Raw genomic sequence first — 72,089 nt, forward strand, 5'->3', positions numbered from 1 at the left:
TCTGAAGGCCAGGAGGGAGGGGGCTGATCTAATATAACTGGAGAGGGAGTTCCACAACTTGAAGGGTCATCACTGAGGCCCTGTCTCTCATCTTCACCAGTTCGGACACGTAAGTTGGGCCAGGACCGTTTAGGGCTTTATAGGAAAATGTCATTTCCCAGACTTGTATATAAGGAGGCAGACAGATGAACTATGAAAAAACTGAAGATTTTCTTATGTATTTTCTGTATCATGTCTATGACACACATGATGTGCATGTATAATTACAGAAGAAACTGCAGATCTTAAGACACACAGTTTGTGTTGAATACTGACGCATTTTAATGAACTGAATATAAATATAGGCCAAGAGATCGAGATAGTATATGAGAGATGTGCCACAAATCACCAACTCTAGCTAAACTATTTGGACAAATCCATTTAATTTCCCAGATATCTGGAAGACCAAAACCACTTTTGATTATGTGCTGCTTTCCCCCTTCTTATCATAGTTATAGTGTTACCTACCCAGTAGATCCTGGCTTGACCCACCCACTTCCCATTCTCACATAAGTGATCAGTGAGGGTCTTACACAGGAATCTTACACAGGATTCAAACTGGTTAATATTTCTTACTAGCAATCTTAGACATATTGTGCACAATCAAGACATACCATGATTTATCTGTTGCTATTGAGTTCTTTCTTCACACATGATTTGAAAGTTGTGTATTTCTGCACGCTTTTGTATCCCTGAGAAGCAGAAGACAAAGAAATCAGGAATGTGTAAGCAATAAGTGAAGACAGCCGAAGATTAAAATGAGGAAGGAAATATATGATAGTACAAAGGAATGCTACTTGTCAGCAAAAGTAATTTTAGAATCGAATATTAATGTACTTTGATATACACGAGAAAAATATCAAACACAGGGGTGGAAGTCATTGGCATTCAAATGATCTTAGCCTGCAGTTCCAAGAGATTCCTTGGACTCGCTGTGAGGAGGGGCAAATTTTCCCATGCCTGCTTTAACAAAATGTTTGTGATAGTTTTAATGTTAAAAATCCTCCTGTTTGTTTCATAACAAATCTTTGGAATCTCTATCTTAAATAAGATATAGTGAAAATCTCTTCTATTGGTAACCTTCATGGAACTTACTTTTTATTGCCAAAAAGATGTTAAATTATCTGGCAATTTAGTGACTGTCCACAAGATGGCAGGTAAACACAGGCCATACAACAAGAAATTGGTTTTAAATCAGTCTACAAAACGATGTTGAAAGCAGGGAATGAAAATACAGAAAAAAGAATGTTTATCTATTTCATATTCTAAAAGTTAGTTTAGAAACTTTAAATGCTATAAGCTAACCAACTAAAGCACATTCTATGTATCCATAACTATCCAGACAATTAGTAAGTCCACAGTACTACAACAGATTTTATATATAATCACAGATAAAAGAAATAAATTTTGTCACTACATTTGGAGGCAGTATTAAAATGGGTCACTGACTAGCTGAAATATTACTACTACATAGATTTATTCTACAAATTAAATTAGTAAGTGTGCTATAATGTTGGACTAAGAATCCAGGAGTATGGGTGTATATATAGTATGTGTATATGTGTGAAAGTGCTTTCAGATTGCCTGTTGACTTACGGCGACCACATGGAGACTAAGGTTCAAAACCCTCCTCAGTGAAGGAAGCCCACTGGGTCACCTTGAGCAAGTCACTCAAAGGAGGGCAATGGCAAACCACCTCTGAGCAAATATTGGTAAGATAGGTTCAGCTTAGAGTGCCATAAGCCAGGCGCAACTTGAAAGCACACATCAAACAGGAAAGTAAGTGAAAATAATTGTTATTTTAGATTAGAGTATGCAAAATGCTAATATGCTTAATGATGGTATCTATGAATTTTATTAAGATGTTAAATATATGTATCCTTTTTTTTCTCTTCAAAATACCATGTATTTTCTTGTCATAGGTATTGGTTCCTTGTTATTACATCTTTGGAAAAATTGTTAACTGTATGTTCCAATATTAAAAATAAAATAAAGAAATAGGAAGGTAGAAGGTGACTTCTGATCAAATGGATAATTCTGGTTTTGATTGTAGCTCAGACCAAGCCCACTGTGGATCAGCAGCGGGGTAACTGCCTTGTGAAGGTGCACTCACAGTCTGTTTTCCGCCCTCTCCTTGTGGTAACTCCAAATTCTTCCTCGTGATTAAAAAACACTACATCAAATTGAAAACATTCTTTTGAAACTGGTATTAGAATTCAAAATAGGGAGCCAGAAAGTTGTAATCAAGTCCCACAGACAAGAAATGGTAAATGCCTTGTATTATTTCCACCGAAGAGAAGCCTGTAGTCTCCCATGGCTACTTTCCTATTCTCTACCACATTTGGTTGAAGTTGAAAATATAGGCAGGCTAAGGGAGGGGCAAAATTGGGCCACTTAACTGTTCAGACTGAGTGAAACAAAACCCCCGCAATTCTATTTGATTTGAAGAACTGAACAGGCCAACTGATTTACAGGCTAAGCATACACATGGTTCCCTATTCCATTAATCACAACGGATTAAAACTCTTTTTATCAGGTTGTTTTGTGAAAATTGTAAGATGGATTCTTACATTTTTATTGCTCAGATGAGTGTGTAATTTTAAAACATTAATACAAAATGATGCTATATTGTAGAGTTCTTTTAAAATTCTGTGACAAAATTAATTTCCACCAACTAATATTCAATTTATTGTCTTTAGAGAGGAGAAAGGATTCTAGATCCAATTTCTAAAACTACTCGGTAAGCAGCAGTCCATAAATTTTGATGACAAGATTACGCCTACTGCATAATGAACTGAGGACCTACTTGATCACCTGCAAGTTGGATCAGACCGTATTTGATGAAGACATGGCTATAGGGAAAAAAAGAAATCCACCTGTATAAATGAAGGGTTAGTAAACCTATATGATTAATAGGTTTAATTCAAGAACTGTTAATTAAATATGGACTTGGTTTTCACAAACATAACACTACTATTCACCATAACAGATAGTATTAATATGTCAATAACAAAATACAAGTATTTTTAATGTGACAAACTTTTGTGTACCCTTTGATGTTCAATAACAGGGCAAAATGTATAAAAAATAAAAGCAACATTCCTGGAATTGTTCTAGAAATAATAATGCTTAATCTGTTAATAGGCTGCTTACACACCAGGAACAACTGAAGCACAATTATTTTATAAGTAAGAGATAAGGTTAAATTCTTACTCTGAATCCTCGATGTAATCTGTCTTTCATAATACCAATAAATTCTTTGTGGCTCAGCTGATCATCTTTGTCTACATCAAAGATCCTAAAGACAGTGCTTACTAAATGTGGTGAAAGCTTCAAACCTGTGGCTACATATACTGCACGCTTGAACTCATCTAAGGAAATAAAGACAAATTAGTTCACTTTACAAAGCCATCACATAATGGTAATTTTGATACAAAAACAGACTCTTTCCTCAGTATGATCTGAATACATTCTTCTAAGTGAGATTCTATGCTGTACGAGTAATGGGGAGAAAAAGGGTTACTTTTTGTATACTCAGAAAACACAGCCTACATGGGAATGGAAGGGAATATATTTGTGGTTCAAATACAGCCTGGACATATGGATTCTGAAATCTGAGAGAAGATTTTTTTTTTTTAAAAAAAAAGGTTGCCACAGTGCTTAGGAACATACTGCCCCTTCCCCCCAGTTCAACTACTGTGGCATCACATTTTTTTTCTGGTACTTGGAACTAGCCAAAATACTGATTTTCCCATTTTGAGGATTAGTCTGTGTGCATTTGTGAACAAAGGGAGCTAAACGGCCAGGTTTGAAGCTTTTTTGTGGTGGTTTGAGTAGGGGTTTTTTTTGGATGTGGAGCCCCTGGTGTCACAGTGGGTAAAAGCATTGAACTGCTGAACTTGTTGACCGAAAGGTCGCAAGTTTGAATCCAGGGAGCGGCGTGAGCTCCCGCTGTCAGCCCCAGCTTCTGCCAACCTAGTAAACATGCAAATGTGAGTACATTAATTGGTACCATTCCGGCAGGAAGATAATGGCACTGCATGCAGTCATGCCAGCCACATGACCTTGGAGGTGTCTATGGAAAACACCGGTTTTTCGGCTTAGAAATGGAGATGAGCACCACACCCCAGAGTTGGACACGACTGGACTTAATGTCAGGAGAAAACCTTTACCTTTTTTTGGGATGCAAAGGTCCTGGGGCATTTGGAGCTTCTAAATGGGCTCCATGTGGCACACAGGCACCACTTTCCCTACACCAATTGCTGGTCTTTAGCTATAATTACTGCACTGTAACCGAGTCCCACGGGCAACCACTGGAAGTAGCCTTGCATCTTGAGATGGCCTCTGTGGCACTTTCGTCGGTGCAGAGGAATTGAGAAAAAACTGTGTGGGATGAGGACCCTAGAGAAACCAGAATGGCCTCATCCTGCTTGCCTTTTGTCATTAGGTGAAAATGTTTATCTGCCATCAGGCATTTACAACTGACAAGGGTTCAGGTGTTAAATGCTACGTGATCTGCATTTTAAGATTTGTATAAAGTTTGTAATACATTTTAATATTTTTATGTTTAATGTGGGGTTATTTAAGATTACTCATTTATATTTGTTTGTTTTATTGAGGTATTGAATGTTTGCCTTTTTTGAACGTTGGAATCTGTCCTGAGATTTTTTGGGGGGATATAGAATGGAATATAAACAAAGTTTATTATTATTATTATTATTATTATTATTATTATTGTTTTAAGAGTATAACTTGTTTCATTGTTCTTTAAATTTTTATATTTATATAAGTCCTTGTTTTGTTTATATTTATTGTTAACCACCTGGAGTTCCTATCTCAGGAGAAAGGTGGGATAAAAATAAAGTAAATAAATAATTAATAATAAAGAAGCCTATGAAAAAGTCAACAGGTGGCTTGAAGGCACATACAGACACAATCCTTTTATGTAGCAGCTACTCCACCTTGTGGCTCAATATTGTACATTCACTTCTTTATTCTTGCAGTTATTGAATACATTTACTTCTGTCTTCATCTCTTGTAAGCTAGAATGCATCAATTGCTTTTCTGTTTTAAATAAAAAGGGTATTTTTTAAAAAAAATACAATCAAACCTCTACTCTTTCAACCACTTTGTTCACTAAAGTTTTACAAAACCATTTTTCATCTACTTCAAGTCATATTATTTTCATTATTCTGATCAAGGATTATTATTAGTATTTAATTTAATTATTATTAGTATTTCTATTTCTCTGAGTGGTAGGACTTTTCAACAACCTAGTCCAGGTCACTAGATACTTATGGTGTTTTATATATTATTGTTATTTTTTAAAAACACCCAATATCCAGGTGAATATACTTAATGACTTAGAGTCTGCAAAATACTGCTCAGAACACGGTCTCTTTTAGCCCCTATCTTGAACTGGAGTTCTTTTCAAATATGGATTTAAATTACCCCATCCTTACTGTGAGGAAAAGGATGACAAGGCAAGGGAAGGATGGCAAGGTGTGCTTTCAATACCACTTCAGATCATTTCTTTTGGAACAATCCAGAGTGGTTCATATAATTTAGTAACTTTTTACATTGCACAATCATAGCACTTTAATGCCACTTTTCCACGTAATCTGGGTTTTGCAGTTTTGTGAGGTATTCAGTTTCTTCTTCTGAAATACAAGGATTACAACATCTGAAATAAGCCCCATTTGCTGAAATTTATTTGGAAAAGAGCTAGACATATGGTCTATTGTATTCAAATATGAGGAAAAACTACTTTTACATATGACACTGGACATAGTGACACATAGAATCATAGAGTTGGAAGAGACCTCGTGGGCCATCGAGTCCAACCCCGCCAAGAAGCAAGAAACGCACATTCAAAGCACCCCCGACTGATGGCCATCCAGCCTCCGCTTAAAAGCCTCCGAAGACGGAGCCTCCACCACACTCTGAACAGCTCTCACAGTTAGGAAGTTCTTCCTAACGTTCAGGTGGAATCTCCTTTCCTGTAGTTTGAAGCCACTGTTCTGCGTCCTAGTCTCCAGGGCAGCAGAAAACAAGCTTGCTCCCTCCTCCCTATGACTTCCCCTCCCATATTTATACATGGCTATCATGTCTCATCTCAGCCTTCTCTTCTGCAGGCTAAACATGTCCAGCTCTTTAAGCCGCTCTTCACAGGGCTTGTTCTCCAGACCCTTGAACATTTTAGTTTCCCTTCTCTGGACACATTCCAGCTTGTCAACATCTCCCTTAAATTGTGGTGCCCAGAACTGGACACAGTATACCAGGTGTGGTCTGACCAAGGAGGAATAGAGCAGTTGCATGACTTCCCTGGATCTAGACCAGTAATTCTCAACCTGTGGGTCCCCAGATGCTTTCACCTTCAACTCCCAGAAATCCTAACAGCTGGTAAACTGGCTGGGATTTCTGGGAGTTGTAGGCACCTGGGACCCACAGATTGAGAATCACTGTTCTAGACACTATACTCCTATTAATGCAGGCCAAAATCCCATTGGCTTTTTTTTGCTACTGCATGACATTGCTGGCTCATGTTTAACTTCTTGTCCACGAGGACTCCAAGATCTTTTTCACACGTACTGCTGTTGAGCTAGGCATCCCCCATTCTGTATCTCTGCATATAATTTTTTTCTGCTTAAGTTGGAGTATCTTGCATTTGTCTCTGTTGAACGTAATTTTGTTAGTTTTGGCCCATCTCTCTAATCTGTTAAGATCGTTTTGAATTCTGCTCCTGTCTTCTGGAGTATTGGCTATACCTCTCAATTTGGTGTCGTCTGCAAACTTGATGATCATGCTTTCTAACCCTTCATCTAAGTCATTAATAAAGATGTTGAACAGAACTCTGTACCCCATCCAGCATTCAAAATTGAGAACCTACATTTCTGTTTTCCTAAAATATAATTACATTGCTGACAGGCATGCTCACCTTGTCCTATTGAACGGTTTGCAAAATTATACATCTGCATCGCAATTGCAAAATCTTCTAGATTGTTCAAAAACTGGAAAAATGATCTGAATTCATCAAATGTAATGCCCTGTTAAATAAAATGATGTTGACATAAATACCAGAAAATAAACAATACGGAACTGGTGGAAAAGTGGAAAAATAAATGAACAAACAACAGTAACCATCTGTTTGAATAGGTCTAGAATGCAAGACACTGAGTAGGCAGGAAGACAACATAACACACATTACTTAATTATCTGGAATTGAGTTCAGTAAGGAAAAAGGAGCAACGTTGGAATCAGAGGATCCAACATCTGCTCCTTCCATCATGGAACACATCTGAACATGACCCGTCACTAGTGGCAGCTTGACTACCATTTCAGTATGAGCCCTTATGGTGAAATATTTCCTCCCCACTATCCCCAGAATTCGAACGTATCAATATAATCCTAATCCACTTCAACCATCACTATTTCCTGGCTATAATTGCACACAGATTCTCTCTCTACTCCTGTGTTGGCAAAGAGCAATTCTTAAGATGCAGTTGGACTGTCAATTCCACCAACCTCAGCTAGCATAGGAAGTTCATCTCTGCTCTTTTCAATTATTTGGGGAAGGTAAGAAAAGCCTATTCTGTTCCCCTTACACTTGAAATTAAGATGCATTTCTTCCATTTTTAATATTTTAATAACTCATTTTAATGTTTTAAAATTAGTATTGTATTTTCACCTATAGCTGCTGAAACACTGCATCACAGTATCAAGCCCCAGTGCCTGCTTTCTCAGTGCAAGCTCTTAGCTGTCACTAACTGCCAAGTGGTTCTTATGGGTTCTTTCTTTTTAAGTGCCACGAGCTAAAATACTGACACTCTTGGAAAGTGTAGCCATCTGAAAATAAATCAAACTGTTTACAAGCAGATGAAAATAGTTAAACCCGATCCTTCTGCAAAGAAACAGAGTGAAATGAACCCAAAGCATCCTGTATGTAAAAGGTGTCAGTTTGTTCTAATCCTCCCTCGTCTCATAGCTTTTCTTTTTCAAACATGAATGAGAACAGGGATATATATGGTGGTGATCCTTTCAAAATGAATAGTTAAAACTATGTTGTTTTCATATTAAGCACTGATAAACAGGAAGTCAATTAAGGCCTTTATTCCCAAAATTGGTAGAAAGTGGGTATAAAAATAAAACAAATACATCTCCAATGAAGCTATATATAGGGTTCTAACATATGGTATTGTGACATTTTATCATATTAGCTGTTAATATTGTCATCCGTGGGTATATTATGATGAACACCTAATTCCAGATGTTAAAACAGTCATTCAAAATACTTGGAACAGGCTGAAGCTTATCATAATTCAGTAATGATAAAATGCCATCAATTGCAAATGTTGCTGATGGCAAGGCCCTTGTTGGAAAGCTTACCTGCTCTTCTGGGATACTGCTGTGCACGTTTTCCAGATAGCTTGATGTATTTTCAACATTTGTGTATCTTAAAAGTATATGAGCAAAGTCTTCTTCACTGATGGTAGTCATCCCGTTAGAGTAGGAAAGGAATTCTATTTCAAGAACTTCAGTTTGGAGGTTATCCATAAACCTAAATTATAAAAATATTGACAGGATGTAGAAATCCAATTGTGCAGGTGAGGGAGAGAACCCTAATATATCAGACATTTCAGCAACAGCATCCCTTAAAATACTGAGATGGAAGAGCAGTCACTTTGGGGTCCCTTCCACACAGCTGAATAAAACCCCACATTATCTCCTTTGAACTGGGTTATATGGCAGTGTGGACTCAGATATCCCAGTTCAAAGCAGATATTGTGGGATTTTCTGCCTTGACATTCTGGGATATAGGACTGTGTGGATTGCCCCAGAGAGAACTATTTGTGGAAGTTCATACTCATGATTGCTTTGGTAAGAAAGACTAATATGTGGAGACTTGGGAAAAATAGAATGTAAAATAACACTGAAAATTTTATTTCCCTACAAACAACGGGCCCTTCCACCCAGCCCTATGTCCCAGAATATCAAGGCAGAAAATCCCACAATACCTGCTTTGAACTGGATTATCTGAGTTCACACTCAGACAATGTGAGATTTCCTGCCTTGATATTCTGGGATATAGGACTGTGTGGAAGGGCCCTATGTGTTTGTAGTAGCTGAGATGGCCAAGTTCTATTACATGCATCCTGTTTTCCCTAGTAGAAGTAATTTTTCAACTGGAAACTAAGGCCTAAAGGGTAAATCTTCTTAGCAATGATGTAATCACTGGCGTTCCTTTCCTGGAAACATCTAATAACAAAAAGGTAGAACTTCCAATATATAAGGTCAGGAGGGTATTTCCCAAAATAAAATTTAACAAACAAAGGAACCACACACAGAGACAACAATATTATCGAAATGTGTTACTTCTAGTATGCCATATATTAAATTCTTGTATATAACTAATGTACCAAAGGAAGGCTCACCTATAAAAATCTTCAAAGTTAAGTTCAGCTTTTCCTTTTTTGCCAAAAAAGTGGATGAGCAGAGTAGTATCTGACAGTAAATTGGTGATGTCATCTGCACGCTTAAAAGATATATTACCATTTGACATTAAATGCTTGAATGTGAATGTTTTAATAAATAAAAAAGTCCTAACAATGCATTACTTACAAAAGAGTGATAGTTTTAAGTCTAAATGCATCCATGCAGTAAATTAAAGCTATTATATTTGCAAAATCAGTTAGTATATATTAGTCAGATCATAACTGCGACACAACACACATATCAATTGTTATTGTTTACAATCCAAATTTACATCATGAGCATGGTATGGTCCACAATGATAAAACAAAAATATCTAACTGGGTTAAGTGAATTAAAACTTTGAAATAGGATAATGAATTTGTATGTTTAAAAAGTATTATACTAATTCCAAACATAATACAGTTGGGCTCCCATATTCCAGGAGTGAGAGGCATAGGACTCCTGAACAGTAGCAAGAGAGAGCAGAGGAGGTGGATCATTGGGAAGGGGGTTTACAACAGACATGGGCAACAACTTCAGCTCTCAGTGTTTTGGACTTCAACTCCCACAATTCCTAACAGCTGGTAAGAGTTGAAATCCAAAACACCTGGAGGGCTGAAGTTTGCTCATGTCTGCTTTACAATCTGGCAGCAGGAAGAAAGTCTTTGTGTACGGAAGATGACAGGACACGAAAAGGGAGGGAGGGGGGAGAAAGGCAGCAGAAGGAGTAGGGTGAGGAGGTACAAACCTGTGAACAATAAAATCCGCAAAGGAAAAACCTGTGAATTTGGGGGGGGGGGGGGTGTGGTGGTGGTGGTGTAGTTATATTTCTTTTTCTTCTTGATTCTTTAATGTCAAAAGGGTAAATAAAATATTGTGTTGAGAAAAATAAAAATTATGGAAGCCTACCTCAGATGCTTGTGGCATTATATACGGTATTTTGATAATATGGCGTTTCCTCTCTGCAAAAACCAGTTCTTACAATAATCTCAGACTCCTCAAGACCTCAACTTTGAAGACAGAGTTGAGTGGCAAGAAAACTGCTTTATATTTACATAATACACCCTGAGATATTTAACTATTTATAGTTTTAGAAGGAATTCATAACAGTATGCAGCTTAACAAATTGAATTTCTATTTCATATAGGTCACAAATGAGACAGAGATACTTGATACAAAACCTTAGGTTGTTATATTTTTACTGTATTATCAAAGATTATAGATTATTTCTGGATTTGAACAGAATTAACATTCATTGCAAATCCTTCCTCTATTTTTTTAATTCTCAAATATTATGTTGATAAATGCAGGCTTGGCCCTCAGTATACAACCAAGGCCTCAAAGATATTGCTGTAAGGTTGCACCTGATTTATATAAACAAAGCTGACAAACTACTTTTAAAGTAGTAGTATCCAAAATCTCTTAATGCAGTTGGGCGCATTCTTGGGATTGTGCAAATTCAGTTCACAAGGCAGATATCTGAAGCATGCTATGACTTGTACTCTCCAGACCATCTCAGGTGACTAAGGCAATTTCTTTGATCTTAAATTTATTTGGATTGCTGGGAAACTTTTCATGTTAAATTCATTACATTTCTCAAAAGAAAACCTAACAAAAAAACCCAAAAATCCCCAAACCCTAAAAAGCAATTTCCATTGGTAAAATGAAATACTGATTTGCTCCAGAATGATTCTCCGGATGTAAAAAAAGTTGTTCAAGTAAAATGTCTGGAAACACTGTACCAGAATAATGAGAACGATTTTTCTGGGTGAGAAAGAAAGAAAATATTTTATATGGCACCATCATTCTATTGTGGTTAATGGACCAACTGTAAAATATTATCAAAGTGATTTGACATTAATTTGATATGCAAGTTCTATTTATGAGCACTACAGTCTTTGCAAGGCTGGACAAGAGAGAATCCATGATGAAATTACCACCACTTAAAACAGTGAATTTCTGCACTTTTTCTAAAGATTTAATATATATATATATATATATATGTTTAGTAGTTTTTGTATGGATTTTATAATGTTTTAAATGTTTTAATTGTATATTGCGGATTGTTATGACATCGAATTGCTGCCAACTTGTAAGCCACCTTGAGTTGCCTTCGGGCTGAGAAAGGTGGAATAGAAATATTGTTAAAAAATAAATAAATAAATAAATAAATAATTTCAATTGTTTTTCTTTTCTCACTATTCCCTTTTTTTAAAAAAAAATCAGTTGGCTAACTTCAAAATTAAACATAGAATTCTCCCACCTTCATAACAGAACATGGAATGCAACAGTTGTATGTAAACTAATGTTTGAGTCATTTTTTGGCTCTACCTTGATTTATTGTATTGTACAGTACAATAGATCTATTGTACAGTATGTATAAATCAACATCATGTGTAAGTCAAGGGCAGATTTTGGAGCCAAAATGATAGATCGTGATATGACCCATGAATAAGTCGAGGGCCATTTCGATGAGAGGGGAAGTCATCAATTCTGCCGCAGGGGCCAGATTCTCCTGTAGCCATTTTCCCACCCAGGCATTCAAAAAGGTCAGAAGTATATCACTGCTGAAAATCTCATCCTTTTTGCTAGGGCTGGCAAGGGAACATCCTGGCTTAGCACTAACAAGAGCCATGCTTCTCTCACTACTTTTGTATCACATAGATCCCAAGTAATAGATGCTATTTCAATAACTGGCAGATCTTTCAAGAGAAAAGGAGAATATGCAAACTAATTTACATATCTTAGGGGAACCATATAGATATCCAGGAAAGACTTTACATTCTGGGTGGCAGGTACCTAATCAGATCTTGTTTATATATTATATACAGTAAAATGCTTTAATCCTGACATGTCAGGTAAGATGTTTTCTCCTTCAGTTCTCATAGCCTCAGGACACTGTTTATTAATGCATCCATTCCTTTCATTAAGAAACAAACAAGTGTAAATGTCTCCTGTTCTTCAAATGTCTTCCTCTGCAATCTCAAAAATGAGTTACATTTCTTCTAGTTGGGAGGTCTGCAGACCCACCTAAATGACTTCAACCCATTGGCAGGTAAGACACAGAGATAATGTCAAAACCATGTTCAAACTTCTCTAGGGACGCTGTGCCTTTAATATTATGCAGAACTGTGGCTTTCAAACCCAATTCTGCATTCAAAGGAATTGCCCTGCTCAAATTCCCTCTTCTATAGGTCTACTAAAATTAGCTCTGCCTCAATCATCCTAGGTGGGAAGTATTCCAATATAAAACTTGTGGTGTTAAAGGAAGTGAGCTGCTGCTTTAAATCAAACACAAAGCTTTATAATCTGTTTGTCACTGAATGCCCTGAATCCATTTCAACAACTTAGATGATAATGTCTAATGATAGATATGGGGGAATACAACTGAACATAAAAATGTCATTTGAAACAATCAGTGAGTAATATACCCAATATTAGAAAGACGTGAAATACCGAAGACAGTCTGGCATCTGATAAGACAGTCAGGCATCTTAAAGTAATAGAGCTGACAAACACATAAGAAATGATTCATAAGATCAGGTAAGAAATAAAAACAAGGAACAAGAACCTCAAAGAGGAAGAATAGTTCAAAGGTACAATATTTACAATGGAATAAACAATAAAATAAAACATGATGTAGGTAAGTGGAAGACATTTTATGGACCACACAGAGGTTTTCTTATACCTCTGCAAGGTCTGAAAAGAGTGCCTGGCTTGTGCTACGTCTCAGAGTATCCCAATAGCTTCTTGGAACAAGGTCTTCTCCTTCTGTTTTTAGCACCTGTAGAATTTGCAAGATGTATCATTATTGAGAAGGGGGGGGGGGGGGGCAGAGAATCACCAAAAGAAGCTTATACATTTTTATATTTTTGCTAGCTATTCTTAGAAAATGAAAATGCTGTAAGAATTACCCACTCTAATTCCTGTACAAATACTGAATGACAGAATCCTGAGATCACAACACCATTTTCAAAGAAGAAATGTTCCCAATATTCAAATTCCTTATTCATTATAACATGAACTTGCAAGAAATATAATTTCAACTTTTGAAAAAGTATAGTTTTGCACATGTGACCTTAATATATAGAACTAAATGCAATTGTTAGTCACAACTACAGTAAACCTATTAAATCAATGGAACTTAAATAAAAATTGATTTATCAAGTTCATGTTGATTTAATTACTCTTCTAGTGAGGAATAAGAATTGGATTTACATCATCATTTTCAGTTCAGTACTATAGTAAAAAACCCCCAAAACATTGAAGTAATTTCTACCCATTTTAAAGAGACCAGTTCTCAAATCAGAAGCTCATACTCTTACTTCATACATAAACAACCCAACCCTAGCATGCTTAGAATATTTTCATTGTATTTTAGATAACAATAATGTGGATCCATGCCAAAAAAATTGCCTGACTTACAGAATATTTCATTGAAAGAATTTAGACTTTATTTAGCCAATATTAACATGTCCCACTGATTTCTCTGCATCTTGTTATTAATATTGTCTGAACTGGAGCCAGTTAAAGTTAGTCTTCCAGCAGGCATTTGATAATGTTTAGACAGTAACCAGAACTAATTACGAATCACTTAGCACTTTATATCTACATTCTGTGCATTCAGCTAGGCTGCTATATTGATCACATGGATCTTTTAACTGGTTCTATATTAATAGAGGTTGTTTTATCCAATTTATATACCTGGTTTATGGAATGTTATTATTGTTTTCATTTTGATGTATTTTATTTTATGTCTTATATATTTTATGTATGGCATCTTTGTGTGCTATTTTGTAAACCGCCCCAAGTCTGTGATATAAATAAAGTTTTATTATTTATTATTATATTACTGTATCTTTAACTTTGGCTGGCTGATAGTTCTGATCAACAGCCAATTTAAAAAAAGATGTAAAAGTATATGTATAGATAAAGAGAGTGAGAGAAGCAGGCAGAAAGAGATGGAGCGTGTGCATGTTGAGCTGCATATTTACTGCTAGTGTAAAGGTTTTCTTCAGGCAAGAAAAGGAATCTTAGTTATATGTAAAGAAAATATGCTGCTGTATTATTTTTCTGTAGTGACATTAGATCACAGAGGGAATGTTACAAGAGTGTGTTTTTATACAATGTCACAATTCTAAAATAATCCAAAATTATATTATTAATTTACATTCTGATCCTTAATTATTATCAGAAAGAAAGATAAGAAATTTTGATTAAAATTCTAAACAACTGCACATGGGAATATAGAGTTAATAGCTGGGGTGGCATACAGGAGCAGCCAACTCCCATGTTGCATCAGCTCCACTGGCTGCCAGTTCACTACCGAGCACAATTCGAAGTGCTGGCTTTAGCCTATAAAGTCCTAAACGGACCCGCTCCAGTTTACCTGTCCAAATGCATCTCCCTCTATGAACCACTGTGGAAATTAAGATCTTCCTGGGAGGCCCTGCTCTTTGTCTCACCATTGTCTCAGACGCGATTGGTAGGGACGAGAGAGGGCCTTCTCAGTGATGGCTCCTTGGCTATGGAACTCCCTCCCTGGTGAGATTAGATCAGCCCATTCCCACCTGTCCTTCAGAAAGATGGTAAAAACTTGGCTGTAGGACCAAGCTTTTGGGACAGTGCAACAAGGCAACAATAGGAAACTCTACCCTGCTGACCAGATCCGGTATGGCTGATCTGAGATGGTTTTAAACAATTGATTTTAGGTGGAGACAATTGATTTTAGTGTTTGTGTATATTTATAGTTTATTTTATGTTCCCGCATTGAATTTTTGCCATATATATGTTGTGCTCCACCCTGAGTCACCCTCAGGGTGAGAAGGACAGATTATAAATGTTTTAAATAAATAAATAATCGCTCCTGATTTGAAACTATTTTTGTGTAAACCTTTATGTTGCAGTTTTGGATTCTGTTTTATACAAAGTACAGATAGGTTTGAAAAGCCACTGTAATTTCTTATTGGTGATGAAAGAATGAATGGAGGAGACAAAAAACCTGACACCAAGAACTTGGTGCATACCAGGCTACTGCAACTAAATCACTCAGTGTTTATAAAGGACAGCGGAAAAAAGACGGATTTTCTATCTTATACTTTGTTTGTTACATAGCACATTTTACCAACTGATCCCTCTGAGAGCCGTTTTCCTTTTAACCACAGGTTCATGACATACCCAAAAATACCCTAACATGTTTCTATACTTCTTTGTTGATTGATTGGGGGTACAAGAAAGTCCCAATGACTACTTTACTAGCATCATAAGTCATCCCTTATTCTCCTGAAGACAGAAGAAACAATCTCAAGAACTTTCATACAATGTATGAGTTACATAGAACTGGCCAGTAAGGTCTGAAAACTCTGTGCACTCTTATGTGCTTCCATTCTGTCTTGTGACATACAAGTGACAGAATAAAAAAATCTCAGGGGAAGACAAATAGAGCGGAGATTGTTGTGTTTCCAGCACTGATGGGGAGCATCAGCCAATCAGTACCTGAGGAGGGAGGATTTTTCACAAGCAGCCATGGAAAGCAGCACTGATTCCACTCCACCGGGAAGAAACACATATAATTCCATTGGAGCTCCTCTAATCACTATGTTCTAACAGCCTTTCTTTTTTATTAATCCATCTTGCAGAATGTAGACAGCCAGGGGCTGACTGATTTGCCTCATTCACAGATGGCAAGGAAGAGACACAGTGGCTCTGTTGGACTCCATTATTTTTCCTAACAGGTGGGACAATAGTGCTCATCAGAGAAGTGAGTTATCTGATCCCTGGATCATTGTTTCATGTCAGGCCAACACAACGCCACTATTGATAAAATTGTGGATGTTTTATTCTTCATTTACTATAGGTTTATGTGTCTTAAGCTCACCCACTAACACCAAAACAATAATCTTACTGCTCCTCTGCATCCCTAGAGTATGCTTGCACTGAAATTCTAGGACAAGAATGGAAGAAATCATATTTGAACCAAAAGTATTATCAAATTTAACTCTTTTATGAAATTTGATTGTATAGGCTCAACTCAGTTTTTACTTTATAGGCTCAACTCAGTTCTAATAGTATTAGTATTTTTAGATTATACATGCTTCAAAAAATATTGTGATACTGTAAATAGCTGGGATACAGTTCAGCCAATCATAAGGCACATGCAACACATGCTGACTGAATGCAAAAGGAAAAACTCCAGACAAGAAATACACAAAGCAAAAAGGGCAGACGTAAGTCCCGCTGTTGTACTAATTTTTCAGTCAATACTTAATATTGGCCTTCATTGTTTAATAATAGAATTCACACTAAAAAAACCGGCAACAACAGTAGCAGAAATATAACAATTTCATGACAACTAGTTTTAGTTGAAATTAATTCTTGTGTGTCCCTTCTGCTCTAACCATTCTAAACTACCAATGGCAGGCTTCTTACTAAGGCTTGCTTCAAGTTCATTTTTACCTGTAAATAAACACATTTATCCCGAACCATAAAGTTTGTCTATCCTTGTAGAATCATAGAGTTGGAAGAGACCACAGGGGACATCTAGTCCAATCCCTTACCATCCAGGAAAATATATCCTGACAGATGATCATCCAGACTCTGCTTAAAAACCTCTAGAGAAGGCGACTTCATCATTCTAAGGCAGCATATCCCACGGCTGAACAGGTCCTACAATCAGGAAATTCTTTCTAATATTTACGTGGTATCTTCCTCATACTTTTGGGTTAATTGGAGGTTGTGTCCCTTTGTAAATGCCTCTATGGGTCTTTTTTCTTCTTCAAAACATGATAGATTAATACTTGATACAATAAAAGCATTTTGCAAAGTATAGTACATACTGCGTTAGTAGGACTGTGGTATCCATAAAGTTGGAGGTGCTGATAAGTGGCCACAAGAGGTATGTTTCAAAATGAAGAGTTGTGTTTCGAGATAAAAAGAAAAATACAGAAGACAATAGGTTAAGATGCACATGTTCCATTTGAGAAGTTATGAGAAGGCTCAAGTTCCTTTATTTTTAATGAAATATTGTTAGAAAAATTAAATGTAATCCTATTTCTATAAGGAAATCCAATCAAAGCATTGTCATCATTATAATAAAATCAAGAAAGATAAAAGGAACAGGGCCGAGTTTCACTTCTGCCACAATCCACACATGAATTCAGCTTCTAAATGGACATAAGCCTTTATTTAACATATACAGGCTTTTCCACATTCTCTCCGGTCCTGTGCCTGCTGTGGAAAAAGACTAGAAAAAGGCAGAATAAAAACAACAACAAAGCAAGATTATAAGGGAGGCTTTTGGTGCTGGGGGGAGGGTGGTTGCTGTGCCCTTTACTCATTTTTAAAAGAGCCCGTATGGTATATGAAGTACTGTAGTATAGCCTAAAGGAAATGCTAAATCTTACTGATCTTTCTTAAGAATTCTCACTCAACATGAGCAAAATGTTATTTTTTCGTGATAGGCTTTGAAGGCTTTGTGTGTGGAATAGAAATTCTCTCCCCATTCTCCTGCTTGCTAGGATAGAATTTCGTATTTCTTGGGATTTGAAGTTCAACTTGAAGTTCAACTTGACAGAGCTGGAGCAATTTTGCCAAGGAGGGGAAAAAACTGCAGAATCTAGACATGCAAAGATAATAGGGTTATCCAAAAAGACACATGGCTGTAAGGGCTCTCAAAAGTGGGGAAATTAACTGAAATGGCAAATATTTATTTTGTGAACAAGAGCCAGTTTGCTTTTATTTACATTTTATGGCACAATAAAAACATTTTGCAGCTTGACATTTTAAGTGTCTTGTATATCAAGAGTATCTTGAATAACAAGTGGTATATTTTAATTGTATTTTCTACACCATTTTAGGTGGTTGGATTATCTTTTTGTTTCTTCCCACCTGCTGGGTGCTTACTAAAGTGCAGATGAGCAGTTTATGGGACAGGATATGCATGTTGTCACATTTTTTTGTGGGAGTAATTTCCGAAGGTGAGCCTCAGCCTTCGTTTTGTGAGCTGAGATGCTTGGGGAAGATGCGTGTCTGGATCACAGGTCTATTTGGTTGGGGGATGTGAAAGGCAATGGTTTATTATACTGAGGGCTTTGCAGACCTAGAAATGGATCAGGATGAGCAGGAGGAAATGAAATTAGAAAGAGAAGAAAAATAGATGAAGAGAAGAGGGAAAATGGCCACAGAAGACTTAGCAGTGGCTAGCAAGGCCCTTATGAAGTCCCAGAGGAAGTCAGTGAGTCATATTTCCAATTGCTCTAGCACAATGACTGTAACTTTTTGTGGGTAAAGAGTGGCCAAGGAGGAAAGAAGAGAGAAGGGGAGGTCAGCCAACTGTTGCTGTTTTACTCGCTTGCCTCTGTTTGGTTGTCCATCAAAAGAAACATCTTTGCAATAGAAGTACCACTAGGAGAGAGACAGGAATGCTGGAGAGTATGTGTTTGGAAGCAGCAATTGTGCACACAAACCCAAGGGGAGGAAACCATAATACATCAGGAAACTGTGGCAGATTCCTCAAAATATGACACTGTGTTTTGAATATTGTCTAGTGGTAAATGCCTCAGAATGTGGTAATTTTTTTGACTATTCAACTTTGGCCAGGGACATGTTGAAATTCCAAATGATGGGTTTTTCTAGAAGCATAACTCATTGAGTCACATGGGTGCAATAAATGCTATGTGTCCATATGCATCCTATGATTCTTTGATCAGGTCAATGTATTTTCACTAAGATTTTCATTTCAGTTTAAATTTCAGACACAACAACTTCATGTGCCTGTGACTGTTTACTATGAGCGTAAAGTCTTATTCCATGTCTAATATGAGGAAGGAGTTCAAATAATCACATAAAAATGCAGATCAACCTTTTGCTCAAGTTTCTTTTGTGGACTTACCAACATAGCACGCTTCTCTTCATTTCCTCTTCTTTCTTTCTTCTCATTTTTCTTTCTGAAGATGTCTTGCAGCTGTAAAAAAAGTCAATTGTATCATCTGCAACTGTTCTAATATATTAAGACATTTATAACTGAGGCCATACATGCCAGTGTCTTCAGGATCAATTCGGCAAAAATAGTAAGCAATGAATCTTTGTTGCAATTAACCATTGCTGGACTGGACCCTTAATATTTAACATATTTCAATACAGAAAATGGTATTCAGTCTGACATGGTTTTTATACTCATTTTTATTTTTATAGTCAGGCTTTAAGATCTGCTGGGGAGGACCTTCTCTCGGTCCCACCTTTGTCTCAAGTACGGTCGGTAGGGATGTGAGAGAGGGCCTCCTTGGAGGTGGCCCCCTGGCTTTGGAATGCCCTCTTCAAAGAGATTAGGGTAGCCCCTCCAGTTTTTTTGTAAACAACTGAAAACATGGCTTTTTACACAAGCGTTTAACCATGTTTAGGGATTATGAATCACTATACAGTACTTGTAAACTTAGTGAGTGGTCACTGTTGCACTTTACGAGAACGAATCTTGCTCTTAGCCATTATTTTATAGTTTGTCAGGTCTTTTAGTATTTTTAATTGATATGGATTTTATTATTTTTATATATAATGGAGTTAATATCATTGTCATTAATTTAACCCTTTATATTTTGTTGTATATTGTTTGGCACTACTGAGTGCATCCTGTGAGTTGCCCTGAGTCCCACCAGGGAGATGGTGGCAGGATACAAATAAAGTTTACTATTATTATCTATCATTAATATCTCCTTTAAGGAAAAGCAATTTCAAAACTACAATGCATGTTTCAACTGAAATAAACACCCCATAGTTCCTGTGTAGCTGTAAATAATAAGTGTCAAACATTAATACTAGACAGGACTAGTTAAACTAATTATTCAGGTGTGTTGACCAATTGTACAAAATCAATGTTCAACATCTAACATTTGGAATGTACATATATGGACACCTAAATCCACTATAACCTTACTGAAACATAGCCTTGTTGATCTGACAAATCATTTTCATATTATGCTTCTAATAAATAGAAAAAATGAGCCACAGTGCCAGCTCAGATTTTCAGAAAAAGTGCACTCATCTTCTAGGGGTAATATCAGAGCAGAGGATCAGGCTTCATGTTTGACTTCTCCTACATAGTGAAACTTTTGAGACAAGGATTCCCGACTAGATTTTTCCTTGCATATTTGCTTTTGGGATGTAGAGAAATCTTAATGTGTAAGCCTTCAAAAAGACAAACCTTCCATCTCTATTCTGCAGTAGCACAGTCCCAGAAGACTGTAATGTATATTATTTCTGAACAATTGAAATCTGAGTTTACTGAAGTTAGAGTAAACTAAAAACTTAAGGTCAATCAGTCAAGAAATTATAATGTTGGTAATTGAAAAAGCCAAAAGAGCTTTTTAAAAAGAGCAATGGTTTCATTTCGCTTACACAAGATATGGGAGGGAGATCTTATTGCACTCATCAATAAAGCTCATTTGATCTTCTGGAAATGAACCTTTTGTATAGAGGAAGGGCTACAGGATACCAAAGAGTATGGCAGTGAACATGACTTAATCTGAGAGCACTTTTCATAGGAACATTGTCTGAAACAAAATAATGAGATTGACTGTTGAAAGCAGAAAGGACAAAACAACATCTCTTGTATCAAGGGAACAAAATCCCTCTGTTCTCTGACCTCAAATCTATGACATAAGCAAGTACGATCTTAAAACAAGTCTGCAAACCATTGATGATTACATTTAAATAGTTTTTGATGTGTTGAAAACAGGAAGAAATGGGTGCTAGAAGTGTTTTTCCATGTTTCGCATCCTTTGTGTAATGAGACCTAACACAAATCAGCTTTAAATAAGACACTTTTTTTATTGGTTAAGTTTTCAATATAATTACATGTTAACAGTTGCAATGATATCGCGTTAGTGCTATGCTAGCATGCAGCTTATTCTATCTGTTCAATTTCCTTCTATTTATTTTATTTATACCATAAGAAAATCATAAGAGAAATCTCTTATTCTTACTTCTTTCTTACTTTCTGGCTTGTCTTTTTCTTTTCCCTTCACCAACATTCTTATATGTTTACCTGCCTCCCCACCAACTCATTTTTTCTAATGTGCATATTGTTTGAATCACTACCACCACAACCACAAAAGAAGGAGTGAAGCATAGATAAAGCTTTTAAGAAGCCGCAGTGGTACTATCTATCTCCTTCCTCTTATAGTATGGAGCCACTGACTATAGTTTGGTTAACCAAATAGAGAAAGCCCCACAGTGTATAACTAAGAAATGAATAGATAAACAGCAGGAGAATCTATGCTTTGCAAGTGGGAGGACTTTTCAGACAGTCATAAGTGCCAATTACCGAAAAAGAGGATATCACATTTTTTTTCTTGAACATTTCAGTGTCCAAGTACAAAACTGTGTCTCTTTTTTCACCACAAAGACATGACATTATTTTTCTTTGCCTTACACTGTGAAAAAAACGGTAAGTGGGCAATGCATAATATACCTACCACTAAGAACTCTTTTTTGTCCACCATCTCATTTCCATCTGTATCAAACATGTTGAAAGCTATTCTAAAACCAGCATGTGGCTCTGTGAAGAAAAATGGGGGGGGGGGGGGGGGATGTAGCAGAGAAAGTCACGTATAATTATGAAGTGCAAACACGGATACTGAAATCAAAAGTAGACATGACAGTAAGTTTCATGCATTTGGAGATGACACAAAGAGTGGGGTGATATGTTCAATTTTAAGAACAAAAGGAGTGCTATGTATGTTTACTGTTTACTTTTCTGACTGTCAGCAAACCACAGACAGCAGGTGTGACCTCAAGTCAGTAGAAAAGGCTGCTGAGAAGGTACAAATTCAACTCAGGCCCCACCTATACATGCTGTAAAATCCAGAATGATGTGGATTGTAAGAGAGTAGCTAAAATGTACATGCCTAATATGCACTGCAACACACATCCACATTGAAAAAAAAGTGTGTAAAATTAGGAGAAAGTCTGAAATCAGTGATAAAATGCACTGCAGCCGATCAGTGCATGGACACTGCAGAGCAGAAATTTGGAGGGAATATGAGTAGCACTTGTGTAAACAGTGCCACCATTGAATATATGGATACAGGAACTGGATATGGTGCTCTCAAAGAGATAAACATGTTTTCTCCTTTTGTTTTGAGTTAGAAGATGAATCCCACCACTGAGTCTCATCCAATGGGCTGCTGCAGTTCAGTGCATTTCTCTCGATGGGGTAAGAAAACAATTATGCCATTCTTTAGGATCGATTTGGCATGAAGGGGGTTTGTGGACTCCACAGGAGCTTTTTCATGGTTCTTGCAGTTCATGTGGAGACTCTCTGGAGTGGAACTAGACTTCTTTAATCCACATTATGATCCAGATTATGTGGCTGGTAGAAGCAGCCTCATTTGCACTGCACTTTTGCTTTTAAGAGCCCTCAACCAACTGCTGCTAAAGAATTTAATTAAATCTTAACTGGCACAATACAGTTTAGAAAGTAATATCTAAACATAACTGCAACAGGTTATGCCTAGATATCATTTTCTAAATTGTATTATACCCATCAAGATCTAATTAGATAACCTCCACTCCTGAAATCTGTCGGTAAGTACACTAACTGGAATTTGCATTACCCATATTCAGTCAGCATTTGTTTGGGATACTGCATGCACCAGATATAATTGTAATATGGCAAGTGATTTATATACTGATTATTGATTAAATAGTAAAAACAACTGCAACAATCTGATCACTATACTCTGTGCAATGGCTTTCCTCGGTTATTGTAGCATTAATTTACCATGGATTGCTTTGATGGGGGCAGGCCAGGTGATATTCCGGGTCTACCTGGCATAATTCCTCAGAATTTCCATGATAACAAGCAACTGATAATCCTTTTGTCTTCTTTTATTTACATGGAAATTTCTTCCTACCACAAGTAATCATGAGTTCAATGATAGTCTCAGCTCTTTTTGCTCTATAGCCATTTCTCTCCTACTGTCCTGCTTGTCTGAATTCCTATTCAGAGATGATTCAACAGAAGTTGAATTTTGGAATCAATTTTGCTTGGAAGTTCCTTTTGTTTTTTTGAGGAGCAAATAAAGAGTCTTACATTAGAGTCAGCAGAATATATTATGCAAGTCTGTAGAGAATTTTTGAGAAAGGAAATATTTTGCACAATTCCCACGGGCATTCTGGGGTGGTAAAGTCACATGAACTGCATCATATTTGTACTGAAACTAACTCCTAATTTTATATGAAGAAAAAGAGGCCAAAACTCTTTCTGGTTATTGATTCCTGACAATACTATAGTTTATTTCACTTCCATTGTGGTAGCTAATCTGCATTGTATATTTCTCAATATAGTGAATATAGTAAATTATTTAATCAATGGTGCTTTTAAACCACCGTATTTTATAAACTCTAAGAAGCCATCGATTGTAAGATGCACACTAATTTCAGTACCACCAAGAGAAAAAAAGTTTTGTTTATATATATTTTTAAACCACCTATGATTTCTAGATGCAGTCCATTTTTAGAGATTTTGTATGGGGAAAAGGGTCTTAGAATTGAGGAAATAACAATCTAGCAAATTTAAAAGAAACCAAATTTAAACTGTAACCTCTATATTAAGTTATTTCAGAATGTTTCAGGGAGGTAAGTACTCTGGAAGTTATGAGAGTTCCCACTGTACAAAAAAACTTAACATATTTCAATAAAGGTTAAGTAATATTTGCAAATATAAAAAAAGCATTTCCCTATGGAGGATATTTACTCAAAAAACTTACTTGTTAAGATACATAACAGAAAGAGATATTCTGTGTAAGAAATCACACCTGAAAAAACACAAGCCAATAAATTAATCACAAGCAGTTATAGAGAACAAATTGAAGTTTTAATGGCATTTTTATACCACCTTTTTTCAACAATCCTAGAATGCCTTACTAATTCCTCTACACTCATTTAATCTTCCCAATGACATTGTCAATTAGGTTAAACTATCCTCAGTCTGCTTAAGATCAGTTACTGATGTGAATGTTCATAATCTTAGTCTGGCATTGCATCCGTCAAACAACTGTAAGCAGTGACCTCCTCTCCCCCTTCCTCCCCCCTCCCTTTTTTCTCTCTCTTTATATACAGGCAGCCTCCAAGTTACAAATATCCGATTTACAAATGACTCATAGTTACAAATTGGGATGAGACAACAGGAAGTGAGCAAAATTACCCCTTAGAAGGGAAATTCACTTCTGGAAGAGTTATCATGGGGAAAAGGTGTCTCCACTGAAGCTTTACCACCAATCCTTGTTTCCACAACAAGCCAAATTTTTCAAAATCCAATTATCTCAAAGTGGAGAGAAATCTACAAATTCAATTTAAGATCAAACCTACAGAACCTATCTTGTTCGTAACTTGGGGACTGCCTACCTGTGTGGCAATACAAGCGGAGAGTTAGATCAACAACTGTGCCCTTGTAACTATTTCCTTTCATGTGCATGACAGCTCTTTGGACTGAGGTGGTATTTCTTGACATTTGTGTCATTGAGCAAGCTATCAAATTTCATCACTGTTTCAAATAATTCATAGTACCTTTCTCCCGGAGATTCCGAAAAAGTTTAGATGATCCTTTCCAAACTGGTGGAGTTTCTAGAAGTATCTGATTCAATTCCTGCAAAATGATCAGGGTGGGGAAATACTGAATATACAGTACTGACACAGTGGCACTGGAATCCTATCCTAGAATCAAAAAATCATAGAGTTTGAAGAGACCACATGGGCCATCCAGTCCACCCCCTGCCATGGAGAAAAAGCACAACCAAAGCACCCCTAACAGATGACAATACAATCTCTGTTTGAAAGCCTCCTTAGAAGGAGCCTCCATCAAACCTTATTTGGAAGTTTTTTCAATGAAAGGCAGTGGGACTTTGTTCTATATACACTATATATATACACACACACCCTTTTAATTCACTAAATATTGATTGATTGACTAAATATTGATTGATTGACTAAATATTGATTGAGTAAAATCAGATGAAGAGTTTGTAAAAATACGCAGGAAAAAAGAAACCCATGGAGAGCCTTCTTTTGCCAGTTTTCTCTTCTGCTCTGCCTTGTATTTTTACAGTATTCACTCTTTGTCTTTTGCACTTGAAGCAGTTTTCTACTATTGACTTCCCTCAATGTTGATTCTTCTTATTATTTTATTATTATGTAGAATTTGGATTGAGTTGAGTTCATGAATGAGCTTATTTCTCATGACTACTCATGCCCTATATAACACCAATCCACCTAATGCCAAATATCTCAACTTTTATATAGTTGAAGATAGCAGTGAATTTTTAAGATCCTTAATTGAAAATGTTGAAGAAAAGTATCGCTTCCTGTTTTCCTGCATGCAAAATATGTGGTTGGGAATGCAGAGGCAGGAAAGTGACAGAAGTTCAGTTGTGCAGAAAAATATTCTGCATAAATTAAAAACGCTCTAAAAAATCTGAGCTTAAGAATCCTTTGCTCAATTTACTGACACATCTTTGCAGCCATCCACTTGCTGTACTTGCAGTGGATCAGCATTAAGTGGAAAAAAACTCCTTGTTAATCCTTAACAAACATAGTAGTTAGCGAAGTGTTCATAAAAATGCTGGCTGCCATTATGCAAACCTATTATGGAGTTTGTAGTCAAAGGACAAAAAGAGACCCTTGGAAAGAGCCAGTAACAAAATATGCTTTCCTAAAGTCACCAGTGACAACCTGTCATTCTCTGTAAATCCCACAGCCTGGGCCTGCTCTAATGTTTTGATTACCAAGTTATTAAATGATAATGTAACAAATTAAAGTTCGATATTTAGTGTATATTCTAGTAAATTTTTTTTTCAATTTTTACTTTTTTTCATGTCAGGAGTGACTTGAGAAACTGCAAGTCGTTTCTGGCATGAGAGAATTGGACATCTGTAGGACGTTGCTCAGGGAACGCTGGGATGTTTTGATGTTTCACCATCCTTGTGGGAGGCTTTTCTCATGTCCCCACATGGGAAGCTGGAGCTGACAGAGGGAGCTCATCCGCTCTCTCCCCAGATTCGAACCTCTGACCTGTCCTGCTGGCACAAGGGTTTAACCCACTGCGCCACTGGGGGCTCCTATTTTTTAGCTGTGTAAATCAAAACTGAAACTCACCTGCTTTGAAAGAGACTTCCACTGCTTTGGTTCTAAAAAGAATACAAAAATATCCCTTTAAACAAAAATTAATGCCATGCTTCTATATACTGCTAAATTGATCAACAGTCATCATGAATATTGCTTTTCCAGCATTTAAATCATATGATGGAAAACATATTATTAAGCCTATACTACTCAAGTAGGCTCAATAATATGTTTTAGTAATATGGTTTAAATGCTGGGAAAGAAATATTTATCATTTAGATAACATCTAATTGGGATGTCATAAAAATATTTTGATGCATATTGTTAACTAGTAAATCAAATACAGTTGTCTTTAATGTTGATTTATAGTTAATCTTCACCTCTCCAACAGAGAAGAGATTTGAATATCAGAAAACTGCTAATAATGGACTTAATAATTTAATCAAAATTTATTTGGATTTGGCATTGTAAAAAGGTTCTCCTCACATGAGAATAGTTCAGGAATCTGTGCCATCTCAAGAATTTATTGAATTCCAGGAACACATTTTTCAATGCAATACATAGATGGAAGCGTATTCAATAAATAATTTTGCGGCCCTTAGGGGCTATTTTTGGCCCACATTTTGCCTCATATCTACAGAGGAACAATCCACAATTCTCACCCAGTCAAGCCCTGTAAAAGGCATGCCTTTTCACAATCTTTTGCAAGTTAAACTTCTGACAACATAGATGCATTATATGCCAACATATATATTTTTTACTGATTCTTTTCAAATAATTTCTCAAATGCTGCCTTTGTCACATACCATTTAAATTATTTTCTTGATGGTTATGCTAAAGCGGGCTTGCACAACCTGGGACTCCAATACTCAGAAGCACTAGTCAGCTGATCCAATGATCAGGAATTATGGATGTTGAAGTCCATAACATTTGGAAGACCACAGGTTGTGCAGGCCTGTTATAAAGTACAGTCAGTGATTAAATATTCACAATGCCCTTTGTCCACTTGAACTTCTTGTTTTTCTCTCTCTCCTTACTTTATTGTTATTTGCCTATTTTAGATAGCAAGGTCCTTGGGAAAGTGACTACTCTATTTGTACAGGGTCCAAATATTTTGAAGGCACCAGGAAGATGATATTGGAAACAGAGCACTGAGAATTTGAATAAGAAACTGACAAGAAAAAAAAGCGTGTCCCATGGGTTGTATTTCAGAGGGAGGCAAGATTGAGTTCTGAGTGCTCCTTGCCTAAGAACCCCCTCTATAATATTAATGTGTTTACTCTGAATCAAATCAAATCAAATCATTTATTTCAGTCATAGACCAGCACAGGAAATAGAAATCACATTTCATACAAAGTTGGTACGTTTAGTACATTAAAAATATAAATATAACTACTGAAGCACAATGTGGGTGAGGGAGCGGAGGGGGAAACAGGGTAAAAACATACAATGCACAGATCCATCACCAAATTGTAGATTCAGGGAAGATGATTACTGGACACACAGTTAACTTTTGGGACTAGCCATGCCCTGACGGATTTTGTATGCTGCTGCACAGAACTTTGAATCAACAGGCTATCTGAAGGCCCATACATAAGTACAAAAGGCAGCATACAAGCAAAAACAAGTTAATATTATATTTTTGTGATTTATAGAAACTTTCTAAAGTTCACTGGCTTCAAGTTTGGCAATGCTCATGCTAATATATAATGGTAGAGACTTAGGTCTGTAAACATAACCAACACAAAAGGGGAAACAGTAATTTAATGCATGTTCTTTATAACCTCTGGAGTGTGAGAGGGTACCATACTTACGTCTTGGTTCATCATTTGAAACAGACTGAATGAAGTCATATGGTGTCATGAACAGTTGCCCTTCAAATTCTAAACTGGAAAACATACGAAACCGCTGCTCCCGGGAAGTTGCATAGAGATCCAGATCTTCATAATCTGGTCTACCATCTGTGGTCTTTTATAAAGACAAAAGAATTCAATAGTTTATTAGTTGTTTTGAACCCTGTCTTTTTAAAAAAAGGTTTTCCTCTGTAGTTTCTATCTTACACTCTAAACTGGTTCATGTTTTCTTCACAACCTTTCCAAAACATCCCTTTCTGAATTCATAATTATCGTTTTTTCTTTTCTCATCAATAATTTTATCTTTGTTTTTGTTTATTCGTTCAGTCACTTCTGACTCTTCATGACCTCATGGTCACTTAACTGCATGAAAATGTGGCATTCATGTACAAGCAATTTGACTATAAAAATGCCATTGGTTAAGGAAATTTTTAATGGTTCTGATTTTTTTCTATCATTATGGATGTATACATGTATACATGTTACAAGGCAGCAAGCCAAGAAATTTATTGATAAAGAAGGACTTAGACAAAATTTATTTCTTTTTCTCCCCTGTAAAGCAGTTTGTAAAACAGAGAGAGGATTTCCCTTCCACCAAGTATCATGTTTAGTACTGTTATGAATGTACGTTGCTCTGGGATAAAAAACGGCAGAAGTGTGCCCAAGCCATGCAGATTCCAAGTTTTTTTGTGAGGCTTAAATAAAATCACACCTGACAGGCTCTGCAATATGACCCAGGAATGGACAAAAGCACTGCTGAGGTAATGGACAAGAGTCAATAAGTATCCAATTTCTATTCTTATTTCTGGAAATTATCTGAATTCAAATCACTTAGTAATTAAACACAAACTCAAAAACTATCATGAAACCATATCCCTATCAAAAGCTGTAAAGACTTGTGTTTACTAATCTTGACAATCTTGCAGTGATGTTGTCTTTTGTTATAGCTCAGCACCTTTACAAAACTGGTCATTGACACTTCTCTCAGGCAAATTATCATAAACGTCTGATTTAAACTATTATCTTCTTATAGATAACAAATTTTAGTATTCAGATTCAGGATTACAACACATTCACATTAAAGCTTACCAGAGATATTACCCTATCTGTTCAACTACAGTAATATCACACTAATAAGGAAATAGTATAGATATTTAGATAATCTGTTTTCCCAGAGCAATCCCACTGACACCAGTCTGATCATGTGAACATGTACTCAAAAGCCAAGGCTGCTGATTTCAATGTGATTTACTTCTAGGTAACTAGATATAGATTTTTTTTGCCTAAAGAATACAATATTTTTTCAATGCATATAATTTACTAATCAGCAATCCATCATCAGACTTCTCCATTATATCTCACATGATTTTCTATCATTTAAACATTCAGATAGCAAACGTAAAACAGTAATATTGTTTCTACTTGTTAACAGAACCCACCAAAGTTGCCATCGCTGATAGAACTTAAACCCACTCTCCCACCAAAGCTTCCAGTTTTGGCCCATTTGACAAAAGAGAAATACACCAGCATTAGGCAAATCCCCAGCAAAATTTCTCCATCACACACAAAAGACTATGCAGTTTACAGTAGTTCGAATTTCGTGTTTTATGGGACTAAAATTTAATTATTCCATTCTAAAAATTGGAAAAGTAAATAATTCTATTTGGATATATCTTTTTCATCCAAGTAAAGTTCATGTTTCTAAGTCCAAATCTTATCAAAAACTAGTAATCAAGCATTAGTGCCATTTCAATATTCTACCATTGTGATTAAAGTTAACAATAAAGTTTCCAAGCTAGTAGAAATTATAAAATTCTTTTCTGAAAATTTTACAGCAGATTTATGTAGTCAATTTGAGATAAATCAAAATTCAGAAAAGCTTCAGGAAGAAAAAGTAAACATTAAGTCCCTAGCATCTGAGATCATCAGATATGTATATTATTGTTGAGAAGTCATGTTCTTGGCCTGGTTCGGATATTTTCAGTGGTATTATTTATGAAGGAAAGTTTAAGAGTTCAGAAAATGGGTGGTGGTGGAGGGCATCTAAGTGTGAAATTTTCAAACCTGCATTGGCCAAATAAGCTCTAGAAACAGTATATAGGTATTGTTGTGGCTATCAGATAAAAATAAAAATGAAACATCAGAAGCTGTTAGAAATCAAATTCATACCAAGGGAATATGAAAAATTAAAATTGCAATTATGTTTTCATTGTTTATGAAAATTATCCTAGGACTTTGCTAACTTGGGCCCCTTCTACATTGCCCTATAACCAAGGATCTCATCCCAGATCATCTGTTTTAAACTGGACTATATAAATCCCCACTGCCAGGCAACCTGGGATAAACAGATAATCTCAGATCAGATCCTGGGATATAGGGCAATGTGGAAGGGGCCTGAGTTACACTGACAGACTAGGATCCAACTGATGCTGAGAAATTCAAAGCGTATTCACATCAATGGATAGAGAGACTTCAACTTTTTCTCCACTTCTGCCATATATGGAGCAATGAATGAACTGAATGTGCACTTCAGACCATTCTGCTGAGAATCAAGGGAACGTTCTTGCATGAATTCATACAGAACTGCAGTTGCTCATACATTATGGTTCTAGATTGCTGAATGCAGAAAGGTGGGATACACACAGAATAACTGGCCTCAATGAATATTAACATTAGGACTGAATATGCACACCAAGAAAGGGAATGTACATACTATTAAAGGCAATTTGTCTTTAATAACACTGCCATTTAAAGCAATTGGCTAGATTACAATCCGATTATCTATCTATCTTATCTATACCTACTTAGGTCCCTTCCACACAGCTGTATAACATCCACATTTAACTGGATTATATAGCAGTGTGGACTCAGATAATCCAGTTCAAAGCGGATTCTGTGGGTTATCTGCCTTGATATTCTGGGTTATATGGCTATGTGGAAGGGCCTTTAGATGGGCTGTAATATAGGGCTGGATCTACACTGCCATATAATCCGGGTTATCAGATCAGATAATCCAGATGATCTGCTTTGAACTGGATTATCTGAGTCTACACTGCCATATAATCAAGTTCAAAACAAGGCAATCTGGATTTTATATGGCAATGTAGATGGGTCCTGGGTCAATCCTCTTTGCAGATTATGTACTGTAGGGACAGGATTGAGATATTCATTTAGAAACTCTTAACTGATAAAAAGTGGCTTCTAATCAATCAATAGATTTTTGAGTTTTTATGCACAGACTTCCAAAACCTATGAGCATTAAGCAAAGTTTATGCCAGACAAATCTTGTTAATTTTTTAGGTGCCCCTTCTGAAGAGCAGCATCCTTGTTGGTTTTTTACACCAAAAACAGAATGCTTCTTCTAAAACAGGGCTTCTTGCAGCATGTCTAAATATCAGCTGAAGGCCATAAAGAAAGCATTTGTTTCAGAATAATTATTTTGCCCATGTGCAAATTTATTTAAAAAAAATCATATGAATAAACTTTTTTGGGTAAGAATTTAATTATGAATTAAAAATAAAAATACAAATTCAATTTTTAAAAGAGCAAGCATATCACTGTTATAGAATCCATTACTGTTCAGTATATTTTAGTGCAACTCTTAAAACTACAGCTATTTCTCACATTGAGTTAAATTCCAGTAAAGCATAACATCATTTTCTTCCTAGATTTAAAAAAGAAGAAACAAATGGTTCATTGCCAAGAGCTGATCTCATGTTTCCTTAAGGTCATCATTTCAAAAGGTTGGCTCTAAAGAGAGACAGAAAAATGTGATTTTCCCACGGAGAAAGCGGCTGAACACCAGATAAAAGATCTACTGCATGGAAACTGATGCCAAGAGTGGCTAAAAGATGTAACTACACAATTAGATCCATTATCAATAATGCAAACCTGTGCTTCTCAACCAGTGATACTTGAACCACTGATATAGAAGTACCGTAATTTACGTGAGCAACAAGTGTCAAAGATTTATTCTCAATAAGAGTACAGATTTTTAATTTATGAATCATTAAAATCTATTATATGGATTGTTTGTTTATTGTCTTATGGACATTTGGGGAGATGGTGGCAGGGTAGAAAATAAAGTTTTATTATTATTATTATTATTATTATTATTATTTTACTGACACAAAAACACAGTATGTCACAGCATACTAGATTTATTATTATTATTATTATTATTATTATTTCTATTCTTTGCACAGCAGTAACATTTATGTTCAACAACATCACTGCAGTCCTCCCTTACTGATGGAGTTTTTATTTTTGTTGGTGTTTACTCTCAATAATACTACTGCAATTTTCATGCCTTTAAAATACAAATTATAAATATAGCACTGCAAATACATGAATGTCCTTTTAAGAAAAAGAAGATTTTTGTTTTTTCTCATGGTAAGACCCACATTCATTGATATTATTATATTTACGATTAACACCCTATTGATGTATTCCTAGTCCAAAAAAACCTTAAATAAAAATCAATAAAAATCATTTATTATTATATTTATTTATATGCTTTATCTCTCCCGAAGGTTAGTGATACCTATCCTATAAAAGGTTAAGAACAATTAGTAATCATTTGTATAGTTTTAACATTTTTGTTTATTTGCTGATGCATTAATATATGGCATTGAATTGTTGCCTTTGTAAGGCCACCCTGAGTCCACTTCAAGGTTGAGAAGGGCAGGATATAAATGTAGCAAATAAATAAATTCTATTTAATCTACATTATTATATTAAAATGTCTGTAAGTCTGAATTAATTATCATTGCAGAATTGTTACAAGTGAAATAAATAATCCAAATGAAATTCTGAATTCTAAGATGACTATACAAGGGTCAAAAAATACTATCACCAAAATACTCTAATCTGTTAATCTAAAGAAATGAGGAAATAAATCTGAAATTCCATGGTGCATTTTATACTTGACCCAAATAACTGAAACACTGACTATTAAAAACACATTCTTTCCAAAATGTTAAGGAAATTATAATGTTCACTTTTAAGCCAAATACTTTGATCTAAGTTTGTTATAAACACGTTTTTTTTTTCATTTTAAAAGAGCAATTTTCACATTCCTTGCTACAAAGTAGGTTTGTTTGAAATTAGTGTGATTCTGTACAAATAAAAGAAATTATGGAGAAAACACAGTTCCAAAAATTGTGCTTGTCTTGGCTTCAGGCTAACATCGTATGCTCCCAAGTAGATAAAAGTGTTATAATTTTGTTGGCGTGCTGGGTGGCCAAGAGGTTAAACATCACATTCTTACTAGTGTGGGAAAATCCCAAAGTAGACAAACTGTTTTAGCATTAACCAAACTCTGAAGTACAGATTACTTGTAATTCCTGTGTCATTTGATTGTTCTTAATTATATGATTTCAAATAAAGGTTGTAAAACACTGAAACTCGATTTTCTAACACAACTTGAAAGAAAAAAAAGATAATTTAAGTAAAAAATATTGCAATTAAGAGTTATTCAGATTTTTCCCCAAAAAATTCTTATTACTATCAATCAGTTACTGTATATTTATTCTTACATCATCGTATTGTCAGAGCATTTTAAGCCTTTGATGCAACACAATTTCTACTCTCTTACATTGCAACCCTTGAAATTTCTGTATTATAGGGATCCTTGACATACAAATATATAGTTGAAGATTCTGGGGAAGAGGGAATGGATCTTTCATCTGTTTTCTAGTCAGATGATCCCAGCATGTTCCTGAGGAATGTATGTATGATAAGCAACTTCCTTTGTGCCTTCTTGATACAGGGTTTGTTAAGACAGGGAATTGTCCAGAACCATGTATACTCATGTATAAGATGTCATGAATAGCAGGCCCGTAGCCAGGATTTTGGTTCGGGGGGGGGGGGGCTGAGTCTGAATGAAAGAGAGTCTACCCTAGCAAACCTTTTGTATCGTTACCCCAATACCCCCATGCATATGGGATATATTAAGCATGGTGATCAGATCATGATATAAATAAACATAACAGTTTAAATAATGTACCAGTAAGGCCTTCTTGCGGACCACCATGAGAATTTTGGGGGAGGCTGAAGCCCCCAAGCCCCCCCCCCCCCCGGCTACATGCCTGATGTATAGGTCTAGGGCAGGTATGGAGTTGAAATTATGAATTTTGAAATGACCAATGGATAAATTGAGAGAGGAAAGCAACAACACTATCCAGCTACTGCTTTCACTATTTCCCAGCACAGGCATCCAAAAAGACCAGAAGCAATGCCACCACAGAGAGTAGAAGTGGGGGGGGGGGGGGGTCAGTGCTTTTTTTAGATTGTCCCAAGATAGACTAATAAACACTTGATTTTCTCTACTCAATGTAAAGAAGGGAATAGTTCTTTTCTTTGATAAATTAGAGAAAACTACTCACACTGATCCATGGGTAAGTCAACCCAGCTTTTTAGCGTTAATTTTCTTACTAAATTTTCTAGACTTATACATGAGTATATAGGATAATACTAAACCACAATTTAGTCCTACAAGAATGAATGTTCTCAATGGGGCTCACCAATGACCTCATCCACTCCTGCAGAGTTGTAACATAGGAGCATGAAAAACTTCATTTCAGAATACCACAGCTTGCCATGCCATCCATACAGGAACAGATTGAAGCTAATCTTAACTATGGTTAACCAAAACCTAGCATATTCATCCTACTATTTTCTTACAACCATACTGTAAGGCTTATATGATGCACAATTGTAATGTAAAACAGAACTGAAATCTTCTACTCATGTTGGTGCTGCGAAAGAGAATGGGGGGTGGGTATCATTCCTTGTTATGCATAATGCTAAATCCCGATTTAGTGTGACATCAAAGTCTTGGCAAGGTATACATCTTAATACATCAACCTGTATCTGCTGCATGTACATATTGTTTTTCTTAAAAAGTTGGCAATGCACATTATTTCTCATAAAATAGATAAAATGTGTTTTTCCTTGTCAATAACTAAATATAATTTAATTTACAATCTTAAGAAATGGGGTTACAAAGTGGAATCCACGACATGAGAGTGTGGAGAAGAGCAAACCTCTGACCATCTGCTGCAATGCAACCTAAGCCCTGCTACATGCACAATGGAGGACCTCCTTGCGGCAACACCAGAGGCACTCCAAGTGGCCAGCTACTGGTCAAAGGACATTTAATCAACTACCAAGCTTGCAAACTTTGTGTTTTGTCTGTCTGTTTGTTTGTTTTGTTAAAAACGTAATACAAATGTCTGGTTGCTCCTGGCACGATAAATAAATAAATAAATTTTATTTACTTTGGAATATTGCCCCATTGGCAAAATTCTTTCCCCACAGTGTTTCTAGTTTGAGCTTTGCACATTTCAATGAATACATTTACTCAAACAATGAATATGTTTGTTTTAAAACGAACCATAGCTCCAAACTCACTTAACCAGTTGGTAATAGTTTGAGGTTTAGGAACCATTTTTAAAAAAAAAGTAGCTTCTGTCAAGCTATATACTCGTAGAAAACAATTGTTCCAACAAACCTAGGATTGTTTCTAGCATCTTTTCTGTAAACAAAAATATAAATGTAACAAAAAAGGTTGATTCTAAAAACATTTATCCAGGTAAATTATTTGGACTATATAGGATACAAAATGTTTGATTGTATGGAATGAGAATTCCTTAACCAGAAATCCAAAATGCTCCAAAATTGTACACATGATGCAACTGAGATAGTAACACGCTTGCTTTTTCATATACAAATTTTGTTTCATGCACAAAATTATTAAAATATTGTGTTTTAAATTACACCCACAGTATTTGTATACAGTATATTTGAAAAAAAAAGAATTCTATGTTTAAACTGGGGTCTCATCTCCAAGGTTATTGCACTATGAATGGGCACAAATTCCAAAATCCCCAAAAATCTGAAATCCAAAACATTTCTGGTCCCAAGCATTTTGAATAAACCAGTATTCTACTATTACTCTATGATACAAAGGAGCCATCATATTTCTGATCTTTTCTCAAAAAATTAAAACACCTGTGTTTCATTATCTCAAAGTGCTACAAATTGCTTGATTAAAGAAGGTTTTCAATCAAAACAAAATAGCCAAATATATAAAAAAGGACAAGAAGGCATGCTTGATGCTTTCATCCATGATGACTTTGGGTCTAGTGATGTGAAATCTGCAAGGTATTTTGTTGTGCTAGTTTGTGGTGTGAATTTTCCTTACATCAATGAATGTTGCTCTTACATTCCTTCCAACACACATCTCTGTTCCCACAGTTTTCAGTAACTTTCCATAGAGTGTAATAAACTGAGTTTTCAAGTATAATTATATATACTGATGTATAAATTCACTTCATGTATAAGCTGAGGGCAGGTTTAGAAGTCAAATTATGTGCATATGACAAACAGTTATTTTCCTCTCCGAAAAATGCCCAGAGGGAACATGCTAAGGAAGCACTAAAGAGAAGGAGAGGATCTGTTTATCTGGAGGACTAGAATTGGGGATGTGTGTAAATTACATTGCTGATCTTCAGAGGCCTACATTTATACAAATACAGATAGAAAAGGAATACAAAATGAAGAAAAAGAATGAAATAGGGGGAGAAGAGTTAGGGTTAGGAAGATGTCTTGACCCTAAACCAGTGCCTGTCATCAGTAATGGACTGGATTAGGGCAAACAAATTGAAATTTAATCCAGATAACACAGAGGTACTCCTGGTCAGTCGGAAGGCAGATTCAGCCTGTGCTGATTGGGGTTACACTCTTCCTGCTTCTTGGGGGTTGGACTGGATGGCCCTCGAAGCCTCTTCTAACTCTATGATTCTATGACACAGGTCTGTAATTTGGGGGTCCCTCCTGGACTCAGCACTGAACCTGGAGGTCCGGGTATCGGTGGTGACCAGGAGGGCCTTTGCACAATTAAAACTTGTGCGTCAATAGGTTTTCCCAGTTTTTTTGTGGTAAAATTATGTGAATCGGCTTATATTCGGATCGGCTTATACTTGAGTATATACGGTAGATTAAATCAATAATTTATCAATTAATTCCAAGCTTTGATTATATGCATCAATAACTTAAAACAAAATAAAAAAACTCATGTTGCTTATGCTCAAGCAAACAACAGTGCTGAAAGCTATAGGCAGTCCCAGAGTTACAAACATCTGACTTATAAACAATATAGATAAGAATGAGAGTGAGATAACAGGAAGTGAGAGAAATCTATCCCTGGAAAGGAAAATTCACTTCTGAAAGAATTATCATGGGAAAAATGTGTCCCAACGGAAGCTTTCTCGCCAATCCTTGTTTCCACAACAAGCCATTTTTTTCAAAGTCCAATTATGACAGGGACAGAAAGTGAGGTGAAATCTTTTGAAAAGGAGCACATACAGCAAAACAAACACCTCTGGGGCGTTAACTCTTCCCTATGCTATCCAAAGCATGCATGCGTGTGTGTGTGTGTGACTGGAGTTACACTTTAAAAATCTACCTGTCTCAACTTACATATAAAATCAAGAACAAATCTACAGAACCTATCTTGTTTGTAACTTGGGGATTGCCTGTATTTTGCTACTTCTGACAATCAAGTACAACACAAAGAGAGAAGAATTCTATTATGAAATATTTCTCTCAAGCCAGATGGCGGCACTATATAACTGCATCACATAAACTTCACATAGAAAAGCTCTCATAATGCAAAAGGTCTCAACTGTCTAAAACATTAGACAATTAGCAGTGATTTAATATTATTTTTTTTAATATTTCTGAACCATTTGACTTTTTTATTTGCACTTCACATAGAGCTGTCAAAAATGCATCTATATTGACAAGCAAAACACTATTAGCAGACATGTGATAGCCACCTTTGTAAGGCTGCAGTGTAAATTACTATTATTATACATTAATAGTTGTAAAGATAGTGTGTTCTAGTGATCTAAAATCTTTATTTCCTTGGTCACCTTGAGTATTCACCATTACATAAAGAAAGCTAATGACATGCTGTAAACCGCAACTCAGATTTCAAAATCATTAACATAAATCAACTGGTAACTCAATATATTTTCCCTGCCAAGGTCAGCTTTATAAAGTGGATAAAAATAATCTGTCCAGTAGATATCTTCCCCAGTTTGCAAAATCCTTCTTCCACATGTGACTGTCTGAACATGATGTGGCATATCACCTGACAAAGTGGGGGTAAAGAGTAAGAAGGATTTGCAACTGGGTACACTCTAATATCCACTTTAGGGCTATCTCTGGCAAAGTATAAGAGAGTTTTTAGAACAATAAAAGGCATATCAAACCACACATAGAGCAAATGTCTCTTACGTGGTATGAAAAATGCAATGGAAAAGTATGAGAAACCATCACATGCTACTAAAATGAAGCAGATTTGTGCAAACATCAAATGGAGGTTGAAATTATGACATGGAGGCGACTGGAAAGTTTTTTGGCAGAAGCATAGAGAAATCACTTCCAATTAATACATTAGTTGATCGATTAAAAGACTTTTCAGCTTTTAAAGTGTGGGATGGGGTGCAGCATTGTTGTAATTAAACTGTTTTTAAATGTTTTACATTTATTGTTTAACGTTGGCCCTCTGTATCTACTGTTTTTGCATCCATGAATTCCACTATTCACTGCTTGAAAATATTTTTTAAAATTCTAAAAGCAAACCTTGATATATAAGCAATGTCATTTTACTACACCATTGTATATAACAGGACTTGAACATCTGTGTGTTTTGGTATCCACAGGGATGAGTACTCAAACTGTATTTTAACTGAATTGTTTTAAGAAGTGTTAACTCATTTAGTTCTATTTTAACATTTATCTTCTGTATGTTTCTAACTGTATTACTGGGGTGGGTGGGTAGTGGGATATAAATATAATAAGAAACACCATCCATTTTCTTACATGGCATCCCATACAGGCAGATATTGGCTCTATCAATAGACCATTTGATTCCGTTTCCAACCAGTACTGAAGAAACTGGTTTCACTGTACAGATGGAACCTGGATGGCGATAGCACGATATTAAAGGCATCCTTTTGTGGGGTTTTGTGGGAGGATGTTGCCTGGCTGCTGCAGGAAACAATCAGGGCCAGCTAACGCCTCCCAAGAAAGGATTCCCCCAGGCAGGAAGCAGTCAGACTTTGAAGCTGCAAGGCCATTCAATGCTAATCAAGGTGGCCAACTGCAAAATTCTCACCTGCCTCAAATAGACAAGAGTCCTTTCTCCCATCCTGGACATTCCAGATATATAAACCTAACTTGCCTAGTCTCCAACAGACCTCACAACCTCTGAGGATGTTTGCCATAGATGTGGGCAAAGCATCAGGAGAGAATGCTTCTGGAATATGGCCATACAGCCCGGAAAACCCACAGCAGCCCAGTGATTCTGGCCATGAAAGCCTTTGGCAACACAATTTAAAGTTAGCTTCGAACTGCAAATTGTCAGTGCAGACAGGGGCATGGTTGGATTGGCAAACTGGGGCTCCAATTACACTGACCATTTCATGCAGTTTGGAGTAGCCAGACAACAAATTCCCACAAAAACCCGTAAACGGAAGCCCTTAATGCGCATCAGTGCTCTGTAATCACCATCAAACTGGTTCCAGAACTTCCTATGGAATCAGCTGCACAGTAAAACCACGTTGAAAGTGCATTAAATGGTCAGTGGAGATGGGTTCAGGGATCATCTGCACAAACCACTTTCTTCCATACCAGTTTGAAAGCGCATTGAGTGGTCAGTGGAGATGGGTTTGGGACCATCTGCACAAACCACCTTTTTCTCACTGACATGAAACTACATTAAATGGTTAGTGTTGATGGGTTCAGGATCATTTCCACAAACAACTTTCTTCCATATTGGTTTGAAGTGCATTAAATAGTCAATGTAGATGGGTTTGGGGGTCATCTGCACAAACCATTTTCTTCCATATTGGTTGGAATGTGCACTTAATGGTTAGTGTAGATGGGTACAGGATTGTCTGCACAAACCGCTTCTTTCCACAATGGTCTCAAACTACATTAAATGGTTAGTGTAGATGAGTTGGGACTCATCTGCACAAACCACTTTCTTCCATAATGGTATGAAAGTGCATTTAATGGTAGTGTAGATGGGTTCAGGATCATCTGCACAAACAACTTTCTTTAATACCGGTTTGAATGTGCATTAAATGGTCAACGTAGATGGGTTTGGGGATCGGTGCAACCCATTTTCTTCCATACTGGTTTGAATGTGCATTGAATGGTTAGTGAATGAAGAGAGGGTCCAGGAAGGCAGTTCCATCTTGTCTCCTGCACTGTGCTTAATATAATATAATAATATAATATAATATAATATAATATAATATAATGTATATACATATAATATTGATAATATTATAATGTAATACAATATACTACTACTACTAATATGACAATATAATTATATATTTTATATTAAATGTAATATTACTAATAATATTACAGTATAATGTTATAGTGCAATATATAATATTAATATTGTGCTATGGTAATAATATAATATATTGCATTTACTTTTTACTTGTAAGCCACTCTGAGTCCCCTTCGGGGTGAGAGGGGCGGCATATAAATGTCGTAAATTTATAAAATAAATAAAATAGTGTAGATGGATTCAGGATCATCTGCACAAACCATCTTTTTCTTACTGGTATGAAACTACATTCGTTGGTTATTGTTGATGGGTTTGGGATCATCTGCACAAACCGCTTCCTTCTATACTGGTTTGAAACAACTTTAAATTATCAGTATAGATGGGTTGTGGGACCATCTGCACAAACCACTTTATTTCATACCGGTTTGAATGTGCATTAAATGGTCAACATAGATGGGTTTGAGGATCATCTGCAAAAACCACTTCCTTCCATACTGCTTTGAAACTACATTAAATGGTTGGTGTTCATGAGTTGGGGCTCATCTGCACAAACCACTTTCTTCCATAGTGGTTTGAAAGTGCATTAAATGGTTAATGTAGATGGGTTCTGGGATCATTTGCAAAAACCATTTTCTTCCAAACTGGTTTGAACGTACATTGAATGGTTAGTGTAGATGGTTCAGGATCATCTGCACAAACCGCTTCCTTCCATACTGGTTTGCAACTACATTAAATTATCAGTGTAGATGGGTTCTGGGATCATCTGCACAAACCACTTTCTTTCATGCTGGTCTGAAACTACATTGAATGGTTAGCAGGCCCATAGCCAGGATTTCGATTCGGGGGGGGGGGGGGGGGCTGAGTTTGTTTCGGGGGGGGGGGGCGAGTCTGAGTGAAAGAAGATCTACCCTAGCAAACATTTTGTATAGTTACCCCAATACCCCCATGCATAGGGGATATATTGAGTATGGTGATCAAATCATGATATGAATAAACATAACAGTTTAAATCAGGGGTCCTCAAACTAAGGCCCGGGGGCCGGATACGGCCCTCCAGGGTCATTTGCCTGGCCCTCGCTCAGTCTGAAACGACTTGAAAGCACACAACAACAACAACAATCCTATCTCATCAGCCAAAAGCAGGCCCACACTTCCAACTGAAATACTAATAAGTTTATATTTGTTAAAATTGTTCTTCATTTTAATTATTGTATTGTTTTAAAGTGTTTTTTGAACTACAAATAAGATATGTGCAGTGTTCATAGGAATTCATTCATGTTTTTTTCAAATTATAATCCGGCCCTCCAACAGTTTGAGGGACTGTGACCTGGCCCCCTGTTTAAAAAGTATGAGGACCCCTGGTTTAAATAATGCACCAGTAAGGCCTTTTTGCAAACCACCATGAGAATTTCGGGGGGGGGGGGGGGCTGAAGCCCCTCAAGCCCCCCCCCCCCCCGGCTACATGCCTGATGGTTAGTGTAGATGAGTTGGGGCTCATCTGCACAAACCACTTTCTTCCATAGCGGTATGAAAGTGCATTTAATGGCAGTGTAGATGGGTTCAGGATCATCTGCACAAACGTCTTTCTTCCATACTGGTTTGAATGTGCATTAAATGGTCAACTTAGATGGGCTTGGGAATCATCTGCACAAATCACTTCCTTCCATACTGCTTTGAAACTACATTAAATGGTTTGTGTAGATAGGTTTGGGAATAATCTGCACAAACCACTTCCTTCCACAATGATGGGCTCTTGTGCAAAGAGGCCAGCATAAGGAGGGGGCTCTCCTCCATCCAAGGCCTCTTCAACCTTACACTGGCATCTTCTCTCCTGAGTGACACGAAAGGGAGAGAAGGACAGAGACGCTGACCACAGCAATAGCTTTGCTGCCAGGCCGCCGCAGTGCAGAGGAGGCTGGAAAGAGATGGGTCCCCCTGACAGCATCCATAGCAGCAGCAGCAACAGCAGCCTTCACTCCCTCCCCGAGACCTGCCTCTCAGCAAGAGCGAGGGCCTAGGCGGGGCCTCCCCGTCTCCTCCTCCTCCTCCTCCCTTCGCACCTACCGCGGTCTCCTTGGCAGCCGCCGCCACAGGGATGGGCAGCAACCCCCGGCCCTCTGAGGGGCGTCCTTTGCCGCCTAACACCGCTTCCCGCTCGCCGTAGAAGCGCTGACAGACGAGCCAAGCCAGCGCTCCGCCGGCAGCTCCCGCCGCCGCCGCGCTCAGACCGCTCTTCGGCGCCGCCCGGTCCTTGCCTCTCGCGCTCCAGAGCAGCAGCAGGCGGCGCGGAGGCAGCTCGGAAGGAGGGGAGCAGCAGCACCACCGGCGCCGCCGCCACCGCAGCAGCACCCTCAGGGCTGCCATCGCCCACCGAGCCCCCAAGCGGCACCCAGCGCGCGCCGGCTGGCCAAGAAAGTGACAGCCGCGGCGGCGAAACCTCGCGAGAGCGGAGCCGCCGAGCGCGAGACGCGAGACCCGCGCTCCCCCCTCCCACTCTCTCTCTCTCTGAGTCCTCCTCCTGCCCACCGGCTGCCTCAGAGTCGCCTCAGCGCGAGACCCAGCCGCAGCTGTTCCTCTGAGGGCGTGTTTATACTGGCCTGGGAAGGCTTCGGCCCTCCACCTGTTTCGAACATCAACTCCCACACTCCAAAACACCTGGAGAGTCGAGGTTAGCCCCTGGCTGGATTATATGGTCATATAATGCAGATTGATATCATTGATAAGGACAGATTTACATTTTAGGCCTTAGTTTCCAGTTGAAAAATTACTTCTAATAGGGAAAACAGGATGCATGTAATAGAACTTGGCCATTTCAGCTCCTACAAACACATAGGGCCCTTCCACACAGTCCTATATCCAATGCCAGAGATACAGCATAATGGTGTAACATTTGAAAATGTTGACCATTTCTGCTACCTTGGCAGCCACCTCTCCACCAAAGTCAACATCGACACTGAAATACAGCACCGCCTGAGCTCTGCGAGTGCAGCATTTTTCCGAATGAAGCAGAGAGTTAAGTTCTTGTGGGTTTTTTCGGGCTATATGGCCATGTTCTAGAGGCATTTCTCCTGACGTTTCGCCTGCATCTATGGCAAGCATCCTCAGAGGTGACCTCACCTCTGAGGATGCTTGCCATAGATGCAGGCGAAACGTCAGGAGAAATGCCTCTAGAACATGGCCATATAGCCCGAAAAAACCCACAAGAACTTAGTGATTCTAGCCATGAAAGCCTTCGACAATACATTGAAGCAGAGAGTGTTTGAGGACCGGGACATCCATAGGGATACCAAGGTGCTTGTTTATAAAGCCATTGTCCTCCCAACCCTGCTACATGCCTGCAAAATGTGGACTGTCTACAGACGCCACATGCAACTCTTGGAACGATTCCATCCAGAGGCGGCCATAGGTAATTTTCAATGGTAAGCAAACAGCATTTTGCCCCCCCCCCCAATAAATCACTGATATATATTTTCTGTTCATCATATGAGCTCTGTGTGCCATATTTGGTTCAATTCCATCATTGGTGGAGTTCAGAATGTTCTTTTATTTTAGGTGAACTATACATCCCAGTAACTACAACTTGCATATGTCAAGATCTATTTTCCCCCAAGAGCGCCTCAAGAGCGCCCCTGGGCAAAATCAACTATACTGCAAATGCTTACTTTGCGTAATGGGTTGAGCCGCCCCTGATTCCATCTGTGCTGCTTCTGGAAAATCCTGCAAATCTCTTGGGAAGACAAGCGGACTAACGTCAGTGTGCTGGAAAAAGCAAAGACCACCAGCATTGCCATGGTCCTCTGCCATCAACTCTGCTGCACCGGCCACGTTGTCCGGATGCCCGACCACCATCTCCCAAAGCAGTTGCTCTACTCCAAACTCAAGAACGGAAAAGAGATTTAAAGACGGGCTCAAAGCCAACCTTAAAAACTCTGGCATAGACACTGCGAGCTAGGAAGCCTGGCCCTTGAGTGCTCCAGCTGGAGGTCCGCTGTGACTAGCAGTATTGCAGAATTTGAAGAGGCACGAATGGAGGGTGAAAGAGAGAAACGTGCCAAGAGGAAGGCGGGTCAAGCCAACCCCGACCGAGACCGCCTTCCACCTGGAAACCAATGCCCTCACTGTGGGAGAAGATGCAGGTCAAGAATAGGGCTCCACAGCCACCTACGGATCCACAAGAATACTGATCATGGAAGACTATCCTAACCGTCCAATGAGGGATCGCCTAAGTAATATCCCAGAATACCAAAGCAGGAAATCCCACATTAGATGAGTGTAGACTCAGATAACCCAGGTCAAAGCAGATACGGGATTTTCTACCTTGATATTCTGAGATATAGGGCTGTGTGGAAGTGCCCCCAGTTCAAGCTGGCAGTGCAGATATATGGAGCCTGAAGGCACTGACAGGCTTGCTATTCAGCGCCTGGTAACACACACTGGGCCTTTCCACACAGCCCAATATCCCAGAATATCAAGGCAGAAAATCCCACAATATCTGCTTTGAACTGGGTTATCTGAGTTCACACTCGGATAATGTAGGATTTTCTGCTCAATATTCAGGGTTATAGAGCAGTGTGGAAAGACCCTGAGTCCACACTGTCATATACTCCCGTTCAAAGCAGCAAATGTGGGATTTTATTCAGCCGTGTGGAAAGGGCCACTATTGGAAAGCGGCTTTCAGCAACAAGAGCTAATTGTTGACACAGGGTGCAATTCCCTCTTATGTATCAGGGTCCTTCCACACAGACCTATATCCCAGAATATCGAGGCAGAAAATCCCACAATATCTGCTTTGAACTGTGTTATCTGAGTTCACACTCAGATAATGTGGGATTTTCTGCCTCGATATTCTGGGATATAGAGCTGTGTGGAAAGGCCTTCAGTCTAATGCCCCTTCTACACTGCCATATAAAATACAGATTGTCTGCTTTGAACTGGATAATATGGCAGTGCACATTCACATAATAATAATAATAATAATAATAATAATAATAATAGCTTTATTTTTGTATCCTGCCTCCATCTCCCCGAAGGGACTCGGGGTGGCTTACAATGGGCTTACAATGGGGCATGCCCAAGAGAACCAACAAGGGCACACTCCTCCTGCAAAGTTCTCTGCAGAGGTCATCCACCAAGGCGATCAAAGCCATCTCCGTACTGTGGTCAGGCCTAAAGTCTGACTGTGAATGGCCCAGATAATTGGTGTTGTCCAAGAATCTCTGTAGTTGAGTAGCAACCACCTGCTCCAGAACCTTACCCAAGAAGGAAAGATTTGAAATTGGCTGGTAGTTATTCAAAACTGATTACTCAATGGAAGCTTTTTTCAGGACAGGTCTCACCATGGCCTGTTTAAGGCAAGATGGAATCTGCTCTTGATCCAAGGAGGCATTAATAATCTTCACAAACCACCCGGTCAAACCCTAATCCAGTTCAAAGCAGATAATGTGGGTTATATGCTTTGATCATCTGAATTATATAGCAGTGTTGAAGAGGCCTCAATTTTGCAGAACTGATACGATTAGGGAATAATCATATATAACAGTTTTGCAAAATTCAGAGTCAAAATATCTCTCTGCTGGACCACTGAAATAAAAGAATGCAATACCAAAGCTATCAAATATTAGAAGAAGGCAAACTCTTGCAGTACAAAATTTATAGGCATTTATTGTGTTCTACAGAACCCTTGGTGGCGCAGTGGGTTAAACAACTGAGCTGCTGAACTTGCTGACCAAAAAGTCAGCGGTTTGAATCTGGGGAGGTAACGGTGCTCCATACAGTCATGTTGGCCACATGACCTTGGGGGCAATGCTGGTTCTTAAGCTTAGAAATGGAGATGAGTACCACCACCCAGAGTCAGAGACGATTAGACTTAATGTCAAGGGGAAACCTTTACCTGTACTTATGGTATTCTACATCCAAAAATGGTCACAGATTTGCTCCTCATGATACAGTTTTTTTTTCTTCTCACAGCTATCTTTGATATCTTTATACTGGAAAATGGGACTTGATCATAGAGTTAGAAGAGACCACATGGGCCATCCAGTTCAATCCCCTGCCATGCAGGAAAAGCACAAAGTATCCCTGACAAATGGCCATCCAGCCTCTGTTTAAAAGCCTCCAAGGAAGGAGCTTCCATCACAGTCCGGGGCAGACTGCTACTGCTAAATAGCTCTTCCAATCAGGGAGTTCTTTAATGTTCAGGTGGAATTTTCTTTTCTGTAATTTGAACCTATACTCCGAGTCCTAGGGCGCTTCCAGACAGGCACTTATCCTGGGAACGTTAAAAAAATGTGAAAGGTGGGAGTTCAGATGTTCTCCTGGAACTTTCCGAGAGAATACCTGGATACTCTTAACTCCCTCCCCCACAAAAGCCCCCCCCTCCTAAGCCTGTAAAAAATAGAAGAACTTACCCGGCCTCCATTAGAGGACTGCTGGAGTTCTCCTGGCGTGAAGAAATGATTTTCCTCCTCCCCCCACCTTCTCCTGGTGCATCATTTCTACCGGCCAGGCAGCCCTCTAATGGAGGCTGGGTAAGTTCTGTTTTTTTCAGGGCTTTTGGGGAGGGGTTGGTGTTTTCATGGTTTTCACCTGGGAAACCATGAGACTACTATCTGGACTGTGGTCCAGACACTGGAAGTAGTAGATTTATCCCGTGCCTTCAGGTTTTGCCTGGTTTGTAGCGAATTAATTCAGGTTTGATCAGGACATCATCTGGACAGCCCCCTTTTTATTGCGGTAACTCCCGCATTAAAGGGGCTGTCTGGATGTGTCCTAAGTCTCCAGGGCTTCCTTATGACATCCTTTCAAATATGTATATTTAGTGATCATGTTGCCTCTCTCCATTCTCTTCTTCAGGCTAAACATACCTAGCTCTTTAAGCTGCTCCTCATAGGGTATGATTTCCAAATGAAATCAGCACTGAAATCATGTCTGGTGCAATGTTTTATTGTAGAGTAGAAGGGGGGGGGGGTGCTAGAGTTGGGCCAAAAACAGTTAGATTAAGAGTCATGCCAGGTATATGTTTGAGCAACACGGGAAGGCTGTGACTTTGGTTTATGATGATCCTGACATGGTGTCAGATATGTCTTTCCTGCCCACTCTAATATCCGATCCAGCTTTGGTGTTAGGTTGCCTCCATGGAACAATGACAGGTCCTCCCAACTTGTTATCCAGGTGCCAGATGGACTCAAAGAGGTCAGGTTCTGTCAGATTTGGTATAGCACTGAGACAAGAGGTAGGTGTTTCTATTGCTTTTCCACTTCAGAGGAAGGCTTGGCATGTTTTCTAAAAACCTACCATAACAGTGTTTCATTCAGCACCCCAAAATACATTTAATACATTTAAACTAAATTAGTTTTTTTTCATTGTACGTCTGTAATTCCTTCTACACTGTCATCTATCCTAGGATCTGATCCCAGATTTTCTGCTTTGAACTGGATTATATGAGTCTCCACTGCCAAATAATCTGGGATCAGATCCTGGGATATAGGGGCAAGGTGGAAAGAACATGTGACTGAATATGGAATTGGCTGTTGTTGTTGTTTTGGCTGTCGTTGTTGTTGTTGTTGTTGTCATAATCCTCAGCACCAGCATCATTTATTTTTATGTATATAGTGCATCAAGTGCACACAGTTTTTTATTTTTACAGTGGTTCCTGCCAGAGGCATACAGTCTAACATATGTTTGCCAGAGGGAAGGAGGAACAAGAAAACACAGAACTGTGCAATACAATTACAAAGTAAATCATCCTTTTAGGAAGTTGTTTTGTCACTGTGCATTCAAATCTGCAGGAGTGTGTGATCTACTGAGAGGTTAAAACAAGACAATTATAGCAGCAAGTCACTATTTTAGCTGCCATGGTTCCAATCCTACGGAATATTTTCAGTTTAAGGAGCTCCTTGAAATTCTTCAGTCTACTCCCTTGAACTGCAGCATTAGATGTCACTGGCAGAGAATCCTAAGCATCTCATGAAAGGGAAAATTCCAGAAAGTGCTGTCTTTGTTCACTTTCTTACTCAACAAACAATTTTCTCTCTTTCTTTCCCTGCATTTCCAATTAAGTGCAAAGCACTGTATTGCCACCTACAAAAAATATTTCTCTCACCGGGCCTTCACCATTTTTTTGCTTATTACATATTCCAAACATAAGAATAAGCTCAATATGCTGGAATTGTGGAGTAAATAAAGGGTAGTATGCCCACATGTGGTGGGAATGCCCCAAAACAATAATTTTCTGGGGGAAAAAAATAAGAAAATTGGGAAATTATTTAAATTACCAATTCAAGTAAACATGGACTTTATGTTAATTGGAATATTAAGGAACAATAAGATTAATGCAAAAACAAAAACAAAAAACAAACAAAACAAAAACCAGGATTTATTCAGAGTGATGATTTTATCAGTAATAACATGGTGATGGGTAGATTAAAAAGAATATGGGACATTGGAATAATTATTTGTTTGATCAAGTCAAAGATGATGTTCAGGAGGACAAGGCATAAGAAATTAAAGATAAATTGTTGCTCTACGTGGAATGGATAAAAAGTAGTGAAGCCAATGTATATATTGTATAGAGACTAATTAAGAAAACTGTTTCATGGTTAAAGATACAGAGGAAAACGTGGTATGAGTACAGTGGGGAGAAAAAAGATAAAAGATGAAAAGAATAATCTAGAGAAATGAATAGATAGAAGTAAAGAATGATGAGAAATAGGAAGAAGAAAAAACATTTGTAATCAAATTCCATCATATGGGGCTGCATTGTTCATAACTTAAAATGGCCCAAACCTCATGCCACGTCTCCATACTTTTATGACATTTAGAACGTGTTCCAATTTCAGAACCTTTATAGTTATAAACAGAGTTTAAACAATCTGATTCTGAACTCTACATTTTGTGTAGAGCTGCATGGCCAAAATTCTCCCATGTTTTTATTATCTTTGGAGCTGTACTGCAATGGTCAGTCATGCATTCAATGTTTTGAACCTTGTAGCGCCAAAGGTGTGTTTCCATACATATACCATACTGCTATTTTGTATGCATTATAGTAGACATCCTCAAACTGCAGTCCTCCAGCTGTTTGGGCCTCCAACTACCAGAAGCCCTAACAAGCTTGTTCAATTGTCAGGAATTCTGGGAGTTGAAGGCACAAACAGCTGGAGGGCCAGTTTGAGGATGTCTGCATTATAGCAACCTGTTTTGAGATGGAAAACACACGAATCCTGAAAAAAAAATTGAATGTCAATCTTTGCCTTCTAATATGACCATGGCTCTAATATATGTAATTATGCCCATTTTGAGATTATTATCAACTTTCTTACTTGCTTATTCCTTTTTATTTTGCCTAATATCTAATTTTAACATCTCAGTTTGTCTTTGAGCATGAGATTTGCATTTATCATTTCCAAATATATCTGTGCCATATGTTTCATTGAAGTTAGAATTCTTGGATATGAATTTAATGACTTTTCAGTAGCACCTGCAGGCTAATCTTTTTATTCAACTGAAAAATGCACATCTGTAACTACTTGAGTCTGGATATTTTCCTAAGACCCTTGAGATGTTTGCTTAATAACAAAACTTCATTTTAATTGCATAGTATAAGATTCTAGCTTGATTGGCAATATTATGTGCCAACACTCAATGCTGAAGTGAAATGTACTTTTTATATCACTGTGTGTTAAAAATTTGTCACCCTTAACTACATTAGTCTGTAACACTTTAATAACATTTCTTACAATTTCTTGAAGCTTCATTTTTCTTTATGTAGCAAACCGTCATAATTTTAACATATACAGTGTATAATAACTACATTTAGCAATAAATGCATAGTCATTAGCATTAGAAAAAGTTTCAAGGGAAACACAAGAACTGCCTAGAAGTGGAAAAATTGGAGGATCATCAATGAGTATGCCAACCTAGTCTGGATTACTTGGCTGGATTGAGATGGGTCATACCTCCAACTATTCTGATTTGGCAGGGCCTGTCCCAATTAATCCTTTGCTGTCTCATATTTTTTCAGTTGCTTTAAAGATGTCCCAATTTTCCTCTCCTCCTGCTTAACCACTATCCTTGTCTTACTTCAATTACTGCAAACTGAAAGCAAAATGAAAACATTCTTTGCACTCAACTTAGCAAAGGGGAGAAAAAAATGATACATTTTCTCTTCCCTGTAAACCCAGCAAAAGCAAACTGCTGCAGCCTCATCTAGCTTTTATGTCCTAGTTTTCATCTGTAAAATGTTCCTGAGTATTATTTTTTTTGGGGGGGGGGGGGGGTGTCTCTCCTACAGTCATGGCTGCCAGAGTGACTCTTTAGCAATGTTGTAACCTACTTCCAGCCATGAGAAGGGTAAGAAATAAAATTATTATTGTTGTTATTGTTATTATTATTATTATTATTATTATTATTATTATTATTATTTCCATGAACCTAAAATGCCCTTTGACTACGTTTCTGCCCAATGGATTCTCACAGACAATGATGATTTTGGAGCTTTGGTGATATAGTGTCCTTCTCAATGCCTGTGCTTTGGCTATAGAATTCCTTCCCATGGAAGGTTTAGCCAGAACTTTGTCCACTCCCTTTTCATTGGCAAGTAAAGATTTTTCTATTTAAGCAAGTGCTTGGATTTCAAAAAGACGGAAGAATGTTTCCAATGTAGCATACTACACTTTTATCTTTTAAATTATGTTTTAAATGCGCTCTATGTTGTTTTGACTATGGGATTTTTAAAAATATCATTTGTTTAATTGTTCTTTTCTAATTTTGGTACACTAAGATTTCAGCTGAACTTTGTTTCACATTGTTGCAAGTCACCTTGGGTCCCATGTTGGGAGAAAGGCAAGATAGAAAGCATAATAAAAGAAAAGAAATTCAACTCTACGTTCTGATGCTTCTTGTTCAACTAACCTATGAATATTTATCCTTTATGCTAGTGTTGCTTTGATTCCTTCCTCTCCTTGTCCATTTTTTAAACTTTCCAACATGTTACATCTTTTGTATTCTCTCCTCATTCTCTGTTGCTTCTGACCATCTGCATATGCTATAGAACATGGCTAGTCTCCAACCACTGAAACGCACACAGAGGTCCTTAGCATATTTATCTCCTGGGGCTCAGCAAAACTTTTCTAAGAATCCTCGCTTGAAGGAGACATAAAGTACATTTCTGGGTTGCATCAAAAGTAGTATAGCATCCAGATTGAGGGAAGTAGTAATTTCACTCTGTTCTGCTTGCTGATCGCTTCTGTGTTCTGCTTTGATCAGACTTCACCTGAAAAATTGTGTTCAAGTCTGGATTTCTCAGTAAGGGTTTTGAGAAGATGAAACATATCCAGAGAAGCACAACCAAAATAATAAAAGGTCTGGAAACCAAGACTTATGAAGAATTACCTTCCAACTCTAAGAATCTATTACCCTTCTTGGGGAGAAGGAATATGCAGCACTTCAGGTATAGTGTATCGTTTAAAAACAAACCAAAATAAGAATAGTTGATATATGAAGGTTATGTGGAAAATAAGGTTGCAAGATTTTTTTTCAAATTTAAAGAATGAATGTACTTTAATAAAACTTACACGGATTGTAGCATAAGTATTAGATTATTTTTCCACATAATCAGCATTCAGTTCAATACATTTTGTCATTTGTGGGACAAGTTTTGATGGCTGTGTCATAGAAGTTTCCCTCCGCCTTTTTCAGCCAGTTCATCACTTTGATTTTCACCATGTCATCATCGTAAAAATGGCGCAAGATTGGCGCTGTGAGAGGGGTTGCTTAAAACATCCCAACCAAATGAAGTGAACAACTCTTGTGTTGCCCGAGTGGTGTGCAGACGTGCATTGTCATGAAGGAGACAGACTCCTGCCATCAGCATCCCATGATGTTTGTTTGGGATGGCTCTGTGAAGTTTCTTCATGGTCTCAGAATATATTCCTACCCATTTTGTAACATGCTGTCTTGACATTATGTCTTCTCCATAAATTGAAACAGTTTCATGATGAATTGCAGCGGTGGTTGTACCCTTAGCATTTAGTGCATTACATCGCGAACTTTGCATTTGGAGGGAAATGGAATGAGGATGCTCATCTGTAACCATCACCACAATGCCAATCAATGAGGTACTGACGACTGGCACTGCTCGTTCGCTTCCGCTGGCTTCCTGCTACACGGCAAGTAATATCAACTTCCCCTGCGAAAATTCCCCACGAGAGCTACATGCCTTGTAACCTTACTTTCCGGATAACCCTCTTATTTTGAGTCATAAGACTGGCACATGTCAGCTTCTTTTTATATTTCTACTCTCTTCAGCTTCCTTAGAGGTAGAGTCTTTGACCTATGTACAAAGATATACATTTGCAAACAATTATATCCCCCCCCCTCTTTTTCCAGAGAGACCACCACCATTATAAAAGGCACAATCTTGATGGGACAAGACAACTTTACATCCACAAGTATTCCAACTATAATTCCATACTGTAAATGAGCTCCCCCATGTAATAAAATCAGAAATATTATTTTCTTCCTGTGCAGAAGAAAGCCATAGAATCATCACAGACAATGTAATATTCTTACGAAACATTCTGACACTACATTGCCTGTGCAAATTCAAATAATTACTTGCTTTGGGTTTTTTCCCCCAGAAAACACACAAGCCTGGACCACCGATATATTTGTTCAACACTGTTGTAGGAAGCAAAGGAAAAATGATAAGATTGAAGTGTATACCTGAAGTAGAATAACGTGCCTTTGCAAAAACACACTTCCAATGTGTTTAACTTTCCATGATAGCAAAACAGAAGGAGGGGAAAAAAATCTTGGATGTTATCTTTTCCTGTCACATGACTAGTGCAAACAGTAAGGTGAAAATAGACCCTTATCGTATCTTTCCTGGTGCTCGATAAAATGGCATAACCGCTTCCGAGCGCAGACATGAAAGGCTGTGCTTGAAAGAGGTCAGTTTGTTTTGTATTTCACTTTCACTCCTTTTTCTAAGCATCTTGATATTAGCTTTCATGACACTAGGTTACACTTGCATTAAATCCAACTGCTAATGAAGTTTTCCCAAACATTCATTTAAGCTGATTCAATGCATCACTTTCAACTATTTATTATTCAATGAGAAGATTGGATTTGCTGATCCCGATGAATCCTAGGATTCTATAGCATTGAACAATGTTAGTTAGTCCTGCCAAATCCTAGAATACCATAGCATTGAATAATGTCAGTTAAGTGGTGTTGAAGAGCATTCGTTCTACAGGGTAGATGCACCCTAGGACACTTGGAGGATATACTACAGGGGTGTGCAGGTATACGTAACACCTGTGTGTCTGAACTCAAAGGCAAAATATATTAAATAAAATATGTAGAATTTTACTGGCTCTCCTTTGAAACAATGCAACAACCATTTCTATAACACTATACTATTATAATAGCTTGTAATAGTAAATATTAGGCTCCCAGACCTTATTGTCCTCTCATAGGGCCCTTTAACATAGGCAACTAACCCAATCCAGAGTTCCATGTGGAATTCAGACAGGGATTCCCTCAGTCACTTTGAGATAGGATTGAGCTTCTACTTCCCAGGTGCTAGACAGCAATCATAAATGTCCCATCCCCAACCTCGCAACATTTCTTTTTTTTTTTAATTATTATTTTTTTCCGACACAAAAATAGTACCATCACATACGATCATTGTTAGAAATTCAGTTGCTAAATTACATTATGAATACATATCACATATCACATATTGTTTTCCTAATGCTCTTATCTGTCTCCCCTTCACTTTACCCTTGTGTCTGACAGTTTTACACCCCCCACCCCCCCTCAGGGAACAGTATTTACCTTAATTCAGATCTTAATTTAATTGAACAATTGTAAAAAGAGAATGGTTTAGTACATTATATCTTTCTTTTCCTTCCACTTTTTCGATCACTTTCCCACTTCTGCACCCAAGTTTTCTTAAATCGGCATGTGCATTTGCTTCTTTTTTCATGGATATAATCCTGAAGCATATATTCTGCTAAATACTCATACCTTGCAACATTTCATGTCAGTCTCCAGCTGTGACCCAGCACCTACTCTCTCCTTCGGGCTCACAGTGCTGGTGATTTGAGGAGTAAGCAAAGGAGGGGAGGAAAGCAGAGTGCCAGGAAGCAGATAAGAGCTGTGTTGTGGTTGAGGACCACCATGATATGGGGGAGGAGGGCACAGGGGACTGCCATCCTATGTCCTTGGGCTGCCTGAATCCAGGGAAAACATGTTGGCAATCAAAACAGTTATAGCTAGTTCCAGTTGGAAACTGGTACAACTGTCTTGATGGCCTTTAAGTTGGAAGGAAGCCTGAATCCTGAGCCAGGATTCAGACATTCCCCTACTTAGGTTAACCTGGGGTAAGGTCATATTAAGGTATCCTGTCCCTGGATTGACTTGGATCATCCCATACTGCATATTGCCATTATGGCGTTGATTCATTTCCACATCAACCCAAGTGATCAGTATAGCAATGCTCATAGTTCAAGTTCATGTTCCCATTTTTTAACCCCAAAATGAATCTTACTGAACAGAAAAATAAATACTTATTTGTTTAAATGTTTCATTGCTGCTATTGTCGTTGAGTTATTGTTTGATAAATCTACCTATGGTGACAGAAGTGTGAGGACTACATGCCTAACTGGGCCTTCCATAGATTTGGCAACTTTGATCTAATGCTTTGATTTAGCCCTGCAATTAAGAAGATTTGGTTCAAAGCAAAAGTCCACTGGTTGATGTTTTACACTGAGGTGATAATGTTTACACAGATGTGCTTTGAAAGCTTGATTATGGAGGATTTTCCAGGTCCAGCCACATGACAGGCTTCTGTTATTTGAAAGGTAAAGTTATATAACATCTATCTTCAACAACTTTCCCGAGTCTGCCAGCGCACACTCTTTCTCGCCTCTCGAAGTGATTTATCTGATCATTGTATTTAATGTTATTTTCATTTTGAGGTTTTAAATCCTTCCATAATAAATCACTTGCTTTCAACAATCTTCTCCTCTCTTTTTTTTAATCACTCAGGTGCACACAGGGCAGTATTTAGGACTGCTGTGATGAAAAGGTGTTGTGTTACCTGCTTTAAGCCACCTGCCAATTAATTAGCCCCAAACGCTCTCCAGCAAATAAAGCAAAGCAGTCAAATCCATTTGATCTCTCAGATTTACATGGTGACTGAAAAGACACATGGAAAGAAACTTAACAAAAAACCCAGGGAAAAAAACCCACCAGCCTATTATTTCCTATTGCTTTACAACTTCTTTTGTTAGTGAAACAAAAGTGTCAACCCAGCGAGCAATTCCACCTTACAACCTTTCAAGATTTAGTTTTAAAAAATTCAAATGGGAAAATAAAATGTATTTTGATGACAATATTCAGTACATTGAGGTTGGTGAGACTACGTGATGAAATAGTGTTTGCAGATTTTTTTCAAGTTGTCTGTTGAGTTATGGTGAAACAAGTAATTTTTTATGGTTTTCATAGACAAGGAATACCCAGAGGTGGTTGTAATTGCCTTCTGAAATATAGTCTACAGCAGGGGTCCTCAAACTAAGGCCCGGGGGCCGGATACGGCCCTCCAAGGTCATATACCCGGCCCTCACTCAGGGTCGACCTAAGTCTGAAACAACTTGAAAGCACACAACAACAACAACAATCCTATCCCATCGGTCAAAAGCAGATCCACACTTCCTATTGAAATACGAATAAGTTTATATTTGTTAAAATTGTTCTTCATTTTAATTATTGTATTGTTTTAAAGTGTTTTTTGCACTACAAATAAGATATGTGCAAGGTGCATAAGAATTCATTCATGTTTTTTTCAAATTATAATCTGGCCCTCCAACAGTTTGAGGGATTACGACCTGGCCCTCTGTTTAAAAAGTTTGAGGACCCCTGATCTACAGCATCTGATATTAGTTGTTCCCACATTCAAGTTCTGACCAAGCTTAACTTTGCTTAGCTTCTGATATCAGATGGGATCAAGGCCTTTCTAATAATAGTCAATAACACACAAAGCCATATAGTCCAGTGGACATCATAGACTGCTCTCTAATAGGAATGGATTTCGTTTAACTGTGTGTAAGTAATACTATCACCACTTTGCTTTCCCTATCTGTAAACTGAGGAAAAAAGGAGTTATCTCAAAGAGAGAATCAAATAATACTAAACCTTTTGCATAGAAAGTTTAATTAACAATAATTTACTTTATTGATTGATTGATTTTCCAACATCAAGGGGTTGCCATACATTGACAGGTGGCTTAAAAACAAACACAAACATCATTCCATCACAAACCTATTGAACCCTATGGTAAAGAAAAGTGGGCTCCTACCAACCCAAAGTAAATCAATAAGCTTAGTGATTGAACAGGAATTTGAACCCAAAGTTCCTTACACTACAGGATGAGAACCCTCACTCCTTAGTACTAATCTAGTCCATAGAGAGTTTGAATATATTCTGGAAAGAATGGAAGAAGATCCATCTCTGGAGTTGCAGAGAACCTTATACAGCTTTGGCCTTTTTTGTTAGTAAGGCAAGTCCTAGATTTGGGAATTCCAGCACTATCTACAGTGATTAATGGAAAATACAATTAGATATCCTTTGCATACCCTTAGCAATGCAACTGGGATAGAAAATCAGGTCATGATCATTGGGGAAAGAAGGCAAATGATTCTGAGGTGGCTTATGATCCCTTGCATCTTCCAATTTGTCAGATTGGTCTCAGAAGGCAATGTTGCCTCCCAGAATCTCTTTGCCACTATCATGAGCAGAGTTCAACAGTATAACAGATAAACAACTCCAGGTATTATTATTATTATTATTATTATTATTATTATTATTAACTTTATTTGTACCCCGCTAGCATCTCCCGAAGGACTCGATGCGGCTTACACGGGCCGAAGCCTCAAAACACAATACAATAGAAAACATAACACAACAATAAACAAAGCAAATCAAACAATTAAGCAAAATAACCACAATGACAATACATCAAGACACTATTAAAACTGGTTCGGCCAGCGCAATGGGGTACAGGGTTAAAAGTGCTGAGATGGCAGGAGGAACGTAGGATTGAAAGTGTGGTGTGCAGCAGCATTGATTGTGCTAAAGTGCTTCCAGGACTTGGGATGGGGATTCCTAATCTGCGAAGGTACATCGGAACAGCCAAGTTTTTAGGTTCCTTCTGAAAACTGCTAGAGTAGGGGCCTGACGAAGCTCCTTTGGAAGGGCATTCCAAAGTCGGGGGGCCGCCACAGAGAAGGCCCTGTCCCGCGTCCCCACCAAACGCGCTTGGGACGTAGGTGGGATCACGAGCAGGGCCTCCCCAGATGACCGGAGCGAGCGTGTGGGTTCGTAGATGGAGATGCGGTCACGCAGGTAGGGTGGTCCCAAACCGTTCAGGGCTTTGTAGGTGAGCACCTGCACCTTGAATTGGGCTCGGAAAATAAATGGCAGCCAATGGAGCTCCTTGAACAAGAGGGTTGACCTCTCTTGATAATGAGCTCCAGTTAGCATCCTGGCTGCTGCCCGCTGGACCAATTGTAGTTTCCGAGCCGTCTTCAAGGGCAGCCCCACGTAGAGCGCATTGCAGTAATCCATTCTAGAGGTGACCAAGGCGTGGACCACCCCGGCCAGATCCGCCTTCACGAGGTACGGTCGCAGCTGGCGCACAAGTCTCAGTTGTGCAAAGGCCCTCCCGGATACCGCCGACACCTGAGCCTCAAGTGTAAGCGAAGAATCCAAGAGGACACCCAAACTGCGGACCTGTGGCTTCAGGGGGAGTGTAACCCCGTCCAACACAGGTTGCCACCCTATACCCCGATCCGGTTTACGATCGACCAGGAGGACCTCTGTCTTGTCGGGATTGATCTTCAGCCTGTTCTTCCTCATCCAGATCGATACAGCGGCCAGGCACTCGTCCAGCACCCGAGGAGCCTCCTTGGAATTAGGTGGAAAGGAGTAGTAGAGTTGTGTGTCATCCGCATAAAGATGGCACCCAACTCCAAAACTCCGGATGACCTCTCCCAGCGGTTTCATGTAGATGTTGAAGAGCATGGGCGACAAGATAGAGCCTTGCGGGACCCCACAGGTCAAAGGCCAGGGGTCCGAGCAGGCGTCTCCCAGCTTCACCATCTGGGTGCGTCCCTCCAGGAAGGACTGGAGCCACGACAGAACCGTGCCCCCAAGGCCCATCCCGGAGAGACGACCCAGAAGGATACCATGATCGATGGTATCGAAAGCCGCTGAGATGTCCAGGAGAACCAGTAGGGTCACACTCCCCCTGTCCAGCTCTCTGCGGAGGTCATCCACCAAGGCGACCAAGGCTGTCTCGGTGCCATGACCAGGTCTGAAACCAGACTGTGCCTGATCTAGGTAGTTGGTATCGTCTAGGAAGCTCTGGAGCTGCGAGGCGACCACCCGCTCCAGCACCTTACCCAAGAAAGGGAGGTTGGAGACTGGCCTGTAGTTGTTCAGCACCGTGGAGTCCAGGGAAGCTTTTTTGAGGAGTGGACGAACCACTGCCTGTTTCAAACCCGATGGAAAAATCCCTTGCTCCAACGATGCATTGACAATCAATACAAACCAGTCAACCAACCCCTCTCTGGCTGATTTAATGAGCCAAGATGGGCATGGGTCTAGAGGTGAGGTGGTCGCCCTCACAGCCCCAAGAACCCCCCCTACGGTTTCAGGAAGAACAAGCCTAAAAGAATCCCACAAAATTGGACAGGCAGATGCCTCCGTCACCTCTTCAGGCACTGCGATGGAATTGGAGTCAAGCTCGAGGCGTATCTGAGCGACTTTACCTGCAAAATGGTGTGCGAAATCGCAACACCGAGCTGCTGGGTCATCAGTGAGCTCCTCCACCACAGGTGGGTGGAGGAGTTCCCCCACGACCCGAAACAGCTCCGACGATCTATTTGCTGCAGACGCTATCCGGGTGGTCGTGAATGATTTCCTGGCCACCCGTATAGCCACGGAGTATGCCTTAAGAGAGGCTTTAGCCCGTGCTCGATCAGACACGTCCCGAGATTTCCTCCATTTGCGCTCTAGCCCCCTTCTCGCATGCTTCATCACAGTCAACTCCCCAGTGAACCAGGGAGATGGCCTGTCACGACGCAACGAGATGGGGCGTTCGGGTGCGATCGCATCTAACGCCCTGGACATCTCCCCATTATAGAGAGTCACCAAGGCTTCGATGGAATCGCCAGGCTCCAAGGCAGGAAGAACCCTAAGATTCCTCAGGAATCCATCAGGATCCATCAGTCTCCTAGGGCGGACCATTTTAATCTGTCCTCCACCCCTGCGGAGGTTAAGAGTCGCAGCAAGTCTAAAACTGATCAGATAATGATCAGACCATGACACCGGAAGGATGTTTTGATCTTCCACTCTGATCATTTCGTTGTCCGCCACGAAAACCAGGTCAAGAGTATGTCCAGCTTGATGAGTGGGACCAGATATTATTTGTGACAGTCCTATGGTCGTCATGGTGGCCATAAAGTCCTGAGCTGCACCAGTTAGGGTGGTCTCGGCATGGATGTTAAAGTCTCCCAGCACCACCAGGCGCTGGGAGACCAAGGCCGAATTAGAGACCACCTCCGCTAGCTCAGACAGGGAAACTACTGGGTCGCGGGGTGGGCGGTACACCAGCAGGAACCCCACACTGTCACGGCTCCCCACTTTCAAGTGGACACATTCAAACCCAGAAGCCTGTGGGACAGCGCATCTGATCACGTCGATGGATTGCCGAAAGACTACTGCGACCCCTCCTCCCCGCCCCCCTTGTCTGGCCTGCTGATGCACACCAAAACCTGGTGGGCACAGCTGAGAGAGGTTTACACCCCCCAGCTCGTCCAGCCAGGTCTCGGTAATGCATGCCAGATCCGCCCTCTCCTCCAGGATCAAGTCCTGGATGGCCGCGGTCTTACCATTAACGGATCTGGCATTGATCAACAGGACCTTTAGACCAAGGGGGCTGCCAAGGAGCCTACCACTACCCACCTTTTCCAGGGTCGCAAGAACTCTGTTGCGCTTCTCCCTGGAATGTTTGTGACCCGCTATTCTCCTCCCCCACACGACTTGGATGGCACCCCCTTCCTTCGGAACCCTCCCCCCCCCTACATGGCCAGGATCTGTAACTAGTCAGCTCTCAGAGGAAGAAGTCGGGCTGGGAAATAATCTCCCTTGGGCGTTAGGTAGAGATGTTTCTGATGAAGAGGTAGATAATGAAACATCAAGGGAGCTGAGTGGACTGAATAAGGGAAGAGTTCTCGAGCGAAGGAGTGTAGCTGGTTGAGTGGGGGCGACCGGGACAGATGGAGTCTCAAAATTATACGAACCAGGAGGGGGGGCCCTAATCGGTGAGCTAGTTGTGGATGTGCGGGGACCTGATGGAGTATGGCGAAAAGGAACCCCGGAGGCAAATAAGGGGCGTATCTGAGGGTCCACAACTACCCTCCTGATGGTAATGCCCCATATCTTTAAGACAGAGCGCTTTGCCATAAGCTCTCCGAGCCATGAATTGTCTTCTGGTGTTATTTGAAGACGGGAGGAACGGTCAGATGATTGGTAGTCCCTCCATAACCATACTATGGCTTCTAGTCTTATTTCCTGTGGTCTTTTACCCAGGATTTGGGCCAAGGAGTTACAAACTGCCCTCTTAGAGGTCCATCTGCCTCTGTTTATCAGGTAAGCAGATAATTTAGTATATGAAGAAGTTCCTTGTTTAGCTGCGTGTTACATTTAAAATTATGTTAAAAGAACCTGCCTCTGAAGTAACCTTAAACCAGAGCTGAACCCATCCATCATGTGAGCTGTGCACTGCTGGGTGAGAGATAACTCTCTCATGTAGAACATAATTATTTTGGGGACTCCAGTCATAAATCATTCATAACTGATTTCTGTAATGAGCCTGCTCTTCACAGAAAATTTTGCATAAAATTTAGGTTTCATTTACCAATTTAGTTGCTATTTCAGCAGCTGTGGCATCAAGATTGTTAAAGCACTTCCAGAACTCACAAACAATTGAAACTGGGGACACACACATCGTTTCACAATCTCTGAATTACTAGAAATATCTGAAACTCTTCCTTCTGTCTACAAAATGTGGCCCATGACATCTGCTCACCAGGTCATTGCTGTATACAACTTATTACCTCAATGAGGTAAATCTCTTGTGTCAAACAGGGTGAACAAAGTACAATTGTAGAATATTTAGAACTCTGCATCTGAACTCCTAACTCAAGAAAAGAGGAAACTACAAACAGTCATCTAGTTATTTCCAAGTTTAATGTTTTCCATTGAAAAGACAATGCTAGATAAAACTTTTTGTCTCTCTTTAGCCCAGTGCTGCCTGTGGTAATGAGACCTGGAACTCAGATCTACAAAGGTAGCCACTTCTGGAGTAGAAAGTAAGACTCTTGATCAAAGCAACTAACAGTGGGAGAGAAGGCAGTGGAAATGCACTTCAGCAAGAGAGCACACAAAATACTGGCTCGAGAAAAAGCCTGAGGAAATAAACAAGAACTTCACATGATGCCAGAAAGATGTCAAAAGGCATGCATAGCTGGCAGATAGTCCCATTGAATTTAGGAATTATCCTAGGTGCTGAACCCAGTGTTGGCATAAGGTAAAACACCATGGACAGATCCTTTGACAGTTGTGCTAAAACTTCCTTCTGATTTGCCACATTTGCCACAACCTTACAGGTTTGTAGTGTTGATAAAGGGAAGAGGAGGAGGAGGAATATATGTAATTTTGAGGTCATTGGAGGAAAGGTTAGAAGATAGTGGTGGTGGTGGGATACGATGATGACTCATGGTCATTAAATACAAGAGCATGGGGATAGGGAAAGAAGAGGGAAGAACACAGAGTTAAGGAGTAGCTTCTTCCTATTTAATTGCTGTCATTTCATCATTTTTGGACCCGTCTCTCTTTTTATCCATCCTTCAACAACAACAACAACAACATACTTTATTTATATTTCTCCTTTTTACCCTAGGGGACTCAGAGCGGATTACAGTATTTACATACATAGGCAAACATACAATGCCTTTACAATAATGAGACACACAAACACAAACAAAGGCAGAGGCTTCTTCTTGAAGGTACCACTTCAGTGGAAAAAGCAAAGAGATACTCCAAGCAATCTTGCCGGCCACACAATCAGGAGGTGACAATGCAGACTCCTCAGCTTGAAAATGGAGAAAGCACCTCCCCAGAGCCAGAGATGAGCACTGCCTCCAAAGCCGGAAATGAAAGGAGAAGCCTTTGCCTTTGTTTGTGTTTGTGTATTTCATTGTATTGTAACAAGGCACTGAATGTTAGCAAGTATCCGTTTATGCTATAATCTGCACTGAGTCCCCACAGGGAGAAGGGCGGAATATAAATGTTGTTGTTGTTGTTGTTGTTGTTTTCAAAGAATATTCCATGAAGTCTCAACCAAATCAACAAAGTGTGCAGCAACTACAAAAATGAAGTTTTTGGAGTATAACAACTGCTTTTATTATTTAAAATGTATTTTAATTTTTTTATCCCGATCTTCTCAACCTCTGTAGAGGGACTCGGACCAGCTTTCCAAGTAAGTACTGCACAATTAAACACGAAATAACACTTTCAAACCAGGAACAGAAAATTATTCAAATTTGTTACATAGTGTGATAACTATAATAATGACACATTTTATTTATTATCTGCTTTGGTCCTTGAGGAAAGGTGGGTAACAAATAATATTGATTCTTATTGTTAAAATGTAACATATTTTCAAAAAAATGAAATATTTTGATGATAATAATAATAATAATAACAATAATAATAACACATTTTATTTATTACTTTTATTTGTTACTTGCCTCCAGTCTCAAGCAGAGGTGGATAACAAATAAAATTATAGTACCACTCCTATTATGACAACGTGGAGGCAGTGATAGCTTTTGTATTTCTAGGTGCAAAAATTACCGCAGACACAGACTGCAGTCAGAAAATCAGAAGACGTTTCCTTCTTGGGAGGAGAACAATGGCCAATCTCAATAAAATAGTGAAGAATAGAGATATCATACTGACAACGAAGGTCCACATAGTTAAACCAATGGTATTCCCTATAGTAACGTGAGAGCTGGACCATAAGGAAGGCTGAGTGAAGGAAGATAGATGCTTTTGAACTGTGGTGCAAGAAGATCAAATCAGTTCATCCTCCAGGAAATAAAACCCGACTGCTCACTGGAGGGAAGGATATTAAGAGGCAAAGATGAAGTACTTTGGCCACATAAGGAGAAAACAGGAAAGCTTGGAGAAGAGAATGATACTGGGGAAAATGGAAGGAAAAAGGAAGAGGGGCAGACCAAGGGCAAGATGGATGGAATGTATCCTTGAACTAACTGGTTTGACCTTGAAGGAGCTGGGGGTGGCCATGGCTGACAGAGAGCTCTGGCGTGGGCTGGTCCATGAGGTCACAAAGAGTCAGAAGCCACAAAATGAATAAGCAACAAACTCTTCTAATTAAAATGGTAATTTTTAAAAAAATGAATATATATATATATTATTTGTTACCTGCCTTGAGTCGTCTTCTTCTTCTTCTTCTTCTTCTTCTTCTTCTTCTTCTTATTATTATTATTATTATTATTATTATACCTTGGATAGGGCTGGACATTTAGCACAGCTGGTAAATCACCAGCAATTATAAGATCTATCAATTGCAAGGTTGCAAGTTTGAAGCCCTGGGTCGGCGTGAGCTGCTGACTGTCAGCCTAGCCCATTGTTTACCTAAGCAATTCGAAAACAGCTTTAGCTCTAATTAGAGAAATTAGGTACCTCTAAAAGTGGGGGAGGTGTTTTACAACACCATAAAGAAAGAAGATCAGAAAATGCTGGGCGACCAAAAGGAAGGAGGAAGTGCTGATGGCTCTTCATAATAGAGTAACAGCACCCCCTGGACTGCACTCTAGTCCAACCTTCCATGGCACCAAAAACAGCTGGACACTGAGTCGAAACAAACCACCTCCTTCTGTTCTGTCTATCTCTGTATTGTCTATACAAAGTGGCACAGAATGTTTGCCGTGTATGTGTACTGTGATCCGTCCTGAGTCCCCTTCAGGGCGAGAAGGGCAGGACATAAATAATAATAATTTGAAACAACAAAATGAGTCCACAACAAAATGATCACTCTGCTGGCTATTGGATCACATGTCAGACATTTCCCAAGTGTCTAGGATTGTGTGATGTATTGGTGAATAATGTGTGCAGATCCCAGTAAGGTAGCCTTTTGCAGCTGGCAGATGGTAATTTTGTCAGCGTCAATTGTGTTTAAGTGCAGGTCAAGGTCTTTAGGCACTGCACTCAGTGTGTCGATCACCACTGGGACCGCCTTGACTTGCTTGTGCCAGAGTCTTTGCAGTTTGATCTTTAAATCCTCGTATCGTGCCAGCTTTTCCAGTTGTTTCTCTTCTATCCTGCTCTCACCTGGGATTGCAACATCGACGATCCATACTTTGTTTTTTAACATAATTGAGAGGTCAGGAGTATTGTGCTCCAAATAATAATAATAATAATAATAACAATAATAATACTTTTACTTTTTACAAGTAAAACAAGCAGTTGAAGTAGAAAAACACACCCTGGCAGAATATGATAAAGGAAAGCCAAGAACCTGCTTTAATTGAACTCAATATCGGAAACTTCTCAAAGCACAGCAGACAAGTAACCAGTACAAGAAAACTACAAACCAGAGCTAACAGCTGGCATAACAAAGCATTGCATGGGCAGTTCCTTGACAAAATTGAAGGAAAAGTTGAAAAGGAGGATGTCTGGTTACAGCTCATGAATGGAACCCTGAAGAAGGAGACAGAAGGCCTGATTCTTGCAGCCCAGGAGCAAGCCATCAGAACCAATGCAATTAAGGCCAGGATCGAAAAATCAGCTGATGACCCAAAATGCTGACTGTGCAAGGAAGCTGATGAAACCATGGATCATATCCTCAGCTGTTGCAAGAAAATTGCACAGACAGACTACAAACAAAGGCACAACTCTGTGGCCCAAATGATTCACTGCAACTTATGTCACAAGTACCACCTGCCAGCAGTAAAGAACTGGTGGGATCATAAACCTGCAAAGGTAGTGGAAAATGAACATGCAAAAATACTGTGGGACTTTTGAATCCAGACTAAGTTTTGGAACACAATACACCAGACATCATGATTGTGGAAAAGAGAAAAGTTTGGATTATTGATGTCACCATACCAGGTACAGTCGCATTGAGGAAAAACAAAAGGAAAAAACCAGCCGTTATCAGGACCTCAAAATTGAACTGCAAAGGCTCTGGCATAAACCAGTATAGGTGGTCCCAGTGGTCATTTGTGCACTGGGTGCCATGCCAAAAGATCTCGGCTGGCATTTGGAAACAATAAACATCGACAAAATCACGATCTGTCAACAGCAAAAGGCCACCTTACTTGGATTTGCGCGCATCTTTCGAAAATACATCACACAGTCCTAGATGCTTGGGAAGTGTTCAGCTTATGATTTTGTGATACAAAATCCAGCATATAGATCTCGTTTGCTGTGACATACTGTGCTTTTGTGTCAGAATAATAATAATAATAATAATAATAATAATAATAATAATAGGGGTATTACTTAAAACCATGCATATTCATCTTGGACAGTGAGATGGGAGAATTTGTTTGTTCCCTGATGGGTCTATGGGCCATAATAAATATTGTTGTTATTGATATATCTATCTATATATAAAAATGCTCTATGCATAATGAGTACCTTAAAAACAAAAGAACCAATGAACGAAATCACACCAAATTTGGCAACAAAACGTCTCACAACACAAGGAGTGACCACCACTCAAATAATTATGCTTTTGTCATTTTGGAGTTGTAGTTACTGGGATTTATAGTTCACCTATAATCAAAGAGCATTCTGAACTCCACCAACGATGGAATTGAACCAAACTTGGCACACAGGACTCCCATGACCACAGAAAATATTGGAAGGGTGTGGTGGGCATTGACCTTGAGTTTGGGAGTGGTAGTTCACCTACATCCAGAGAGCACTGTGGACTCAAACAATGATGGATCTGGACCAAACTTGGTAAAAGCACTCAATACGCCCAAATATGAACACAGAAGGAGTTTGGGGGAAATAGACCTTGATATTTGGGAGTTGTAGTTACTGGGATTTATAGTTCACCTACAAACACAGAGCATTCTGAACCCCACCAACAATGGAATTGAACCAAACTTGGCACACAGAATTCTCATGACCAGCAGAAAATACTGAAAGGGTTTGGTGGGCATTGACCTTGAGTTTTGGAATTGTAGTTCACCTCCATCCAGAGAATACTGTGGATTCAAACAATGATGGATCTGGACCAAACTCTACACGAATACTCAATTTGCCCAAATGTGAACACAGATGGAGTTTGGGGAAAATAGAATCTTGACATTTGGGAGTCGTAGTTGCTGGGATTTATAGTTCACCTACAACCACAGAGCATTTTGAACCCCACCAATGATAGCATTGGGCTAAACCTCCCACACAGAACCCCCATGTGGGCCACAGCAACGCGTGGCAGGGGACGTCTATGGGCCATAATAAATATTGTTGTTGTTATTGATATATCTATATATCTATATATCCATATCTATATAATGTTTAATTTTTTTAAAAAAGTCACTTGAAAGAAAGGGGAAACTCCAGCTGCTAATTCATTTGGAAAAATCCCCATCTGCTTCCAAACACATACACATACACACTCCCCCCTCATCTGTTTTTTCTTGTTGGAAAGGTGAGGCGATAAAAGGCGGAGAAGGGAAGACACGGAGTCCTTTTATGAGCCTTCTGAAAGGCGAGGAGTGGGACTGTTAGATCTCGGGCTTGCTCTCCCCCTCCTCCTTCCCTCCCTTGCCTCCCTCTTTCATGTGTGTCTGGGCAGGTCTCTCCCTCCGGGAACGCCCTTTCTCCCTCTCCCTCCCCTTTCCTTTTGCACCTGTAACCTTCCTCCTCCTCTTCCATCTCCTCCTCCTCCTCCATCCCCTCCCCGTGTCCAAAGTGGGCTCTCCTTTGTGCCACTGGCCAAAGAAGACTTCCCAAGGATCCTTTCCCTGGCATCCTTTGGGGTTTTGCTCAGCTTGTGGCTGCAAAGAGGGAGAGATAGCAAGGGAAGGGCTGCAAGAGCTGCGTGCTTGGTGGGACTGAAGGGGAACACGTCGGGAACTCCCCTCCGTCAAGGAGAAAGAGGAGGGAGAAGGTGTGAGGTTTAAGGTTTCAAAGGCCGTCGTGGATTAGCATATGTGGAAGGGTGGGCTGCCGGGGGTGAACCTGCCCCACGGAGCCAGCTCAGTCTATATATAGGGAGAGGCTTCCCCCGTTGGGACTGTTTCCCTGCCTTCTCCAAAGGGACCCTCGACGGCACCTCCAGCCCTTTCGCCTTTCCATGTTGGCACCTGTCTCCACCCGCCTCTGCCAGCTCCATGCCCTCCGAGAGAAGAGGCTCCCCAGGCAGGCAGCGGTTGCCTTGACACCCGGGAAAGCTCCCCGGCCCTAGTCAGAGGGTCTCCTCCTCCTCCCAGCCCCCCTACGACGCCCCACATGGCTCCCCTGGCCCACCTGGGCGGCTTCCTCGGCGGCGGCCTGGAGGGCTTGAGCCAGACGGTGGGCTCCCACTTCCTGCTGCCCCCGGCCGGGGAGAGGCCGCCCCTGCTGCTGGGCGACCGCCTGAGCCAGGCCGAGAGGGGCACCCGGGGGGGACTGTCGGGCCCCGCCGAGCTGGCCCACTTGCAAGGCATCCTCCGGAGGAGGCAGCTCTACTGCCGGACCGGCTTCCACCTCCAGATCCTGCCCGACGGAAGCGTCCAAGGCACCCGCCAGGACCACAGCCTCTTCGGTAAGGAGGACAAGGAGGAAGAAGAAGCAAAGCTCTCTCCTTCCTTCCTACTTCCTTCATTCATTCTCATCTACCTATCTTCTTTCCTTCCACCCCAGCTTCCTTTTTTCCTTTCTTTCTCCTTCTCCTTCCCTCCCATTTCTCCTTACCTTCATTTATTCATTCCCATCTATTTATCTTCCTTCCACCTTCCTTCCTTCCTTCTTTCCTTCCTTCCTTCCTTCCTTCCTTCCTTCCTTCCTTCCTTCCTACCTTCCTCCTCCCTCCCTCCCTCCCTCCCTTCCTTGTAACTTCCATCCATCCCACCTAACAACCTACCTATCTTCATTCAGTTCTTCCTTTCCTCCTTCCTTCCTTCCTTCCTTCCTTCCTCCCTCCCTCCTCCCTCCCTTCCTTCCTTCCTTCCTTCCTTCCTTCCTCCTAACTTCCATCCATCCCACCTAACTACCTACCTATCTTCATTCAATTCTTCCTTTCCTCCTTCCTTCCTTCCTTCCTTCCTTCCTTCCTTCCTTCCTTCCTTCTTTCCTTGTAATTTCCATCCAATCTACTTACCTACCATCAAATTCTTCCTTCCTTTCTACTTTCTTTCCTTCCTTTCCACCTTCTTTCCTTGTAACTTCCATCCACCCCATCTACCTACCTGCATTCAATTATTCCTTCCTTTCCATTCACCTTCATTTCCTTTTTGTAACTTCCATCCATCCATCTCACCCACTTACTTGCCTTCATTCAATTCTTCCTTCTTTTCATCCTCCCTCCCTCCCTCCCTTTCTTGTAACTTCTATCCATCCCACCTAACTACCTACCTATCTTCATTCAATTCTTCCTTCCTTCCTTCCTTCCTTCCTTCCTTCTTTCCTTCCTTGTAATTTCCATCCAATCCACTTACCTACCATCATTCAATTCTTCCTTCCTTTCCACTCACCTTCCTTTTCTTCTTGTAACTTCCATCCATCTCATCCACTTACCTGCCTTCATTCAATTCTTCCTTCTTTCCACCCTTCCACCCTTCCTTCCTTCCCTCTCACCTACCCTACTACCCTCATTCCTTTCTTCTTTCTCATATCTATTTACCTTCTTGCATTTAATCCCATCCACCTATCTTCTTTCCTTCCATTCCAGCTTGCTTCCTTCCTTCCCATGCCACCTTCTTGCATTCATTCCATCCACCTGTCTTCATTCTTCCATTCCAGCTCCCACCCTTCCTTGCTTTCTTCACATATCTACTTACCTTCTTGCATCCATTCCCATCTACCTATGTCTATCCTTCCACCCCAACTTTCTTATTTCCTTTCCCTTTCCCTTTCTCCTCTGCTTTCCCTTCTGCTTCCTTTGTTCATTCCTTCCCATATCCAATTACCTTCATTCATTCATTCATTCATTCCCATCGACAGATCTTATTTTCTTTCACCCTAGCTTCCTTCCCTTCCCCTTCTTTCCTTTCCATACCTACTTACCTTCACTCACTCCCTCACCCCCTCACTCATGCATTATCATCTACCCATCTTCTTTCCTTCTACCCCAGCTTCCTTTTTTCCTTCCTTCCCTTTCCCTCCCATTCCTACTTACCTTCATTTATTCATTCCCATCTGTTTCTCTTCCTTCCACCTTCCTTCCCTCCTTTCTTCCTTCCTTCCTTCCTTCCTTCCTTCCTTCCTTCCTTCCTTCCTTGTAATTTCCATCCATCCATCCATCCCACCTACCTACTTATTTTCATTCAATCCTTCCTTCCTTCCTTCCTTCCTGCCTTCCTGCCTTCCTGCCTTCCTTTTACCTTCTATCCATCTCACCGACTTACCTACCTTCAATTCTTTCTTCCTTTCCACTTCCCTTCCCTTCTTTCTCACTTCCCTCCCTCGCTCCCTCCCTTCTCCTCCAAGCATATTCTTTTCTACAGCCTCTATTCCCTTCCTCCTGCAATCCTTATAGCAACAAGTGATGTAGCATCTGTTTTGCCCCCTTCGCTTCCTTCCCTCTATCCTTCTGTTCTTTCCACCTACCTACCTTCCTTCAACCTTTCCTTCTCTCCTACCTTCTTTCCTTCCTTTCCTCCCTCCCTTCTCCAGGCTTGTTCTTTACTGCAACTCTGTTCCCTCCCTCTTGCAATGAAGCAATCCTTATAGCAACAGATGGTATAGCAACGGAATCACCTTCTTCTTTTCCTTTTTTTTTGAAACTGTGATCACACAAACACAACTGTAAGCCAGGCCAGATATACAGTGGGGACTCAGGTGGAACCAAATTTCCTGAAGCAGCAGATACAGAAAGGAATTTGAGGGAATTGGGGGCCAGCAATATGGGGTAGAGTAGCATCTATTTGTAAGGTTTAATACCGAAGCAGAGCTCATCAGGACTGCTGGAAATGGCTGGGATGTGTGTTGAATGATGATAGCATCTACCAAGTGTCTTTTGTTGACCCTCCCTAAGGTCTGTTTGACACAGTCTGGGTAAAATAGGTCCAAGTTCTCAGTGCAGATAGTTGCAACCAAATTCAAGAGTATCTATTAAACTACTCCTTCGTGTGCTTGGAGACTCTGTTTTGACTGTGAAGCCACAAAAGGTGGCCACAATCATATCTGCAGCAATCGGCAAGGGGTTATATGTTGTTTCCAGAAGGATCATGTCTTTGATGCAGGAAGTATGTAATTATTTCCTGCTGGCAAGGACTTTGAGATCGAAGGGCAATGAATCCCAGTGAATTTTGCCTTAGAATCTGTTCTGCATGTTCAGTACACACGATCATATGTAGACATCTTGCTAGGCTATAATCTAAAAATACATACATTGCAGTTGTAAATACTATTCTGGTGGAGGAAGAAGGAAAACATTCTTCAGCTTTTCATTCTTATATTAATTAATTATTATTATTATTAATAATAATAATAATTTTATTTATAGACCACCCTCCCTCCCCACGGGAACTCAGAGCCGTTTACATACAAAAAGGCAAACATTCAATATTCCTAGGGCACTATTGTTTTTTTTAAAGTAGATATGAGTTTTCCCATCCCTGACTACAATATGGTCCATGTGCAATGCAGTAGGAATGATGCACAAGTAAATGGATGCAGAGAGGCCATTTAAACTTTGCTGTGAAGAGAGCAATTTCAGTTGAACCAAGGATGCACAAATAGCAGCAGAAATAGCACCTATATAGACTTTGCATAGATTATTGAGTCAGTGCACCACGTTCTGTACACACCTTCAGACAAATATTTCTGACATCAAGAAATAAAATGAGTCTGATAGTTCTCTTGTTCTCATAACAGCCCAGCTAGACTTCAGTTATGACAACTTACCTCCACTTGGTGCTCTTC

The 72,089-nt window shown here is 39.3% G+C and overlaps 2 protein-coding genes across 4 annotated transcripts in view; one reads left to right on the top strand and one right to left on the bottom strand.

Annotated features, from left to right (window-relative positions):
- Nucleotides 1–653: 653 nt before the first annotated feature.
- MICU3 (mitochondrial calcium uptake family member 3) lies at nt 654–43,286 on the bottom strand. 3 transcript variants are annotated; one of them, XM_060778560.2, is made up of 15 exons: nt 42,918–43,286; nt 28,437–28,590; nt 26,656–26,687; nt 25,072–25,150; nt 24,273–24,320; nt 21,978–22,060; nt 19,400–19,471; nt 17,346–17,384; nt 13,199–13,294; nt 9,471–9,571; nt 8,425–8,596; nt 6,977–7,085; nt 3,253–3,410; nt 2,846–2,891; nt 654–731 (listed from the first exon to the last, which is right to left on the bottom strand). In XM_060778560.2, the coding sequence occupies exons 1-14, from the start codon at nt 43,215–43,217 to the stop codon at nt 2,850–2,852; spliced, it is 1,485 nt and encodes a 494-aa protein (XP_060634543.1). In that variant the 5' UTR covers nt 43,218–43,286; the 3' UTR covers nt 654–731; nt 2,846–2,849. The 3 variants fall into 3 exon arrangements, with proteins under 3 accessions (XP_060634543.1, XP_060634542.1, XP_060634544.1); XM_060778559.2 differs by lacking the exon at nt 2,846–2,891 and having other exon boundaries at nt 42,918–43,284; XM_060778561.2 differs by lacking the exons at nt 2,846–2,891; nt 13,199–13,294 and having other exon boundaries at nt 42,918–43,285.
- A 25,067-nt stretch (nt 43,287–68,353) lies between these two features.
- The window catches only part of FGF20 (fibroblast growth factor 20), an 8,473-nt gene continuing 4,737 nt past the window's right edge, over nt 68,354–72,089 (top strand). The window contains exon 1 of the mRNA XM_060776184.2: nt 68,354–68,769. Within this exon, the coding sequence (XP_060632167.2) occupies nt 68,475–68,769 (295 nt within the window). The 5' untranslated portion in view covers nt 68,354–68,474. The remainder of the gene's footprint in view (nt 68,770–72,089) is intronic.

This window comes from Anolis sagrei, chromosome 5, assembly GCF_037176765.1.
Source record: "Anolis sagrei isolate rAnoSag1 chromosome 5, rAnoSag1.mat, whole genome shotgun sequence".
Taxonomy (NCBI): domain Eukaryota; kingdom Metazoa; phylum Chordata; class Lepidosauria; order Squamata; family Dactyloidae; genus Anolis; species Anolis sagrei.

Excerpts from the sequence above, each read along its gene's own strand:
- MICU3 (XM_060778559.2), bottom strand. The coding sequence starts at position 43,217 with ATGGCAGCCCTGAGGGTGCTGCTGCGGTGGCGGCGGCGCCGGTGGTGC. Across the intron at positions 26,688-28,436 it reads TTCAAATGATGAACCAAGAC|AACCAAAGCAGTGGAAGTCT; the intron begins GTAAGTATGGTA and ends TATTCTTTTTAG. Across the intron at positions 17,385-19,399 it reads AAGAGAAGCGTGCTATGTTG|CACCTCCAACTTTATGGATA; the intron begins GTAAGTCCACAA and ends GCCACTTATCAG.